We start from the raw sequence: 72,089 nt of genomic DNA, 5'->3' as shown, positions 1-72,089 counted from the left end.
AGACGGGCTGTTCATTTAACCTTCTTTAACTATTTTTGGAACCCAAGCGTATGTTGTTGTTTTCCCGAATTTTGAAGAAGAAAATAGTTTCCAACCTATTTTAAAATCCTTTCTAACTTTCTGAAAGAAGATGCGTTTGTAGGTTGTGAGACTAGATACCCTTTTCCATGTTGGAAGAAAAGCGGAACGGCTCTTCTTTTTAACCCGAAACCGACCCCAGTCGAATCTGTCTACCTTTTCAACCTCTCTAGGGTCCACTCGACAGGTTGTGGGATTGGATGCCCCTTTCCCTCTTGAAAGAAAAGTAGTACGGATATTGTTTCCATCCCGAAAGAAGAATAATCTCCCTCCCATCGAATCCATCTTCCTTTCCAATCTCTCTAGGGTCAGCTCGATTGGTTTCGGGACTCGATGTCAATTGTAAATCCTATCATTTTTGAGATTTTGGGGTTGTAATAGTATCTTCAGAATTCCTAGGAGGAGCTAGGGATGACAGGTCTCCCTGCGTCTTACCGTAGTCAACTGTAAAACCCATACATTTCGAGATTTCGTGGTTGCAACAGTATAATCAGACAGTCGGTCACAAAAGTATTCGAACACCGGCACCCATTCAGAAAATTTACTTTTCCGTTGAGAAACAAAATTGTCTCCAGAGTCCATCTTGGTTCGATAGAAAAAAAACAAAAGGATGGCTCATGTCCAAAATTGGCTAGGTGCATGAAACAAAATACAACATGACCTATCTGGGTGAGATGGGAAACAAAATGGCTGCTCACGTGATCCATTATTGCGCTCATAGAAAACGCAAAGTGTCGCTGCGGCTCGTCTCGGTTCGGGAAGAGTGAAAACCCAAAACGGTCTGCAGTGTCTATCTTTGTTGGATGAGAAAACAAAAGGATATCTCATGTCCAATTTATTCAGGTGTGGGAAAAAATATAACGTGACCTATCTGGATGAGATGTCTCCAGCGATCCAGTATAGACTTTTCCCCATCTGCAATAGGTGACATCTATAAACAATTTCATTGAAATCTCCTCGAAATATAAGAAACAGCTAGCTCATGAAATTGTAAGGTATTCCCAAAGAATTCCACTTCTTGAAGAAGGAAAAACATCCTAGCTGCAGATGAGGTAGAGAGAGAAAAAGCATGTTGCACCATGGAGAGCCCGCACGCTTCTGAACAGAAAACGTGGAATGCTTTTATAGAAAAGAGTTGAAAGTGAAAGTAAAAGCCGATTGGAAATTTTTCACTTGGTTGCCGACTGGGAAAAAATTTTCAGAGCTCAGAAAAAAATTCTGAGATGGAAAAAAAAAAAAAAAAAAAAAAAAACTTTTTGTTAAGACATGATAAAAATTAACCCTACCCCCTTTTGTGTGGGAATGTTGTCTCACTGTTTCTAAAAATAGACCATGACTCATTCTAGGAATTATATGTTTTAGAAAGGATGAGTCATGGTCTTTGGGTTTCTCCATTCCAAAGTAAACAAGGTGAAGACATGAAATTAATAGAAAAAAAAGGAAGAGGGTTTTTTTTTATAGCTTTGGAAATATTTTTCCCATTCAACAGCCAAGAAATATTTCCAGCCAATACAATTTCATTTTTACTTTCACTTTCAATTCATTTCTTATATCTATAAGAACATTTCATGTTTCTGTTCAGATCAGTGTGGGTTGTTCAAGATGCAGCAACTCTACTCCATCCCACAACCAGGAAAAAAAAGATGTTCTTTCATGAGATGTTCTTTTGGCTTTCGAAAACAATGATGACATGATGATTGTAATACATTTCTGTTCTCATGTCCCATGCTTGAACTCAGAATTATTTCCAAAACTCTGAAAATTTTTCCTAGTCAGCTCGATGACTCAAATTTCGTATATTTATTTTTTAAGCCACTCGAGTTTCGACTTCCCATCCGTGTGTGCTGTGCATTCAACCTGGAGACACATTCCCTGAGCTCTAAGAAAATGTTTCCCAGCCCACTCAATCGCTGAAATGGATTAAAAATAAATTCTTTCATGCATTTTTAAACCTCAAGAGTGTTAGCTGTCATGGAAAGAGCCTTTTTTTCCCCTGAGCTCTAAGAAAATGTTTCCCAGCAGACTCAATCGCTGAAATGGATTAAAAATAAATTCTTTCATACATTTTTAAACCTCAAGAGTGTTAGGTGTCATGGAAAGATCCTTTTTCCCCTGACCTCTAAGAAAATGTTTCCCAGCAGACTCAATCGCTGAAATGGATTAAAAACAAATTCTTTCATACATTTTAAAAGCTCAAACGTGTTAGCTGTCATGGAAAGGGCCTTTTTTTTCCCCAGCCCACTCAATCGCTGAAATGGATTAAAAATAACTTCTTTCATACATTTTTAAAGCTCAAGCGTGTTAGCTGTCATAGAAACTGAAATTTATGTCATGGTTTGTGTTTCACACGTCGTCAACGGTATGGTTTGAGGTGTCTTTCAATATCATGACATCTCCTTTCAAATAGGATTGAAGGATTTTTCTTAAACTATGTTGAAATATTGTTGCATCAAACCACGGATGGGAAATTCTGATTCATGGATGGATCATCCAATTTCGCTAGAACCTGATAAACGGTTGCTGATGAAATCCAAACGAGGGGTCCTAGCTTTTCAAAAGGGAAACATTTTCCCCTAAACAGAAGAATGATTTCTATTCTGTGAGACATTAAAAAGTGGAAAGAAACTTGTGTTCACAGAAGCTCTTTCTAGAAGAATGTTCCTGGGTCCAGATGAGATAGAGAAAGAGAAAAAGCATGCTGCCCCTTGGATAGCCCGCACGGTTCTGAAGAGAAAACGTGGAATACTTTTATAGAAAAGCGATGAAAGTGAAAGTAAAAGCCAAATCGTCTTGGCTGGAAAATTTTCACTTGGTTGCCGACTGGGAAAAAATTTTCAGAGCTCAGAAAAAAATTCTGAGATGTAAAAAAAAAAAAAAAAAAAAAAAAAATTGTTAATTTTTATCATGTTTTCTAGACATGATAAAAATTAACCCTACCTCATTTTGTGTGGGAATGTTGTCTCACCGTTTCTAAAAATAGACCATGACTCATTCTAGGAATTATATGTTTTAGAAAGGATGAGTCATAGTCTTTGGGTTTCTCCATTCCAAAGTAAACAATGTGAAGACATCAAATTAATAGAAAAAAAGGAAGAGGGTTTTTTTTTTTTTTTTAATTTCAGCTCTGGAAATATTTTTCCCATTCAACAGCCAAGAAATATTTCCAGCCTATACAATTTCATTTTTACTTTCACTTTCAGTTCATTTCTTATATCTATAAAAACATTTCACATTTCTGTTCAGATCAGTGTGGGCTGTTCAAGATGCAGCAACTCTACTCCATCCCACAACCAGGAAAAAAAGATGTTCTTTCATGAGGAATTCTTTTGGCTTTCGAAAACAACGATGACATGATGATTATAATATATTTCTGTTCTCATGTCCGATGCTTGAACTCAGAATTATTTCCAGAGATCTGAGAATTTTTTCTAGTCACTCGATGACCCAAATTTCGTATATTTATTTAAGCCACTCGAGTTTCGTCTTCCCATCCGTGTGTGCTGTGCATTCAACCTGGAGACACATTCCCTGAGCTCTAAGAAAATTTTCCGAGCCCACTCAATCGCTGAAATGGATTAAAAATAAATTGTTTCATACATTTTTAAAGCTCAAGCGTGTTAGGTGTCATGGAAAGAGCCTTTTTTTCCCCTGAGCTCTAAGAAAATGTTTCCCAGCCCCCTCAATCGCTGAAATGGATTAAAAATAAATTCTTTCATACATTTTTAAAGCTAAAGCTTGTTAGGTGTCATGGAAAGAGCCTTTTTTTCCCCTGAGCTCTAAGAAAATGTTTCCCAGCCCCCTCAATCGCTGAAATGGATTAAAAATAAATTCTTTCATACATTTTTAAAGTTCAAGAGTGTTAGGTATCATGGAAAGAGCTTTTTCTTTTCACAAAACAAATTCTTTCATACATTTTTAAAGCTCAAGAGTGTTAGGTATCATGGAAAGAGCTTTTTCATTTCACAGCCCACTCAATCACTGAAATCGATTAAAAACAAATTCTTTCATACATTTTTAAAGCTGAAGAGTGTTAGGTGTCATGCAGAGAGCTTTTTCTTTTCACAGCCCACTCAATCACTGAAATCGATTAAAAACAAATTCTTTCATACATTTTTAAAGCTGAAGTGTGTTAGGTGTCATGGAGAGAGCTTTTTCTTTTCACAGCCCACTCAATCGCTGAAATGGATTAAAAATAAATTCTTTCATACATGTTTAAAGCTCAAGCGTGTTAGCTGTCATGGAAAGAGCCTTTTTTTCCCAGCCCACTCAATCGCTGAAACGGATCAAAAATAAATTCTTTCATACATTTGTTTAAACCTTAAGACTGTTAGCTGTCATGAAAACTGAAATTTATGTCACGGTTTGTGTGTCACACGTCGTCAACGGTATGGTTTGAGGTGAAAATTGAAAACCCGTTATGAAAAATCTCTTTAACTTCACTTTAGAAGAAGGTGTGGGATAGAGAGATTTCGTCATGGGAAAATGTCTTTCAATGTCTTTCAATGTGCGTCATGGGAAAATGTCATCTCCTTTCAAATAGGATTGAAGGATTTTTCTTAAACTATGTTGAAATCTTGATGCATAAAAACCACGGATGGGAAATTGGATGATCCATGGATGGATCATCCAATTTCGCTAGACCCAGATAAACGGTTGCTGATGAAATCCAAACGAGGGGCCCTAGCTTTTCAAATGGGAAACATTTTCCGCTAAACGGAGGAATGATTTCTATTCTGTGAGACGTCAAATATTGGAAAAAAGCTTGTGTTCACAGAAGCTCTTTCTAGAAGAGTGGTCCTGGGTCCAGATGAGGTAGAGTGAGAAAAAGCATGCTGCACCTTGGACAGCCCGCGCAGTTCTGAACAGAAAACGTAGAATACTTTTATAGAAAAGAGTTGAAAGTGAAAGTAAAAGGCCAATCGTCTGGGAAAAAATTTTCAGATCTCAGAAAAAAATTCTGAGATGTAAAAAAAAAAAAAAAAAAAACTTTTTGTTAATTTTTATCATGTCTTCTAGACATGATAAAAATTAACCCAACCCCCTTTTGTGTGGGAATGTTGTCTCACTGTTTCTAAAAATAGACCATGACTCATTCTAGGAATTATATGTTTTAGAAAGGATGAGTCATAGTCTTTGGGTTTCTCCATTCCAAAGTAAACAAAGTGAAGACATCAAATTAATAGAAAAAAAGGAAGAGTTTTTTTTTTCAGCTTTGGAAATATTTTTCCCATTCAACAGCCAAGAAATATTTCCAGCCAATATGATTTCATTTTTACTTTCACTTTCAGTTAATTTCTTATATCTATAAAAACATTCCACATTTCTGTTCAGATCAGTGTGGGTTGTTGACGATGCAACATCTCTACCTCATCTCACAACCAGGAAGAAAAGATGTTGTTTCATGAGGAATTGTTTTGTCTTTCGAAAACCACGATGGCGTGATGATTGTAATATATTTCTGTTCTAATCCGTGGGGTTTGTGGAAAATACATTCTCGGTACGCAATCCCCCACCCAGGAAGAACAGAAAATGTTTTAAAAGGAATACTTTGGCCTGACTTTTGAAAAAAAAAACAATGATCACAGGGCTGTTGGGATAAGATTGAGAACCCATGATGATGTTGTGCGATGGGGCTAATCTTTTTTACTTAAACGGATCTTCTTCTAAACATCCAAGGTATGATTGTTTCCCTAGATGAAAGAAAACAATACTTTTTTTCTTTTTACAAGAAAAGTATCCTCAATAATGTTACTGAAAATATTAAAGCGATATTTTGTCATGGAACTATTGGACCGCTCGTCTATGGTGTTGTCGGAAGGGATATCGCATTCAATCCCTTTTTACCGACTCACAAATCACGAAAGGAGTGGCTTTCCAGCATCCAGTGCACCCAGCTTCCCTTACAGAGTTCCGTGAAGGAGGCTCGTGGGTATTGAATTCTATTTCTGTATGTTATTTCTCAAAGACCCACAGGATGAAATCCATCTTCGTCCCTCACGATTGACTAAAAGAATTCCTCTTCTTGAGAAAGAACATCCTAGGTCTAGAGGAGGTAGGGAGAGAGAGAGAGAGAGAGAGAAAGAGCATGTTGCACCTTGGACAGCCCGCACGGTTCTGAACAGAAAGCGTGGAATACTTATATAGAAAAGAGTTGAAAGTGAAAGTAAATCGCGTTGGCTGGAAACATTTCTGTTGGCTGTCGACTGGGAAAAAAATTCTCAGAGCTCAGAAAAATATTCTGAGATGAAAAAAAAAAAATCTTTTTGTTAATTTTTATCATGTCTTCTAGACATGATAAAAATTAACTCTACCCCCTTTTGTCTGGGAATGTTGTCTCACCCTTTCTAAAAATAGACCATGTATACCAATATACTACAAACGGACTTGAACGCCTGTTCTCAGTATGTAGCTATACAAATTTGAAGGTAAAATTAAAAAAAAAGACATCTTTTTGGGGAAAAGGGAGTTGATTTGTATAGGAATATACTACAAACGGAATTTAAGGCCTGTTTTCAGTATATAGCTATACAAACTGGAAGGTAAAAAAAAAAAAATTAAAAAAAAGACATCTTTTTTTTTTCGGGGGGGAAGGCAGTGAATTTGTATAGGAATATACTACAAACGGACTTTAAAGCCTGTTTTCAGCATATAGCTATACAAATTGGAAGGTAAAAAAATAAAAAAAGACATCTTTTTTTTCGGGGGGGGGAAGGTAGTGAATTTGTATAGGAATATACTACAAACGGACTTTAAAGCCTGTTTTCAGCATATAGCTATACAAATTGGAAGGTAAAAAAATAAAAAAGACATCTTTTTGCTGGGAAATTAAGTGAATTTGTATAGGAATATACTACAAACTGACTTTAATGCCTGTTTGCAGTATATAGCTATACAAATTGGAAGGTAAAAAAAATAAAAAAAAAAGATATCTTTTTTGGGGAAAAGGAGTGAATTTGTATAGGAATATACTACAAGAACATCAAGAAAAGAACATCATGGGTCCAAGAATTGAAACTGAAAGTCCAAAAACGAAATGTTAACGACTGGGAAGAAAATTTTCAAAGCTGAAAAAAGATTAAAAAAATATATATATATATATATATATATATATACTTCCTTTTTCTTTCTTAATTTGATGTCTTCATTCTTTTGACCTTGTAGAAATAAAAAAAGTGAAGACATCAAATTAAGAAAGAAAAAAGGAAGTTTTTTTTTTTTTTTTTTTTTTTTTTTTTTTTTTTTTTTTTTTATGTGTGAAAATTTTTCCAGAGCTCTGAGAATTTTTCCCAGTCGGTTTCTAGAAGCAACTGGTTAATGTATTTAAACCACTCGCGTTTCAGTTTCAGATCAGTCTGTGCTGTGCACTCAACGTGGATACACGCTTCTCACTCTCCTGGGAAGAGCTTCTGTGAAGGTATGTGAACATTTTTTTCTTACTCTTTTGTATTTCATAGACTACAAATATTTATTGAGTCACCCATTTTATTGAAATGTATTCTTATTTCCTTTCAATACTTTGAGGTAGGGTAATATTTTCCCCCCTGCTACTGTATTTGTTTTTCAAGGCTAGAAATGTTTTACTCAATAGCTGTTTTTATAGAAAACATGCTATTATTTCATATACTGATATATTTTGTGAAACTTTAACAAATTCCTTTCAAGAAGCCAAGATCATGTGAGCCACAGCTGGCTAGACACGTCAGTGTAATCGGATCACGATTGTTCCATCGTATACTGATATATTTTCTGAAACTTTAACAAATTCCTTTCAAGAAGCCAAGATCTCGTGATCCACAGCTGGCTAGACCCGTCAGTGTAATCGGATCACGATTGTTCCATCCTATACTGATATATTTTGTGAAACTTTAACAAATTCCTTTCAAGAAGCCAAGATCTCGTGATCCACAGCTGGCTAGACCCGTCAGTGTAATCGGATCACGATTGTTCCATCCTATACTAATATATTTTGTGAAACTTTAACAAATTCCTTTCAAGAAGCCAAGATCTCGTGATCCACAGCTGACTCCATTAGTCAGGAAAAACGGATCACGATTTTATCAATCGTATACTGATATATTTTGTGAAACTTTAACAAATCCCTTTCAACAGGGCAAGATCTCGTGATCCATAGCTGGCTAGAGCAGTCAGGATCAACGGATCACGATGGTTCCCATCGTATACTGATATATTTTGTGAAACTTTAACAAGGCAAGATCTCGTGATCCACAGCTGGCTAGACTAGTCAGGATTAACGGATCACGATTTTATCAATCGTATACTGATATATTTTGTGAAACTTCTTTAACAAATCCTTTTCAAGAAGGCAAGATCTCGTGATCCACAGCTGGCTAGAGCAGTCAGTATAATCGGATCACGACTGTTCTCTCGTATACTGATATATTTTGTGAAATTTTAACAAATGACTTTTAAGAAGGCAGGATCTCGTGATCCAGAGCTGACTCAATCAGTCAGGATTAACGGATCACGATTATTCCATCCTATACTGATATATTTTGTGAAACTTTAACAAATTCCTTTCAAGAAGCCAAGATCTCGTGATCCACAGCTGGCTAGACCCGTCAGTGTAATCGGATCACGATTGTTCCATCCTATACTAATATATTTTGTGAAACTTTAACAAATTCCTTTCAAGAAGCCAAGATCTCGTGATCCACAGCTGACTCCATTAGTCAGGAAAAACGGATCACGATTTTATCAATCGTATACTGATATATTTTGTGAAACTTTAACAAATCCCTTTCAACAGGGCAAGATCTCGTGATCCACAGCTGGCTAGACTAGTCAGGATTAACGGATCACGATTTTATCAATCGTATACTGATATATTTTGTGAAACTTCTTTAACAAATCATTTTCAAGAAGGCAAGATCTCGTGATCCACAGCTGGCTAGAGCAGTCAGTATAATCGGATCACGATTGTTGTCTCGTATACTGATATATTTTGTGAAATTTTAACAAATGACTTTCAAGAAGGCAAGATCTCATGATCCAGAGCTGACTGAATCAGTCAGGATTAACGGATCACGATTGTTCCATTGTATACTGATATATTTTGTGAAACTTCTTTAACAAATGACTTTCAAGAAGGCAAGATCTCGTGATCCACAGCTGACTAGACTTGTCAGAATTAACGGATCACGATAGTTCGATTGTATACTGATATATTTTGTGGAACTTTAACAAATTGTTTTCAACAAGGCAAGATCCTGTGATCCACAGCTGACTCCATAATTCAGGATAACGGATCATGATTTTTTTCAATCGTATACTGATATATATTTTGTATATTTTGTGAAACTTTAACAAATCCTTTTCAAAAAAGGCAAGGTCTTGTGATCCACAGCTGACTCCATCAGTCAGAATAACGGATCATGATGGTTTTATCTTATACTGATATATATTTTGTGAAACGTTAACAAATGACTTTCAAGAAGGCAAGATCATGTGATTCAATAGAATTGTTCAATCGTATACTGGCATATTCTGATAAAACAACAGAATGATCCAATTTTGAATACGATCCCAATATGTTTTTATAAAATCCACTTCATATTTTGTAAAACGTGAACGACTGACTTTCAAGCTGGCTGCATGGGTGTTTTTTTTTCGTGGTTTTTCCCCATGTGTAACGTGAATACGAGCCAGTTTCCCTTCCAAAGTCCTCCACGATGGCATTTCTTAAGGCAAATAGCCCTCAAATGCTTTACCGTCCTCCGAATCGACTTGACCTCTCTCCAACTTCCACGGTGTCATTTGAACTATCGAGTCGGCTGTTGGAAAAAAATGTCTGACAGCTGAAAACAATATCTCCACACACCTTCACAAAACCTCTTTCCAGGAGGAAGAAGCGTGTATTCAGCTCCAGTGCACAGCACAGACTGATTTAAAGCTGAAACGCGAGTGGTTTAAATAGATGAGAAACCTCTATAGAAATAATTTGAATATATCTGGTTTTGTGAATCAAGCCGACTGGGAAAAAATTCTCAGAGCTCAGAAAAAAATTCTGAGATTAAAAAAAAATCTTTTTGTTAATTTTTATCATGTCTTCTAGACATGATAAAAATTAACTCCCTTCTCTTTTTGTCTGGGAATGTTGTCTCACTCTTTCTAAATATAGACTATGACTCATTCTTGTGGAATTCTGTTGGGAATTTACTTTCGATTGGCTTCAGATCCGTGTGGGCTGTGGAAGAGGCAACACGTCTCTCTCTTTACCCAATCTCATGATATTCTTTAAGAATTTCTTAGCCATTTGTCAAAGAAGGGGACTATAATTGAAGAATTTATGAATTTGGGAACATGTCACCCATGGCAAATCTAAAATCTTGGCACTGGATACTGCAAAGCCCCGCTCTGATTATAATTCTGAGTTCTAGCATGGGACATTTTTTAAATCAATAAGCTAAACTATTTTTCTAGTCTCATATTCTCTCGTGACTAGGGTTCCAGATTTGGGTAGAGAGAGACATGTTGCCTCATCAACCACCCGCACTGTTCTGAACAGAAACGTGGGATGCTTTTATAGAAAAGTGAAGAGTTGAAAGTGAAAGTCGAAAAACGAAATGGGATCGGCTAGGAAAAATTTCTCAGAGCTCAGAAAAAAATCTGAGATTTAAAAAAAAATCTTTTTGTTAATTTTTATCATGTCTTCTAGACATGATAAAAATTAACTCCCTTCTCTTTTTGTCTGGGAATGTTGTCTCCCACTTTCTAAAAATAGACCATGACTCATCCTTTCTAAAGAATAGAATTCCAAGAAAAGATTGGGTTCTGGTCTATTTTTAGAAACGGTAAGACAACATTCCCAGATAAAAGGGGGATGAGTTAATTTTTATCATGTCTAGAAGACATGATAAAAATTAACAAAAAGATTTTTTTTTCTTTTTTTTTACATCTCAGAATTTTTTTCTGAGCTCTGAAAATATTTTCCCAGCCGATCTCATTTCGTTTTTCGACTTTCACTTTCAACTCTTCTCTTTTCTATAAAAGCATTTCGAGTTTCTGTTCAGAACACTGTGGGCTGTTGAAAAGGCAACACGTCTCCCTCTCTACATTAATTGGGAATCCAAGATATTCTAAAGAAGAATTCTTTGAGAATCTCTTAACCTTTCTGAACTTTAGACGAGCTAGCTGGATATTTCTTCATTTCTTTTTCAAGTATGGGTTCAAAGGATTCTTTTAAATAGTTGCAAGTAAGACGTTGTATTATTTTCTGTTGATCACGAATCTATTAAAAAATTTCAATGCCTAGTTTTAGGGCTACCTATACCCGGCATGATTCATATGTTTTACTCTACGTTTTAGATGAGACCCACTCTTAAAAACATGATTTTCCTATTCAAAGTTGAAATGAGTTTCCAAAAGCACGATCCTTTAAAAAAACATGTGTGTTTGTAAAGGTGTGGTGGGACGGTTAGCTTTCTTTCTTACGAGATAGTTATCTCCACGAGGTGTGTTTTGGATATCTTCTCCACCCTCTCGTGGTCACTGAAATCTCGTGATTGCTCAAGTGAAAAGGGTTCGTTTATTTTGACTCACAACCACGTTATATTTTTTTGGATATCTCCTCCAACGACTCGTGGAACTCTTTTCCCTGAAATGAGGTATGTTTAGCAGCGCACGCCCTCTGAAGTGAAGCTCGGAATACTTTGACAAATCCTGTCGAGTGGATTCTGAAACCATTTTTAAAGGATCTCAGAGAAACACCCATGAAGACGATACCAACGTGTCGTTTTTCAGAAAGCATGAAGAATGGATGGCCTACCTTCACAAAAGCTGTTTCTAGGAGGGAAAAGTATGTATCCAAGCAGAATACACAGCACAGACTGATGTTAAGTCGAAACTGGAGTGATTTCAATACACAAGTATCAATTCGTTCTAATAACCCTTTAGATAGGTCTCGTTTGACTCATCGAGTCGAGGGGGAAAACATTGACGTGTTGCCTTTCCAACAGCCCACACTGTTCTGAACAGAAACGTAAAATGCTTTTATAGATAAGAGAAGAATTGAAAGTGAAAGTAAAAAAACGAAATCGGATCGGCTGGGAAAATTTCTGAGCCGAGAAACAATTCTAAGTAAGAAAAAAAAATACAAAAAAAAATAAATATAAATAATAATAATAATAATAATAATAATAATAATAATAATAATAATAATAACCCTTCCTTTTTTCTTTTTTAATTTGATGTCTTCACTTTTTGACATTCTACAAGGTCAAAAGAGTGAAGACATCAAATTCATAAAGAAAAAGGAAGAGGTTTTTTTTTTTTTTTTTTCAATCTCAGAATTTTTCCTGAGCTCTGAAAAATTTTTTCCCAGCCGATCCCATTTCGTTTTTTGACTTTCACTTTCAATTCTTCTCTTTTCAATAAAAGTATTCCACGTTTTTGTTCAGAACAGTGTGGGCTGTTGAAAAGGTAACACGTCTCCCTCTCTCTTTACCCAAATCTGGAACCCATGATGATCTTAAGAAGAATTCTTTAAGAATCTCTTACGATTCCTGAATCTTAGACAAGCTGAATGTTTCTTTTTCGTATTTCGAAGCTATTGATGGATCAAAGAAGAAGATTTCAATGGACTGACTTCATCGTTCTAGGATAGAATATTTTTCGAAATCTCTTCCTACTTTCGTCTACACAGAAATGCTTTCAACGAAAGTTAGGTCCTCTTTTACATTTCCTTTTTAAATAGTTGTTCAAAGGGATTTTCGTTCTGCTGATTCAGGTTTCCCGCGCTTCACGCTACCCATCCTCACCCATTCCTAAAGGATCTCAGAGAAAATTGAAAGGGAGATCGCGAAAAAGAAATACCCTCCAGTGAACACAGTTCCAACGACAGTGGATAGATTTTTTCGGTCCTTCCAGAGATATCCCCGGTGACCGATAGGTTGTTCAGCCACATGGGTGTCACGAAAAGGCACACCATGCCTGTTTCCCTCCCTAAAATGTTTCTTCGGAAAAGGGAAAGTTTTTTTCCCACCCCTTTGGAGATTCCTTTTCCGAATCGATACCCAAACCCATCGGCCAGAAAAATAAATTTTTTTAAGAACTTTTCTACTCTTGAAACCCAATATAAGATACGTATTCATTGTAATATTTTTAATAAATTATGCATACATGTATTTTACGAGGTTATTTATTGTTTCTTACAATGCTTCGTGAATCTTACGTAAAGTAGCTTGGAAGAACCGTATTATTATTTCTTTCTTCTAACCTCTTACAACTATATTGTTTAAAGTTTCTAAGGAATTTCTAATACATTGTGTATTTAGCTAAAGCCTATGACAAGATGAGTTTAACTCCCCAAAGCAATTAATATATAGGCAGTGTGAGTTAGCTGGATCCGTGGAAATAATTAGATAATATTTATGTCACGTAAATATTTGCTAACACGTGTTTCGTTTCCTTCTTATCATGCTATTTCAACCATTTTGTTTAGCAATGATCCATCTCAAATAAAAAGGATTTGACAAGACAGAAATAGTATTTAAAAGATTGATGAAATAACACTAAAGTCTCATGTTGTTGGAATCAGTTAAGAAATTTAGAGTTTACAGACTAGTTCATCCAATTTGTTAGCAATATTAGAATGAATACGTATATTTGTAATATATTTCAGAAACGGCAAGTTCTTAAAAAAATTTATTTTTCTGGCCGATGGGTTTGGGTATCGATTCGGAAAAGGAATCTCCAAAGGAGTGGGAAAAAAACTTTCCCTTTTCCGAAGAAACATTTTAGTGAGGGAAACAGGCATGGTGTGCCTTTTCGTGACACCCATGTGGCTGAACAACCTATCGGTCACCGGGGATATCTCTGGAAGGATCGAAAAAATCTATCCACTGTCGTTGGAACTGTGTTCACTGGAGGGTATTTCTTTTTCGCGATCTCCCTTTCAATTTTCTCTGAGATCCTTTAGGAATGGGTGAGGATGGGTAGCGTGAAGCGCGGGAAACCTGAATCAGCAGAACGAAAATCCCTTTGAACAACTATTTAAAAAGGAAATGTAAAAGAGGACCTAACTTTCGTTGAAAGCATTTCTGTGTAGACGAAAGTAGGAAGAGATTTCGAAAAATATTCTATCCTAGAACGATGAAGTCAGTCCATTGAAATCTTCTTCTTTGATCCATCAATAGCTTCGAAATACGAAAAAGAAACATTCAGCTTGTCTAAGATTCAGGAATCGTAAGAGATTCTTAAAGAATTCTTCTTAAGATCATCATGGGTTCCAGATTTGGGTAAAGAGAGAGGGAGACGTGTTACCTTTTCAACAGCCCACACTGTTCTGAACTAAAACGTGGAATACTTTTATAGAAAAGAGAAGAATTGAAAGTGAAAGTCAAAAAACGAAATGGGATCGGCTGGGAAAAAATTTTTCAGAGCTCAGGAAAAATTCTGAGATTGAAAAAAAAAAAACTGTTCCTTTTTCTTTATTAATTTGCTGTCTTCACTCTTTTGACCTTGTAGAATGTCAAAAAGTGAAGACATCAAATTAATAAAGAAAAAAGGAAGGGTTATTATTATTATTATTATTTTTATTTTTTATTTTTTTATTTTTATTTATTTATTTTTTTTTCTGACTTGGAATTTTTTCTCGGCTCAGAAATTTTCCCAGCCGATCCGATTTCGTTTTTTTACTTTCACTTTCAATTCTTCTCTTATCTATAAAAGCATTCTACGTTTCTGTTCAGAACAGTGTGGGCTGTTGGAAAGGCAACACGTCAATGTTTTCCCCCTCGACTCGATGAGTCAAACGAGACCTATCTAAAGGGTTATTAGAACGAATTGATACTTGTGTATTGAAATCACTCCAGTTTCGACTTAACATCAGTCTGTGCTGTGTATTCTGCTTGGATACATACTTTTCCCTCCTAGAAACAGCTTTTGTGAAGGTAGGCCATCCATTCTTCATGCTTTCTGAAAAACGACACGTTGGTATCGTCTTCATGGGTGTTTCTCTGAGATCCTTTAAAAATGGTTTCAGAATCCACTCGACAGGATTTGTCAAAGTATTCCGAACTTCACTTCAGAGGGCGTGCGCTGCTAAACATACCTCATTTCAGGGAAAAGAGTTCCACGAGTCGTTGGAGGAGATATCCAAAAAAATATAACGCGGTTGTGAGTCAAAATAAACGAACCCTTTTCACTTGAGCCATCACGAGATTTCAGTGACCACGAGAGGGTGGAGAAGATATCCGAAACACATCTCGTGGAGATGACTATCTCGTAAGAAAGAAAGCTAACCGTCCCACCACACCTACACAAACACACATGTTTTTTTTAAAGGATCATGCTTTTGAAAACTCATTTCAACTTTGAATAGGAAAATCATGTTTTTAAGAGAGGGTCTCATCTAAAACGTAAAGTAAAACATATGAATCATGCCGGGTATAGGTAGCCCTAAAACTAGGCATTGAAATTTTTTAATAGATTCATGATCAACAGAAAATAATACAACGTCTTACTTGCAACTATTTAAAAGAATCCTTTGAACCCATACTTGAAAAAGAAATGAAGAAATATCCAGCTAGCTCGTCTAAAGTTCAGAAAGGTTAAGAGATTCTCAAAGAATTCTTCTTTAGAATATCTTGGATTCCCAATTAATGTAGAGAGGAAGACGTGTTGCCTTTTCAACAGCCCACAGTGTTCTGAACAGAAACTCGAAATGCTTTTATAGAAAAGAGAAGAGTTGAAAGTGAAAGTCGAAAAACGAAATGAGATCGGCTGGGAAAATATTTTGAGAGCTCAGAAAAAAATTCTGAGATGTAAAAAAAAAAAAAAAATCTTTTTGTTAATTTTTATCATGTCTTCTAGACATGATAAAAATTAACTCCCTTCTCTTTTTGTCTGGGAATGTTGTCTCCCACTTTCTAAAAATAGACCATGACTCATCCTTTCTAAAGAATAGAATTCCAAGAAAAGATTGGGTTCTGGTCTATTTTTAGAAACGGTAAGACAACATTCCCAGATAAAAGGGGGATGAGTTAATTTTTATCATGTCTAGAAGACATGATAAAAATTAACAAAAAGATTTTTTTTTTTTTTTTTTTTTTTACATCTCAGAATTTTTTTCTGAGCTCTGAAAATATTTTCCCAGCCGATCTCATTTCGTTTTTCGACTTTCACTTTCAACTCTTCTCTTTTCTATAAAAGCATTTCGAGTTTCTGTTCAGAACACTGTGGGCTGTTGAAAAGGCAACACGTCTCCCTCTCTACATTAATTGGGAATCCAAGATGTTCTAAAGAAGAATTCTTTGAGAATCTCTTAACCTTTCTGAACTTTAGACGAGCTAGCTGGATATTTCTTCATTTCTTTTTCAAGTATGGGTTCAAAGGATTCTTTTAAATAGTTGCAAGTAAGACGTTGTATTATTTTCTGTTGATCACGAATCTATTAAAAAATTTCAATGCCTAGTTTTAGGGCTACCTATACCCGGCATGATTCATATGTTTTACTCTACGTTTTAGATGAGACCCTCTCTTAAAAACATGATTTTCCTATTCAAAGTTGAAATGAGTTTCCAAAAGCATGATCCTTTAAAAAAAAAAACATGTGTGTTTGTGTAGGTGTGGTGGGACGGTTAGCTTTCTTTCTTACGAGATAGTTATCTCCACGAGATGTGTTTTGGATATCTTCTCCACCCTCTCGTGGTCACTGAAATCTCGTGATTGCTCAAGTGAAAAGGGTTCGTTTATTTTGACTCACAATCACGTTATATTTTTTTGGATATCTCCTCCAACGACTCGTGGAACTCTTTTCCCTGAAATGAGGTATGTTTAGCAGCGCACGCCCTCTGAAGTGAAGCTCGGAATACTTTGACAAATCCTGTCGAGTGGATTCTGAAACAATTTTTAAAGGATCTCAGAGAAACACCCATGAAGACGATACCAACGTGTCGTTTTTCAGAAAGCATGAAGAATGGATGGCCTACCTCCACAAAAGCTGTTTCTAGGAGGGAAAAGTATGTATCCAAGCAGAATACACAGCACAGACTGATGTTAAGTCGAAACTGGAGTGATTTCAATACACAAGTATCAATTCGTTCTAATAACCCTTTAGATAGGTCTCGTTTGACTCATCGAGTCGAGGGGGAAAACATTGACGTGTTGCCTTTCCAACAGCCCACACTGTTCTGAACAGAAACGTAGAATGCTTTTATAGATAAGAGAAGAATTGAAAGTGAAAGTAAAAAAACGAAATCGGATCGGCTGGGAAAATTTCTGAGCCGAGAAAAAATTGCAAGTCAGAAAAAAAAATAAATAAATAAAAATAAAAAAATAAAAAATAAAAATAATAATAATAATAACCCTTCCTTTTTTCTTTATTAATTTGATGTCTTCACTTTTTGACATTCTACAAGGTCAAAAGAGTGAAGACATCAAATTAATAAAGAAAAAGGAACAGTTTTTTTTTTTCAATCTCAGAATTTTTCCTGAGCTCTGAAAAATTTTTTCCCAGCCGATCCCATTTCGTTTTTTGACTTTCACTTTCAATTCTTCTCTTTTCAATAAAAGTATTCCACGTTTTTGTTCAGAACAGTGTGGGCTGTTGAAAAGGTAACACGTCTCCCTCTCTCTTTACCCAAATCTGGAACCCATGATGATCTTAAGAAGAATTCTTTAAGAATCTCTTACGATTCCTGAATCTTAGACAAGCTGAATGTTTCTTTTTCGTATTTCGAAGCTATTGATGGATCAAAGAAGAAGATTTCAATGGACTGACTTCATCGTTCTAGGATAGAATTTTTTTCGAAATCTTTTCCTACTTTCGTCTACACAGAAATGCTTTCAACGAAAGTTAGGTCCTCTTTTACATTTCCTTTTTAAATAGTTGTTCAAAGGGATTTTCGTTCTGCTGATTCAGGTTTCCCGCGCTTCACGCTACCCATCCTCACCCATTCCTAAAGGATCTCAGAGAAAATTGAAAGGGAGATCGCGAAAAAGAAATACCCTCCAGTGAACACAGTTCCAACGACAGTGGATAGATTTTTTCGGTCCTTCCAGAGATATCCCCGGTGACCGATAGGTTGTTCAGCCACATGGGTGTCACGAAAAGGCACACCATGCCTGTTTCCCTCCCTAAAATGTTTCTTCGGAAAAGGGAAAGTTTTTTTCCCACCCCTTTGGAGATTCCTTTTCCGAATCGATACCCAAACCCATCGGCCAGAAAAATAAATTTTTTTAAGAACTTTTCTACTCTTGAAACCCAATATAAGATACGTATTCATTGTAATATTTTTAATAAATTATGCATACATGTATTTTACGAGGTTATTTATTGTTTCTTACAATGCTTCGTGAATCTTACGTAAAGTAGCTTGGAAGAACCGTATTATTATTTCTTTCTTCTAACCTCTTACAACTATATTGTTTAAAGTTTCTAAGGAATTTCTAATACATTGTGTATTTAGCTAAAGCCTATGACAAGATGAGTTTAACTCCCCAAAACAATTAATATATAGGCAGTTTGAGTTAGCTGGATCCGTGGAAATAATTAGATAATATTTATGTCACGTAAATATTTGCTAACACGTGTTTCGTTTCCTTCTTATCATGCTATTTCAACCATTTTGTTTAGCAATGATCCATCTCAAATAAAAAGGATTTGACAAGACAGAAATAGTATTTAAAAGATTGATGAAATAACACTAAAGTCTCATGTTGTTGGAATCAGTTAAGAAATTTAGAGTTTACAGACTAGTTCATCCAATTTGTTAACAATATTAGAATGAATACGTATATTTGTAATATATTTCAGAAACGGCAAGTTCTTAAAAAAATTTATTTTTCTGGCCGATGGGTTTGGGTATCGATTCGGAAAAGGAATCTCCAAAGGAGTGGGAAAAAACTTTCCCTTTTCCGAAGAAACATTTTAGGGAGGGAAACAGGCATGGTGTGCCTTTTCGTGACACCCATGTGGCTGAACAACCTATCGGTCACCGGGGATATCTCTGGAAGGACCGAAAAAATCTATCCACTGTCGTTGGAACTGTGTTCACTGGAGGGTATTTCTTTTTCGCGATCTCCCTTTCAATTTTCTCTGAGATCCTTTAGGAATGGGTGAGGATGGGTAGCGTGAAGCGCGGGAAACCTGAATCAGCAGAACGAAAATCCCTTTGAACAACTATTTAAAAAGGAAATGTAAAAGAGGACCTAACTTTCGTTGAAAGCATTTCTGTGTAGACGAAAGTAGGAAGAGATTTCGAAAAATATTCTATCCTAGAACGATGAAGTCAGTCCATTGAAATCTTCTTCTTTGATCCATCAATAGCTTCGAAATACGAAAAAGAAACATTCAGCTTGTCTAAGATTCAGGAATCGTAAGAGACTCTTAAAGAATTCTTCTTAAGATCATCATGGGTTCCAGATTTGGGTAAAGAGAGAGGGAGACGTGTTACCTTTTCAACAGCCCACACTGTTCTGAACAAAAACGTGGAATACTTTTATAGAAAAGAAAAGAATTGAAAGTGAAAGTCAAAAAACGAAATGGGATCGGCTGGGAAAAAATTTTTCAGAGCTCAGGAAAAATTCTGAGATTGAAAAAAAAAAAAAAAACACTTCCTTTTTCTTTATTAATTTGATGTCTTCACTCTTTTGACCTTGTAGAATGTCAAAAAGTGAAGACATCAAATTAATAAAGAAAAAAGGAAGGGTTATTATTATTATTATTTTTATTTTATTTTTTTATTTTTATTTATTTATTTTTTTTCTGACTTGGAATTTTTTCTCGGCTCAGAAATTTTCCCACCCGATCCGATTTCGTTTTGTTACTTTCACTTTCAATTCTTCTCTTATCTATAAAAGCATTCTACGTTTCTGTTCAGAACAGTGTGGGCTGTTGGAAAGGCAACACGTCAATGTTTTCCCCCTCGACTCGATGAGTCAAACGAGACCTATCTAAAGGGTTATTAGAACGAATTGATACTTGTGTATTGAAATCACTCCAGTTTCGACTTAACATCAGTCTGTGCTGTGTATTCTGCTTGGATACAAACTTTTCCCTCCTAGAAACAGCTTTTGTGAAGGTAGGCCATCCATTCTTCATGCTTTCTGAAAAACGACACGTTGGTATCGTCTTCATGGGTGTTTCTCTGAGATCCTTTAAAAATGGTTTCAGAATCCACTCGACAGGATTTGTCAAAGTATTCCGAGCTTCACTTCAGAGGGCGTGCGCTGCTAAACATACCTCATTTCAGGGAAAAGAGTTCCACGAGTCGTTGGAGGAGATATCCAAAAAAATATAACGTGGTTGTGAGTCAAAATAAACGAACCCTTTTCACTTGAGCCATCACGAGATTTCAGTGACCACGAGAGGGTGGAGAAGATATCCAAAACACATCTCGTGGAGATGACTATCTCGTAAGAAAGAAAGCTAACCGTCCCACCACACCTACACAAACACACATGTTTTTTTTTAAAAGGATCATGCTTTTGGAAACTCATTTCAACTTTGAATAGGAAAATCATGTTTTTAAGAGAGGGTCTCATCTAAAATGTAGAGTAAAACATATGAATCATGCCGGGTATAGGTAGCCCTAAAACTAGGCATTGAAATTTTTTAATAGATTCATGATCAACAGAAAATAATACAACGTCTTACTTGCAACTATTTAAAAGAATCCTTTGAACCCATACTTGAAAAAGAAATGAAGAAATATCCAGCTAGCTCGTCTAAAGTTCAGAAAGGTTAAGAGATTCTCAAAGAATTCTTCTTTAGAATATCTTGGATTCCCAATTAATGTAGAGAGGGAGACGTGTTGCCTTTTCAACAGCCCACAGTGTTCTGAACAGAAACTCGAAATGCTTTTATAGAAAAGAGAAGAGTTGAAAGTGAAAGTCGAAAAACGAAATGAGATCGGCTGGGAAAATATTTTCAGAGCTCAGAAAAAAATTCTGAGATGTAAAAAAAAAAGAAAAAAAAATCTTTTTGTTAATTTTTATCATGTCTTCTAGACATGATAAAAATTAACTCATCCCCCTTTTATCTGGGAATGTTGTCTTACCGTTTCTAAAAATAGACCAGAACCCAATCTTTTCTTGGAATTCTATTCTTTAGAAAGGATGAGTCATGGTCTATTTTTAGAAAGTGGGAGACAACATTCCCAGACAAAAAGAGAAGGTAGTTAATTTTTATCATGTCTAGAAGACATGATAAAAATTAACAAAAAGATTTTTTTTTTTTTACATCTTAGAATTTTTTTCTGAGCTCTGAGAAATTTTTCCTAGCCGATCCCATTTCGTTTTTCGACTTTCACTTTCAACTCTTCACTTTTCTATAAAAGCATTCCACGTTTCTGTTCAGAACAGTGCGGGCTGTTTATGAGGCAACATGTCTCTCTCTACCCAAATCTGGAACCCTAGTCACGAGAGAATATGAGACTAGAAAAATAGTTTAGCTTATTGATTTAAAAAATGTCCCATGCTAGAACTCAGAATTATAATCAGAGCGGGGCTTTCCAGTATCCAGTGCCAAGATTTTAGATTTGCCATGGGTGACATGTTCCCAAATTCATAAATTCTTCAATTATAGACCCCTTCTTTGACAAATGGCTGAGAAATTCTTAAAGAATATCATGAGATTGGGTAAAGAGAGAGACGTGTTGCCTCTTCCACAGCCCACACGGATCTGAAGTGAAACGCGGAATGCTTTTATAGATAACTGGGGATTAAAACAAAGTTAAAAGCCAATCGAAAGTAAATTCCCAACAGAATTCCACAAGAATGAGTCATAGTCTATTTTTAGAAAGAGTGAGACAACATTCCCAGACAAAAAGAGAAGGGAGTTAATTTCTATCATGTCTAGAAGACATGATAAAAATTAACAAAAAGATTTTTTTTTTTTAATCTCAGATTTTTTTTCTGAGCTCTGAGAATTTTTTCCCAGTCGGCTTGATTCACAAAACCAGATATATTCAAATTATTTCTATAGAGGGTTCTCATCTATTTAAACCACTCGCGTTTCAGCTTTAAATCAGTCTGTGCTGTGCACTGGTGCTGAATACACGCTTCTTCCTCCTGGAAAGAGGTTTTGTGAAGGTGTGTGGAGATATTGTTTTCAGCTGTCAGACATTTTTTTCCAACAGCCGACTCGATAGTTCAAATGACACCGTGGAAGTTGGAGAGAGGTCAAGTCGATTCGGAGGACGGTAAAGCATTTGAGGGCTATTTGCCTTAAGAAATGCTTTCGTTGAGGACTTTGGAAGGGAAACTGGCTCGTATTCACGTTACACATGGGGAAAAACCACGAAAAAAAAAACACCCATGCAGCCAGCTTGAAAGTCAGTCGTTCAAGTTTTACAAAATATGAAATGGATTTTATAAAAACATATTGGGATCGTATTCAAAATTGGATCATTCTGTTGTTTTATCAGAATATGCCAGTATACGATTGAACAATTCTATTGAATCACATGATCTTGCCTTCTTGAAAGTCATTTGTTAACGTTTCACAAAATATATATCAGTATAAGATGGAACCATCATGATCCGTTATTCTGACTGATGGAGTCAGCTGTGGATCACAAGACCTTGTCTTTTTTGAAAAGGATTTGTTAAAGTTTCACAAAATATACAAAATATATATCAGTATACGATTGAAAAAAATCATGAACCGTTATCCTGACTGATGGAATCAGCTGTGGATCACAGGATCTTGCCTTGTTGAAAACAATTTGTTAAAGTTCCACAAAATATATCAGTATACAATGGAACTATCGTGATCCGTTAATTCTGACAAGTCTAGTCAACTGTGGATCACGAGATCTTGCCTTCTTGAAAGTCATTTGTTAAAAACGTTTCACAAAATATATCAGTATACAATGGAATAATCGTGATCCGTTAATCCTGACTGATTGAGTCAGCTCTGGATCACGAGATCTTGCCTTCTTAAAAGTCATTTGTTAAAGAAGTTTCACAAAATATATCAGTATACAATGGAACAATCGTGATCCGTTAATCCTGACTGATTGAGTCAGCTCTGGATCATGAGATCTTGCCTTCTTGAAAGTCATTTGTTAAAATTTCACAAAATATATCAGTATACGAGAGAACAGTCGTGATCCGATTATACTGACTGCTCTAGCCAGCTGTGGATCACAAGATCTTGCCTTCTTGAAAAGGATTTGTTAAAAAAGTTTCACAAAATATATCAGTATACGATTGATAAAATCGTGATCCGTTAATCCTGACTAGTCTAGCCAGCTGTGGATCACGAGATCTTGCCTTGTTAGAGTTTCACAAAATATATCAGTATACGATGGGAACCATCGTGATCCGTTGATCCTGACTGCTCTAGCCAGCTATGGATCACGAGATCTTGCCCTGTTAAAAAGGATTTTTTAAAGTTTCGCAAAATATATCAGTATACGATTGATAAAATCGTGATCCGTTTTTCCTGACTAATGGAGTCAGTTGTGGATCACGAGATCTTGGCTTCTTGAAAGGAATTTGTTAAAGTTTCACAAAATATATCAGTATAGGATGGAACAATCATGATCCGATTACACTGACGGGTCTAGCCAGCTGTGGATCACGAGATCTTGGCTTCTTGAAAGGAATTTGTTAAAGTTTCACAAAATATATCAATATATGATGGAACAATCGTGATCCGATTACACTGACGTGTCTAGCCATCTGTGGCTCACATGATCTTGGCTTCTTGAAAGGAATTTGTTAAAGTTTCACAAAATATATCAGTATATGAAATAATAGCATGTTTTCTATAAAAACAGCTATTGAGTAAAACATTTCTAGCCTTGAAAAACAAATACAGTAGCAGGGGGGAAAATATTACCCTACCTCAAAGTATTGAAAGGAAATAAGAATACATTTCAATAAAATGGGTGACTCAATAAATATTTGTAGTCTATGAAATACAAAAGAGTAAGAAAAAAATGTTCACATACCTTCACAGAAGCTCTTCCCAGGAGAGTGAGAAGCGTGTATCCACGTTGAGTGCACAGCACAGACTGATCTGAAACTGAAACGCGAGTGGTTGAAATACATTAACGAGTTGCTTCTAGAAACCGACTGGGAAAAATTCTCAGAGCTCTGGAAAAATTTTCACACATTAAAAAAAAAAAAAAAAAAAAAAAAAAAAAAAAAAAAAAAAAAAACTTCCTTTTTTCTTTCTTAATTTGATGTCTTCACTTTTTTTATTTCTACAAGGTCAAAAGAATGAATACATCAAATTAAGAAAGAAAAAGGAAGTATATATTTTTTTTAAATCTTCTTTCAGCTTTGAAAATTTTCTTCCCAGTCGTTAACATTTCGTTTTTGGACTTTCAGTTTCAATTGTTGGACCCATAATGTTCTTTTCTTGATGTTCTTGTAGTATATTCCTATACAAATTCACTCCTTTTCCCCAAAAAAGATATCTTTTTTTTTATTTTTTTTACCTTCCAATTTGTATACCTATATACTGAAAACAGGCATTAAAGTCAGTTTGTAGTATATTCCTATACAAATTCACTTAATTTCCCAGCAAAAAGATGTCTTTTTTATTTTTTTACCTTCCAATTTGTATAGCTATATGCTGAAAACAGGCTTTAAAGTCCGTTTGTAGTATATTCCTATACAAATTCACTACCTTCCCCCCCGAAAAAAAAAGATGTCTTTTTTTTTATTTTTTTTTACCTTCCAATTTGTATAGCTATATACTGAAAACAGGCCTTAAATTCCGTTTGTAGTATATTCCTATACAAATTTACTCCCTTTTCCCCAAAAAGATGTCTTTTTTTTAAATTTTACCTTCAAATTTGTATAGCTACATACTGAGAACAGGCGTTCAAGTCCGTTTGTAGTATATTGGTATACATGGTCTATTTTTAGAAAGGGTGAGACAACATTCCCAGACAAAAGGGGGTAGAGTTAATTTTTATCATGTCTATAAGACATGATAAAAATTAACAAAAAGATTTTTTTTTTTTTTTCATCTCAGAATTTTTTTCTGAGCTCTGAGAATTTTTTTCCCAGTCGACAGCCAACAGAAATGTTTCCAGCCAACGCGATTTACTTTCACTTTCAACTCTTTTCTATATAAGTATTCCACGTTTTCTGTTCAGAACCATGCGGGCTGTCCAAGGTGCAACATGCTCTTTCTCTCTCTCTCTCTCTCTCTACCTCCTCTAGACCTAGGATGTTCTTTCTCAAGAAGAGGAATTCTTTTAGTCAATCGCGAGGGAGGAAGATGGATTTCATCCTGTGGGTCTTTGAGAAATAACATACAGAAATAGAATTCAATACCCACGAGCCTCCTTCACGGAACTCTGTAAGGGAAGCTGGGTGCACTGGATGCTGGAAAGCCACTCCTTCGTGATTTGTGAGTCGGTAAAAAGGGATTGAATGCGATATCCCTTCCGACAACACCATAGACGAGCGGTCCAATAGTTCCATGACAAAATATCGCTTTAATCTTTTCAGTAACATTATTGAGGATAATTTTCTTGTAAAAAAGAAAAAAAGTATTGTTTTCTTTCATCTAGGGAAACAATCATACCTTGGATGTTTAGAAGAAGATCCGTTTAAGTAAAAAAGATTAGCCCCATCGCACAACATCATCATGGGTTCTCAATCTTATCCCAACAGCCCTGTGATCATTGTTTTTTTTCAAAAGTCAGGCCAAAGTATTCCTTTTAAAACATTTTCTGTTCTTCCTGGGTGGGGGATTGCGTACCGAGAATGTATTTTCCACAAACCCCACGGATTAGAACAGAAATATATTACAATCATCACGCCATCGTGGTTTTCGAAAGACAAAACAATTCCTCATGAAACAACATCTTTTCTTCCTGGTTGTGAGATGAGGTAGAGATGTTGCATCGTCAACAACCCACACTGATCTGAACAGAAATGTGGAATGTTTTTATAGATATAAGAAATTAACTGAAAGTGAAAGTAAAAATGAAATCATATTGGGTGGAAATATTTCTTGGCTGTTGAATGGGAAAAATATTTCCAAAGCTGAAAAAAAAAAAAACTCTTCCTTTTTTTCTATTAATTTGATGTCTTCACTTTGTTTACTTTGGAATGGAGAAACCCAAAGACTATGACTCATCCTTTCTAAAACATATAATTCCTAGAATGAGTCATGGTCTATTTTTAGAAACAGTGACACAACATTCCCACACAAAAGGGGGTAGGGTTAATTTTTATCATGTCTAGAAGACATGATAAAAATTAACAAAAAGTTTTTTTTTTTTTTTTTACATCTCAGAATTTTTTTCTGAGCTCTGAAAATTTTTTCCCAGACGATTGGCCTTTTACTTTCACTTTCAACTCTTTTCTATAAAAGTATTCTACGTTTTCTGTTCAGAACTGCGCGGGCTGTCCAAGGTGCAGCATGCTTTTTCTCACTCTACCTCATCTGGACCCAGGACCACTCTTCTAGAAAGAGCTTCTGTGAACACAAGCTTTTTTCCAATATTTGACGTCTCACAGAATAGAAATCATTCCTCCGTTTAGGGGAAAATGTTTCCTATTTGAAAAGCTAGGGCCCATCGTTTGGATTTCATCAGCAACCGTTTATCTGGGTCTAGCGAAATTGGATGATCCATCCATGGATCATCCAATTTACCATCCGTGGTTTTTATGCATCAAGATTCAACATAGTTTAAGAAAAATCCTTCAATCCTTTTTGAAAGGATATGACATTTTCCCATGACGGACATTGAAAGACATTGAAAGACATTTCCCCATGACGAAATCTCTCTATCCCACACCTTCTTCTAAAGTGAAGTTAAAGAGATTTTTCATAACGGGTTTTCAATTTTCACCTCAAATCATACCGTTGACGACGTGTGACACACAAACCGTGACATAAATTTCAGTTTTCATGACAGCTAACAGTCGTGAGGTTTAAACAAATGTATGAAAGAATTGATTTTTGATCCGTTTCAGCGATTGAGTGGGCTGGGAAAAAAAGGCTCTTTCCATGACAGCTAACACGCTTGAGCTTTAAACATGTATGAAAGAATTTATTTTTAATTCATTTCAGCGATTGAGTGGGCTGTGAAAAGAAAAAGCTCTCTCCATGATACCTAACACACTTCAGCTTTAAAAATGTATGAAAGAATTTGTTTTTAATCGATTTCAGTGATTGAGTGGGCTGTGAAAAGAAAAAGCTCTCTCCATGACACCTAACACTCTTCAGCTTTAAAAATGTATGAAAGAATTTGTTTTTAATCGATTTCAGTGATTGAGTGGGCTGTGAAATGAAAACGCTCTTTCCATGATACCTAACACTCTTGAGCTTTACAAATGTATGAAGAAATTTGTTTTTAATCGATTTCAGTGATTGAGTGGGCTGTGAAAAGAAAAAGCTCTTTCCATGATACCTAACACTCTTGAGCTTTAAAAATGTACGAAAGAATTTATTTTTAATCATTTCAGCGATTGAGGGGGCTGGGAAACATTTTCTTAGAGCTCAGGGGAAGAAAAGGCTCTTTCCATGACACCTAACACGCTTGAGCTTTAAAATTGTATGAAACAATTTATTTTTAATCCATTTCAGCAATTGAGTGGGCTCGGAAAATTTTCTTAGAGCTCAGGGAATGTGTCTCCAGGTTGAATGCACAGCACACATGGATGGGAAGACGAAACTCGAGTGGCTTAAATAAATATACGAAATTTGGGTCATCGAGTGACTAGAAAAAATTCTCAGATCTCTGGAAATAATTCTGAGTTCAAGCATCGGACATGAGAACAGAAATATATTACAATCATCATGTCATCGTTGTTTTCGAAAGCCAAAAGAATTCCTCATGAAAGAACATCTTTTTTTCCTGGTTGTGGGATGGTGTAGAGTTGCTGCATCTTGAACAACCCACACTGATCTGAACAGAAATGTGAAATGTTTTTATAGATATAAGAAATGAATTGAAAGTGAAAGTAAAAATGAAATTGTATTGGCTGGAAATATTTCTTGGCTGTTGAATGGGAAAAATATTTCCAGAGCTGAAATTTAAAAAAAAAAAAAAACTCTTCCTTTTTTTCTATTAGTTTGATGTCTTCACTTTGTTTACTTTGGAATGGAGAAACCCAAAGACTATGACTCATCCTTTCTAAAACATATAATTCCTAGAATGAGTCATGGTCTATTTTTAGAAACAGTGAGACAACATTCCCACACAAAAGGGGGGTAGGGTTAATTTTTATCATGTCTAGAAGACATGATAAAAATTAACAAATTTTTTTTTTTTTTTTTTTTTTTTTTTTTCCATCTCAGAATTTTTTTCTGAGCTCTGAAAATTTTTTCCCAGTCGGCAACCAAGTGAAAAATTTCCAATCGGCTTTTACTTTCACTTTCAACTCTTTTCTATAAAAGCATTCCACGTTTTCTGTTCAGAAGTGTGCGGGCTCTCCATGGTGCAACATGCTTTTTCTCTCTCTACCTCATCTGCAGGTAGGATGTTTTTCCTTCTTCAAGAAGTGGAATTCTTTGGGAATACCTTACAATTTCACGAGCTAGCTGTTTCTTATATTTCGAGGAAATTTCAATGAAATTGTTTATAGATGTCACCTATTGCAGATGGGGAAAAAGTCTATACTGGATCGCTGGAGACATCTCATCCAGATAGGTCACGTTATATTTTTTCCCACACCTAAATAAATTGGACATGAGCCATCCTTTTGTTTTCTCATCCAACAAAGATAGACACTGCAGACCGTTTTGGGTTTTAACTCTTCGCGAACCGAGACGAGCCGCAGCGACACTTTGCGTTTTCTATGAGCGCAATAATGGATCACGTGAGCAGCCATTTTGTTTCCCATCTCACCCAGATAGGTCATGTTGTATTTTGTTTCATGCACCTAGCCAATTTTGGACATGAGCCATCCTTTTGTTTTTTTTTCTATCGAACCAAGATGGACTCTGGAGACAATTTTGTTTCTCAACGGAAAAGTAAATTTTCTGAATGGGTGCCGGTGTTCGAATACTTTTGTGACCGACTGTACATTCAAAAATGGAGTTGCTTAGCTCTTCCAAAATGTTTGATTTTTGTTCAAGGAGGCGTAAATTCTCGCTGTATTACTGAAGCAGAGAGAATTTTAAAAAGCTGATCATTTGGTAATGCACGGAATCTTACTTGAAATCCAATGTGTAAGTTTTCGCTTTCTATTTAAGGATAAGTTCTATAGCGTCCTGATCGCATGAAATCCAAGGACATTTCATTGTTCAAAAGGACAAATAAACATTTTTAAAAAAATTCTTGTTTATATAAAGGAGAAACTGCTGGCTGTTGTAGGAAATTGTGTCGCTGTTTTATTGTATTGTGACAGGTAGTTGATTTTAACGTTCACTGATTGTAAACAAATGATTTCATATGTGTTTTACTTGGGATTTCCAGAAAATCTGTGCAATCAAAAGTGTCTTTTTTCCAATAAAAATGATATTGAATCATTATATGTATACTAAAAATATATTGATCTATTATATGCATCTATTGTATTTATTATACACATGATAGCACTAATCATCAGATGCAATTTTGAGAATATCAACAAGCAAAGCACTTAAAAATGAAAAAAAGACATTTCTTATAGAACTATTAATATTCTGTATGTATTATAGATAATACTTGCAACGAATAATACCATGACCAAACATTTCAAAAAAAAAAAAAAAAAAAAAGCGCAGATTCAGTATTACCTACTTCAGTACTTCAGAAAGCAATCCTGGCATATAACCCGTAGTTAACTTTTGATTACATGATATTACAAGCATTTTCTTTAGATTTGTCCTACAAGTTGTTTAAACAACTCAATACTCGTAGTTTAATCTCAGCTCAAATCCTGGTGAACAAGCTGGTTGTGCAGTTTTTATTTTTTTGCAAGTGTTATTCCGAAACAGTTTCCTCTATAAAGTTCTTCATAAAGGCATTCTTCTTCAGGCTGATAACCAATGTGCTTAGCCATATTCAAATGCCCTAATCTAACCTTACCTTTCCTATATTCACATGTTATATCTTTATCTGTTAAGATTTGTTCATGACAGGATCACCAGGCTTCTACCAATCTGGCAGGATACACATACACATTGATATGTATCATACACAAGAAAGAAAATTTGCATATGACGAAAACTTTTCTTACGAGAAAAATTGTAATCAGTTTTTTTTAAATGCTTAGAACGCACGTTCATATAATGTCCAACTTTCTTTCCAATTCGAAATATGCGAATCCACCCTCTTCTTCGTTTTGCTGTAGTGTACTAGAAGTTTTGCTATCCCGTTCGATATTTTTCGAACCAAGAATGCGATGGAAGCATAACTCAGGTTCCTTGCAAGCTCGTGATTTACACTGGTGTACACAACAAAACGTGTGGTCTGTACTTCTTTCTAAGTTATACATATGCCCACAACAATAAAAAGTAAAACGTTTAATTACTTTTCGATCACAACACGCTTCACAAACTACGTAGCATTGTTAAACGTAATTACCGATTTTTAACGTTTCCACCTTTCATACAATAGATAACGTATCAGAGCGCTGAATCGCAGGATAGGGTATCGCTTGTTTTTATTCCGAAACCTAAAAACTACCTATCCATATTAACCATCTCAACATTATTCACACTGTTGTCCTTCGGTCCGAAAACTTACCACAGAGAAACAACAAACGCAACCGTGGAAGGAGATGAACAAATTCTGCGGTAGGACGTATAGAAAACGAAGGAAGAAAAAAATAAAGCTTTCCTCGGTTTCTAATGTGCCGACTGAGGCTAGTCAAAGCTTGAATTTGTTGTTAAAATGGATGGGAATGAAAGGTTTCAAGGCTACAAAAAAATTGCGTCCTACAATTTTTATAGGTTAGTGCCAAGAGTTCGTGTAGGGCTTTAAGATCCATAATTTCATGGGAACTATTATTTTTAATGGTTTGAAAGGAGAGAAGTCTTTAATTACTTTTGTGTGAGAAATGTCATACATATTTTTTTAAAAATATTATTATTTAACGTAATGTTTTTCGTAAAACGAAATGTCTTAAGCAGTTCAAGTTATTCGCCGAAAAATTAGCTCTAATCAAATTATGAGATGCACCTGTCACCTCTTAAATTTAGCAGCTGAAAAAAGGACATCTTCTTTACCAATAAGTATGGATGAATACATTGTTGATATTTACTATTATTTTGATATGAGTACTAAAAGGAAGGGAAAATTGAAACAATTCCAACACCTGCATAATACTGAAATATGGAAAATTTTGTAACATACATATACATGCTGGTCATCTTTAAAGAAATGTTTATCTATAATCCTGGACCAATGGAAACTATTTCTTGCATTTTTTAAAGAAGTAAATGTTTCTAGAGTTAGGATAAAAGGCTCTGTTAACTGTTATAAAATACCTAAAGTAAATGAAGTTATTACTTACATTGTTAGAAATAAGTAAGAGAAAAAATTAGATTAAAAAAGTTAGTTAAGACTAAATTTAGATCCACTATTAATAATGATACATTAGAGAAACTTTTAGCAAAAGTAAGCCTATGTGACAATTGCTGTGAAAAAAATTATTAAGTTTCTTAAGCAAAATCTCCCACTGTTCATAGCATTTGTATGAAAACTGATTAAATTATTCTTTTTTTTCTCTTAAAAGATGCAAATATATATATATATATATATTTGGACTGTTTGCATTCAAGAATTAACAACTATTTAAAGTTAATTCATTATTCAAAAATATATTTTTATCATTTAAAAATGTTTTTGTCATTGAGAAAAATCTGATTTTTGAGTGTCATAGGTTGGAAGTAGGGATCTAGGTTTATCAGTTTTGCAACAGTAGATATTTGCAAAATCTCATGTGGAGTATTGCACTGTAATCTGAAATTTTCAGATTGAAAGTTCTATATTATTTGTAACTGTTTTTTTTTTTTTTTTTCCCAATTTGAGAATTTTATTTATAATGCGAAGAAGAAATTTTTTTTTTGAAAGGCTTCATTAATAATAATAGGAGTAAAGCTTCTACGAGCAAGGAAAGTTTATGAAGAACAAACCTTGTGATTGTAATAAACAAGGCATAAAATGAAATCAATTTAGTGTAATGTGACTAAAAAAATGCTCAATAAATCTGTATTTTCGCCCTTCCTTTTCTGATCTTTCAGCAAGTAATAATTTATAGTTTTGATTTTTTTGTTATATATCATCTTTCATTAAATAAATGTCTATAAATTAATATTCAGTTTTTTTTTTTTTTTTTTTTTTTTTTTTCCCTCCTCCCTGTAGACACAGGAAGAGGCTTGATGACTGAAGATTCTATAAGTTCAGGAGATCTGATTGTAGCTATTCCTCAAAATTTGCTAATTACACCTCACAAAGTTTTGAAATCACATTTGGGATATTTTTTCAAGAGGTTAGTAAAAATGACCCAAGTTTAAATCTCACCAAATGGGTGAGCTATTTGGGAGTTTTCATGGTTTTCCCCAAGCATAACATGAATGCTAGCCAAATATGTTAAAACATCCTTTAAGTAAACAGTACTTTTCTTAATTAGATAGCTCTTGTATGCTTTGCCATAACATAAAAATCCAACCCAATGTTCTATTTACCCACATGACAGTGTGGAATAAAATTATTCATAAAACAGAAAAAAAGTTTTGCAAAACATTAACTGAAAATAACGTGTGTAAATAAAACTTTATATCACATAATATTTTACAAAAATATTAAAAAAAGAAAAAAAAAAAAAGAAAAATTACAATGAGAGGGTAGGAAGCTGGGAAAAGTTACTTGATTATTTTCAAAGCATCATTTGCATATTGGTTTTGTGCAGTATGAATCAATGGTCTTTAACTTTTTGCTTCCTATACTTTAAACTCAAGTAATAGATGTAAAAGGTATAACTAAATAACAATTCAATGAAGGAATTAAAAATGACCAGGATTTGTAAGAAATAGAACATTGATGTTTAGTAATAGAAAGCCGGGGAAATAAATTTTCATGTTGTATATTTAATATTACAGCATACATGAAGCATAACAGAGAACAGAATTAATTCATGAACACATTGTTGATTATTTGAAACAAATTTTTAGATGGAATAATGAGCAAGACCAAAGGAAGAGTTGTCTCGATGTTTGTTGATTGAATTATTAATTATGGTGTTTTCAAGTGTTAACGCGTAGTCTCATAAATTTTTGCATTTTGTATAAAAACTTCATTTTTTTGTAAAAGAAGTGAATATGTTAACAAAGTACTGTATGCTTACATACAATAATAAAAGGGTTTTTATTTTATTGAAGAAGACTTAGATTGACTCAAAATAAAAGTTTTATTAACTAAAAAATATAAAGATTTAGTTTTAAAGTTTAACATCTGGTCATTTATATGTCAAAAAGAATGACATGCAGGTTTTTGCAAAACTCAACAGTGTCCTAAGGGAAACTTAATTGAATTTAGATGATGGTGTTAAAAATGATATAATGGAATAATTTTCTCAGTTGAAGAAAACTATAAGAGAATATAGTTAATCTTTAGATTATGATAACTTGGCGATTTTTTGGCGACCAGCCCTGCTACAGCAACCTGCTAGTTTTTGTTTTCACGAAGTAAAGGCAAGTTTTTTTTTTTTTTTTATACTCAACATTTTTTTCCCAACAATCTGCTAGCCGAATTACACTTATGCTAGAACTTTTATGGAATAAAAGTGCTTAATCATGACGAATATTAGGTGCGAAATTGGGACAAAGTGCAGAACCGCCCACTGCTTGCTGCGTTTTTAAGAATTCCACGTACGCGGCATCATCCATGTACACATCGATCTATTTTCACTTTAAAAAAACATCCCAGAATTGCACAAAAATGGCATTGCTCACACTCTTGACTTTATCCATGTACTCTGCTAAAGTCCTAGTTAGTAACCTTTATCGCCTTACCAAAGTGTCGCCAAACTACCTGTTACCATATTCCAAACATTAGCCAAGAACATTTTCCAGAAGAAAAATGTATGACTGGATAAAAAACCCATTCGAGTACTGTGATAAATCAGGAGGTTTGCTAGTAAAGGAAAGGGAACAACATACCAACAGACTTGATGTTAAAATCTAAATTTGAGCAGGAACAGCTTCTAAATTTTAGGTTGTACTTTCATGCAGAATACCCAGATATTTCTCATATGCTATAAACATTTGTATGCCATTCAGAATTGTATATTTAATTGAAAAATAATTTTCAATGTATGTGGCAACAAAAATTAAGTATAGAAATAAATTAAATGCAGAATAGGAAATGAGATTGCAAATAACATGTGTAGAGCTAGACTTGAACAGTTTGTATAAAAAAGGGCAAGCACTAAATATGATGCAAGGGTAGGTAACAGCTGGAGCACAAGTTAACACTTGCTATTAATGGGTAAATTACATTAATTTATTAAATATAACATAAAATTAAAAAAGCAAGAAAGTTCTGTTATAAAACACTAACCTTTCTGATGAAATTTGTATGTAATTTTTTGTGTTATTCTCTTCATTTACACAACATCTGTATATGCTTAAAAAGAATCTTGAGTATTGCACAAATTTAGCATTGTGCATGCTGCTGCTATTCTCCCGATGCACACAGTAATCTGCTTTCGCTTAAAAAAAAATTGGAGAATTGCACCAATTTGACACTAATACACAGATTTTGATCCATAAAATTTGACCATTTTTGAAGTTTTTGCATTTCTGCTTTTGAACGAAATGCCATATTTTTTGATGAAATGCAGTGCTTTTGTTTTCATCAGCTGGCATATACCACAGTCCCATTACAATTTCTTATAAAAAAAGAAAAAATGCACTGCAACAAAACCAAAGACCATAGAATTCAGAGGTGTAATATGCGCTCGTCTGCTGTGTGCACATACGTACCTAAGTTGCCATGTAAATATACTTTGGTGATGTCATGGGTTGCCTATTTTGGCAATATGGCATGTTGATTATGAATATGCTTCAAGAGGGTGCAGATAATTAGAACTGAATGCATTGATTCAATGTTTCATGATGGCATATACAGTCAAAAGTCTTTAATCCGGACTTGTCGGGACTTCGGTGATTCCGGATTATAGATCATCAGTTTAAATCTGGTAAGATGGCATGCAGAAATTATAAAATTAAAAATATGAAACCGTAATTTATAAAATAATGAGCAATTATGATCTAAAGGGTATCAAAATTTACAAAAAAAAAAAAGAAGCTTAATATTTATTTGTTTACTTTATTAAACATTTTCAACGCATGCATGCATAAAGCATATGTTTTGATTGTATTACGCATAGCCGAAATTTGAAAATTGCAACCAGAAAAACTACTTGATTTGTATTCGTGATATTTATAATGGCAAGGAATTTGATTTAAATCATATCAAAGACGGAGTACATCGAGATGAAATATTACATTTAGTTAGGAATTATAAACCGAATAAAGTAAAAACATCTGCTCTGAAGATAAGGATAGTGCTGACAGATCAACTTCCAGTTTATTGCGCGCCGCAATGTTCCCCCCCCCCCACGCAGAGCAGCGTGAAATTGATAAACAGATTTCGGAACGGTTAGATAAACAAAGGATATGCCTTTATCCATTTTTTGTAGCAATTCCACTTTTTGTTTGATGGGCATAAAAACATACTTTTGTTTTGTAGATCCTTTGGGAGCTCCAGCATCGGAAATTCTATTTGACATAATTTGAAAGTTCAAGCTTACTTTTATAAAATTGCTCTTACAGTCTGCAAAAAATAATAAGCCGGATCCAATTCGAAGATTAAGGAACAACGCAATCATCAACATTAACTGAAATGGATAATTTGATAATTTTAGCTTATACCATCTGTTATGCATTAAACGCGCACGCGAAAACGTATTCTGCGCTTGCGCACACACATATGCGCAGTCGTAAGGGTCTTGTGCACACGCGTAAATGCCTATGCGCATGTGTCAACGAAAAATTTTAGCTTTGAGGTCCGGATTATGGGTGTCCGAATTAACGACTTTTGATTGTATTATGTTTTTATAAGTTCTACTTTTAAGAGGTTTATCAAAATTAAGCATTGGTTTATATTGGTGAAATTTCATTAAAGAACTGACTAGGGAAAGGTCCTGATATTCACTGTTATAAATTCCAGTATCCCCTGACCTTCCTGAAGTTGTGCGTGTAGTAAATCTTCATCTCGAAACTGTATGGAATTTGCAAAAATATCTCTGGGGTATGGGTTTGGTGTATTTATCAATATGCCTCATTATGTGGCCTGGTTGGCATGATTCACAGCCATCTCTACAATTGCTCTGATCCTAATAACATTGCAGACATTAATTATGAAGAGGTTAACTTTTTGCTTGCTTCAAGACTTGACTTGGCTACCCAACAAAGACTAATGGGTGAAAAACCAAGGTCCAGCATAAGGAAATAAATAAAATAAAATGAAAAATTAAATAAAACAAATAAATATTTTTATAAGTATTTATAATTTAAATGAAGATAAGTTTTACTCAGCATAAAAAGAACATGGAATCTCATAAGCTACAAGAGAATAAGCTCGTAAGTATAAGACAGAGAAAGAGCCTCCTAAACGTTCACTAAAATTTGTTTTGATGAAATAGGTTAAAAATTAGGTAGTGTGACATGGTCATTCTTGAATTCATTAGCAAATTAGAAGTAATTATTGTTATTGTTGTTGAAGCTGTAATCTGTCAAATTTTACCTCATCGGTTAAACATTAGGCACGTGAAGTTTTACATGTATGTAATCCCCTCTTTGTATGTAAATCTTTTTAAAATTTTGGCAATTAAAAGTTTAGTTAAAAAAATACACACTTAATTTGTGCATTCTGAATTATATTACAGTATAATTTATTAAATTTTAAAAAATAAAAAGCATGTTCTAAATAGGTAACTTAAAAACTTTTAATTTTCCAGATATATATTAACTGAATATTTAAAAATTTTTTTAAATTGTAATAATTATTAACAATTTTATTATAAAATCTGATTTTCATTTTTTCTCTTGTTAGGTACTGCCCACAAGCATCAGGCCATCAAATTTTAAGTGTTTTTCTTATTTGCGAAAAATGTAAAGGAATATCATCAGATTGGTGTTATTACATTGAGACACTGCCTAAGACTTACAGTATTCCTGCATATTTAAACCAACATTCATTATCAGTAATTCCAGAATTCCTCACTGGGCAAGCTTTGGACCAAGTAATGTTATGTAAAACCTCTTATGAACAGCTAAAATTATTGTTACAGAAATTAGAAGCATCTAGTCATTTATTTAAAGGTGCTCTTGATTTTGATGTATATAAATGGGCTTGGTGTAGTGTTAATACCCGTTGTATATTTATAGACTGTGATAAAACTCATTGTATTGGAAAACTATGCACATATCATCTTGCTTTGGCTCCTTTTCTAGACCTGCTGAACCATAGTACTCATGTGCAAGTAAGTTATTTTTATTGAATTATTGACTATCTAGTTAAAGATTAGTTTGTAGTGGATATTTCTTTTTTATGTGGTAGTGTGAGTGATGTACACTAAAGAGCAGTTGAATTAGGGATAGCCTGCACTATGCAAATTTTGAGTTGTGTGCAAGCCTAGAAGTGTCTTGCAAATGATGTGAGCAGCAGTTTGACAAGATAAGGAATGCTGCTCACAGTATCAGAAATAAAAGCAAAATGGGTAAGAGTATAAATCTAAGCGCATTTTATCATAGCCAAATTGTTGGGACCGGATGAATGCACCACTCCATTTTGGAAGTAGTGTAGACACTCGTATTTTTGTGCTCTGCTTGTGGTAAGGGTCTACAGTGAGTATGTCGATTCCGACAAAACTATCCCTGTCAGGATCAGCTGCCGTGGATAACAGCGTATGGATTACTGAGGTCGTCAGCCGCTAGCTTTCACTGTAATAGTGGATAGACAGGCCACATTGCAACAGATTACCTGCCAATTTAATGCTGGTGAACAGCAATGTGTAAGCTGCCACACCATACAAAACCATCTTCTTTCAGTGGAGTACAGGAGTCGTCATCCTAAGAGAGTCCCTCTGCCTGACTGCAAAAAACATGGTGCAGCATTTAGCTTGAACATGGGAACATCGGCAGTGGACTATCAAGATGTGGAACAATGTTGCCTGCAGTGATGAGTCGGAAGTTCACTTTGATGCATGCTGATGACAAAGTACATGTATGGCATAAGCCACATGAAGCGATGCATCCTTCCTGCCAGCAGGGAACTCTTCAAGCTGGTAGAGGTGGTGTTCTTGTATGCAAGTGTTCACATGGACTGAAATGGGACGCCTGGTATATGTGACATTGTCTATAACAAGTGAACATTACTGGGATATCTTTGACAATATCTGCTCCTGAACGCTTGTTTTCGACAGCCCTTGACTACAGAGATTATCTTTCAACAAGACAATGCACCATGTCTTTACTCCTGAATTGTATCAGAATGGTTGGATGATCAACATTCCACAGACCTGCATATGCTTTCCTGACTGTGGCGTTCCGACAGATACTTCAACTTCTATTCATGAGATGGCGCCACGTGTAAAATCCAGTTCTTAATCGGAGCAGCAAAGCGACGTCGTTACTCACTCAGACTTCTCGTGAGACAACTGTACGTGACGGTAGCATGAACTGTGTTCCGAGCTCTGCGTTGATCTCTGCAATGTAATTTAAATTGTAATTTTGTACTTAATATATTCTTTTGTTATAGGAGATTGTCTACTCTTATTTTCTTTAATTATATCATGCATTAAGCACACGACCACCAAAAGTGGTGACCTTTTGACTGAGCATGCTACTGACAATGGATTTTCAACGACCCTAAGCCATGTGCATCCAAGGCATTCTGAAGAACTGACTAAAAATAACAACGAATATGGACATTAAACGTATGCTACAACATACCCCTTCAATTATTTCCAGAAGTATTGATATATATTGCTTGTGTTTTTTTCAAAGTCGTGCATATCATCGCAAGGAGCTTCAGCAAATCATCAATGTGATCTGTTCCGTTCTGCTGACTTCGCCAGTCGTGCAATAATTCTTCGATCCTTCAACATTCAACACTTCATTTAAACTTGCGGCGGACTTTCAACTGGCCTTTTATTATTGCGGATGTAACTCAAGCAATTATTGGTGTCGACTTCTTGACACATTTCCACCTTCTAGTGGATGTCAAGAATAATTGCTTAATTGATGCTACAACTCAGCTGACATCACAGGGCCAAGCTTCTCACATATCAAATGTACCTACCAACATAAGTGTTGTATCGGGCAGCACACGGTTTCATCGGTTATTAGCAGAATTCCCTGACATTTTAAACCCATTCAAATCAGGGCAGCATACTCATCAGCCAGAAGTGTATCATCACATTGAAACACATGGCCCACCTGTATTTTCCAAGCCTCGTCGTCTTTCGCCAGAGATGCTAAAAGCTGCTCGCAAAGAATTTGAATTCATGCTAGCACAGGGAACCATTTGCCCATCCAAAAGTCCATGGGCCAGTCCACTTCACATGGTTAAAAAGTCTAATGGTGACTGGCAGCCTTTTGGAGATTATCGTCGACTTAATGCCGTCACAGTCCCTGACAGATATCCACAAACCTCCCTTCAGTTACAACCGCTGCACATTGATCCAATGCTTAAAATTTACTGTGACATAGAGAACAATAGAATACGTCCCTATATTCCTGTCAATTTTAGACGTGAAGTGTTTAATGCCTTGCACAATTTGGCACATCCTGGAATCCGTGCCACCAAAAAGCTGATTGCAGACAGATTTGTCTGGCCAGCAATGAATCAAGACATCACAGAATGGACTCATTCATGTATTAGATGTCAATGGTGTAAAGTATTCTGTCACACTCACAGCCCCATTCAACGATTTAACCTTCCAGCAAGACGCTTTGATCATGTGCACTTAGACTTGGTTGGCCCATTGCCTCCTTCAAATGGTTACACTTACCTCCTCACTTGTATTGATCGGTACACAAGATGGCCTGAAGCCATTCCTATTGAAAATATATCCGCTGAAACTGTAGCTCGAGCATTCATCTTCCAGTGGCTTTCAAGATTTGGCATGCCTACCACCATCACTACTGACTAAGGCTGACAATTTCAATGTCACTTGTTCGCATCCCTCACCTCTCTTCTTGGCATTCGCCATATTCGCACAACACCATACCATCCATCTGGAAATGGGATGGTGGAACACTTTCACCGATCTCTCAAACAAGGTCTGAAGTGCCACAGTAGCACACACTGGACAGAAGCCTTACCCCTAGTCTTGCTTGGTCTTCGCACAGCATTCAAAGAAGACATTGGTAGCACTTGTGCTGAAATGTTATATGGTGCAACCCTCCATCTGCCAGGTGAATTCTTTCACCCAGAATCTACTCCAGTTATCGACCCTCCAACATTAGTTCAACGTTTACGTGAGACCATGAGCAATATCTCGCCAACCCCAGCATCTTCGCATAACTAGCCAAGCTATTTTGTACATCCTGCGCTTGAAACATCTTCGCACGTATTCGTGCGCAATGATGCAATTAAGCCAACTTTAACACCTGCATATGATGGTCCATTCAAAGTTGTCAAACGAATACTGAAACATTTCACCATCATCTGCAATGGAAAACTTTCTAATGCAAGATCCAATAACTTCCTCATCAACATCACTCCCGGAAGAAAGCTTACATCCCGTTAAAGAGCAACCTAAAACTACCAGATCTGGAAGAAAGGTTAAATTTAACCCAAAGTACTTATAATGTACCGATGGTACATAGGGGGGGGGAGTACTGTGGCGTTCCGACAGATACTTCAACTTCTATTCATGAGATGGCGCCATGTGTAAAATCCAGTTCTTAATCGGAGCAGCAAAGCGACGTCATTACTCACTCAGACTTCTTGTGAGACAACTGTACGCGACAGTAGCATGAACTGTGTTCCGAGCTCTGCGTTGATCTCTGCAATGTAATTTAAATTGTAATTTAGTACTTAATATATTCTTTTGTTATAGGAGATTGTCTACTCTTATTTTCTTTAATTATATCATGCATTAAGCACACGACCACCAAATGACTATCAAGGTCACATGACCTAAATCTGATTGAGCACATCTGGGATGCAATTGAGAGAGAGATGTTCTAGGCTCTGACCACCTTCCATCTGATCTTCGTCAACTGTGGGAGGTGGTTCAGGAGTCATAGATATGTATGGCTTCCCATCGCTTCCAGTGTCTGAGTCCATGTCAAAATAATGGACGCAGCTGTCATCAAGGCGAAAAGTAGTGCTGCTTGCTTCTAGACAGGTGTCCTAATTCATTTGCTCTTCTGTGTATATTTGGTAAGTGCAGTTTTTAAAGGAAAAAACTGCTGTCAGGAGCCATGAGAAATAAAATATTAAATAAAACAGTAAATAATGAGTAACTGAAATTAATCAAAAATTTATTCAATGATAAGTCAAGAATAAATACAGTCAAAAGTCGTTAATTCAGACACCCATAATCCGGAATGATCAATAATCCGTACCTCAAAGCTACGAAATTTCTGCACATGCGTCAGCACGTAAGACCTTTACGGCTGCGAATATGCGTGTGCGCATGCGCATAATATGTTTACACATGTGCATTTAATGTATAACGGACGGTATAAGCTAAGCAAAAATTATCTAATTCAGTTAATGTTGCAGATTGCGTTGTTCCTTAATCTTCGAATTGGATCCGGCTTATTATTTTTTGCAAACTGTTAGAGCAATTTTATAAAAGTAAGCTTGAACTTTCGATTATGTCAAATAGAATTTCCGATATATATTTACTAATATGTAAAGGATCTACAAAGCGAAAGTATGTTTCGAAGTCCATTAAACAAAAAGTGGAATTGCTGCAAAAAATGGATAAGGGCATATCCTATGTTTCTCTTAACCATTCCGAAATCTGTTTATCAATTTCACACTGCTCTGCGGTGGGGGGGGGGGAAACGCCACGGCGCGCAATGAATTGGAAGTTGATCTGTCAGCACTATCCTTATCTTCAGGGCAGATGTTTTTATTTTATTTGGCTTATAATTCCTTACTAAATGTAGTATTTCATCTCGATGTACTCCGTCTTTGATATGATTTAAATCAAATTCCTCGTCATTATAATTCGCTTCCGATAGTGAAGAAAGTGACACAGAGGTTATTGAAAACGAAAAAATTTCGATTGACAAATTAGTCTGTATTCTCGACACAGCAATTATAGGACTTGAACAGCGGAACTTTGTAACTGAACAAGAAATTATGTCTGTTTATAGAATTAAAGAGAAAGTATTATCACATGAAACGAAGCAACTTAAACAACTTACATTGAAAGAAATGTTTAATAAAGTAAACAAATAAATATTAAGCTTTTTTTTCGTAAATTTTTATACCCTTTAGATCATAATTGTTCTTTATTTCATAAATTATGGTTTCATATTTTTAATTTTATAATTTCTGCAAGCCATCTTACCAGATTTAAACTGATGATTTATAATCCGGAAATATCGATAATCCGGAATGTCCGAAGTCCCAATTAACGACTTTTGACTGTAGTACAATAAACTTTATTAAAATAAATACATGAGTTAAATAATATAATACATAGAGAGGAGTAAAGGACTTTCCACCAAAGAACAGTCAAGACATTTAGAATTGAACACACCACAATCAGATCAAGACATTTAGAAGCCGTAAAGGACTTGAAGGATTTTGGTGTTCCCACACACATTTATTGAGTAATTCATGTTTTGCCCCCCCATTTCTTCAGTCATAGTCATGGTTAGCTGCACCATACATTTTATAGTAAAATCAGCTTTTTTTTTTTTTTTTTTTTTTCCCCCTCTTTCCATGATGCTGATTTTCCTTAATGGTTAATCTAGCTTTGACTCAGATCTCATCTTACGTAAACAACTAGTTTACTAAAGCTAGAATTAGATTTTTTTCTCAAAAATGATGTGCCAGCGGGAGGTTCTGGTGGACTAAGCTTAAAATGTATTATGATCAATCAAGAAAGTTTCAATATTTCTCAATTTTCTAGTTTATGTTGGTCAGTAGATTATAAGACATGAGTTAGATCAATTTTTGGAATAACGTTAGCTGTTACATAATTTAAAAATGAATCATTTTCTTTCAAAGCTTACATTTTGTTTTAAGGTAAGCTCTTTTTATTTATGGAACTGACAACTTATCAAAAGAATAAATTGCTTTAATTTTTACCTATTTTGCTGAACAATCATTAATTGTATTTAGTTACTTGGAACTTAAGTAAATTAAAAAAAATTAGTAAAGGAAAGCAGGTGCCCCCCAAAAAATTTTTTATGGATGTCTTTTTTTTAAAGCAAAATAAACATAACTGAAAATTTCCAGATAGTTTTAAATCATGAATGGTATAAATGCCAGTCGTTTTCTGTAATGAAAAAGATCTTTTGGTACTTCTTTTTTTATAGAGGCCCTCAACCATATTTGACAATTTATATTTGCACCAAGATCTCAACTATAATTTTACCAAACTCATGAAGTGCAAATGCGAAAATAAGCAACACAATATATAATAGTAAAAATAATAGTCACATGTTTTTTCCTAAGAATATTTTTAAGAATCCTTATCATTATTCTTTTATCACATTTAATTGTTCCAGTTAACTGCAACACTTTGACACCTGTTTAGCTGTTTATTACACCCCTTCATGGATGTCATCTCCTGTGCCCAAGAATACATAAATCTAATAGCAGTAGCAATGATATTCTGGAACTGCTGAAACCAATTTTCAATACGGAGGCCCTTTTTCTTTTTGCAGTTTTTAACACTGCACCACCTAACAAATGGTTTCGTCATTAATATAAAGTTTCATGTTGTGGTCCTTTTTGCATACTCATTTGTCAGGTAGAAGACCTCTTCCTTGAAAAAAATGATATGGCATCCACTCGTTATTTGGTAAATTAAAGATTTTTAATGTCATATTCACACACACACACACACGCACACACACACACAAAAAAAAAAAAAAAAAAAAAAAAAAAAAAAAAAAAAAAAAAAACGCTCTGAATGTATTTTTAAATAAACAATGTGAATTTGAAACCCTCGTCAAAAATGAATAATATAAAAACATGTGGTGATAGCAAAAATGCAACTTGTTGCTATTATACAATTACATGATGAGGTATAATAACACACAGCCAGATTTTGGTGAGATATTTTAGGTTGATTGGCAATTCAATCTCGCAGGCCATTGTAACAAAGAAGTACCAATTTTTTTGTACCTTTCATTTTCTTCCCCATTTATTGATTGGCTAAGGAGGAGAGAACAATGCCACTTAAAGAGTCATCGAGTTTATCGAAGCAAAAAAATAGTTAAAATCAGCAATGCCTTCATCAGGATTCAAACTCTGAACCACCCAAGTGCTGGCCAAATGTGCTTCTCTTTTGTCTTCATGCTATAACTGGAAATAGTTTAGTTAATTCATAGTGTATTGAGAAATGATAAGAAAAGAGAAAATTCCTTACATGTTTTCCTTCCCCAAGACTCTAAAATATTGGAGATTTTAATGTATGAAGTTTCGCTTCAGAGGAAACTTTCAAAGACTGAATTATGTTTATGCAGATGAAAAATAGCTGTGTTCTGTAGGCAAGTAGTAAGATAAGGTAACTTATTTAGTGAATAGCCTCTGTTGCTTAGTAAGATGAATTAACTGTGTCAAAGATCAAATGATAAACCATAGTTGAGATTTTTAAATAGCTGAAGCATAAAACATTCTGTCAGCAAAGTTGATTAATTAAAATATACAAAAGTTTTTTATGCCAAATGCTTAAATGTTTTAATATTAAATTACTTGTTTGTTCAGTATTGATATATAGTAACAAAATATTATTAATTTCACTTTTATTAAATATGTTATAGGTTCATGCTGGCTTCAATAATGAGACAAAATGCTATGAAATTATTAGCCAATGTCAGTTTAAGAAGTATTCACAAATTTTTATCAGTTATGGACAACACAGCAACAGGAAACTTTTCCTTGAATATGGATTTGTGGTGTCAGATAACTATAATGACAGTATACCTTTTTCAATTGGTAATTGCTTTTTAGTGTATTGGAAAATGATAATTTAAAATCTCTCAAAAGTTCCATGTAATGAATTTGTTTACTGATTTTTAGAATAGGCTACTTTTAATTATGTGTGTTTACCTAAATGCTAAGTGAGTTTCTTAATCATTTGGAAAATCCTGAAATCTTAACAAAATGAAAAATGGTCAGTAAGAATGTAAATTCCCCCCCCCTAAAAAAGGCAGGGAAAATCAGAACTTTTTGTGAAATATCAGGGAAATGTAAGAAAAATGGGGGAATGTGCAGAAGAATCCTTTTCAATAAAGAAGTTTTAAAAAGTAAACAAGCAAAAATTCTGTTCCCCTCTTAAAAAAAAAAAAAAAAAAAAAACCAAGCAAAGTGAGTGAAGGGTTTTTGTAATTTTTGCTGTTCACGTAGAAAGAATTTTACTTGCTTCATATCGGATTAATGAGGTGTAGCTCATTCCTATCTTTAGAAATGTAAGTTTTAAATTATCTCTGTTTAGCAATGTAATTGACTTTCTAAAATAAATAAGCTACATTAGAAGCTACTATATTGTATGGTTGTACATTATAATAATTTTTTCTATTACTTAAATACTTTTTCAATCCAGTTTTAGTTCTCAGTTTTATTTTGGAACCCATGGAAAAATATTTATTTGTGAATGATGCTATACTGTTATTTATGTACTCTTTTTTTTTTTTTTTCCCCAGAATGAATAGTTTTTTTATAGATTTGGTATTTCTTTTAAACTCTTTGACTATGAATTAAAAAAAAAAGTATCCTGTTTTCTATCCAAGTGAACAAAATATATCATAAATTAGGGAAATTTAGCATGTGGGATTTTTTGACAAACAGTTTTCAAGCCAAAGGATTAGTGGGATACATATGCCCCACATGTAGTGATCAACTTACTGTAAGCACACCTATTATTCTGGAAAACTTTATTATATGAAGTAGATTTTCCATCGTATGGCACAGGGTAAAGCATTCTTTGCATAACCCAGTGTTACATATTGGGCAACTCATATATTTGTTCTTTTTTGTGTGTTCATTTATGTACAGCAAGCACAATGGCATCTTGATTTTTCCAATTATTGGAAGATGATCCCCAACATATGGGAGATAACAACACTAAGTACTTTTTAACCCAGCAGTAATTTTTAAAACTTTCTGTGAACATACATGTCCTGTTAGTAGTCAAAGGGTTAAACATCTTTCTTACTTTTTTGATTGATTTAGTTGTATTTTTGATTTGATGGCTAGTTTAAATTAGAAAAGTCTTAGTTTGTTCATGTAAAGTATGGAAAAGTCATAGAAATTTAAAGTTGAATTTTGGTGAGAACCCTATTAAACTAAAATCTATTATTTCAGGGTTTTGGAAAATTAATTATCATAGCCAACTTTTTCAAGCAATTCATATTAAAATTTCAGACAAAATTAATTTTAATTTAACAATATTTTATTTATCCATTGCTTGTTTTTTAATAAGTGACTAAAATGTGCATTATTGTTCATTAATTTCCTAAAGTAATACATGTAAACATATATGTATTAAAATGGGAACAAAACTACATATTAAGTAAATAAATAAAATGATTACTAATACTAATAATTAATATATATGTAAATGATATAATAAGAATGCAACTGAAACAAAAAATAAATATTTCAAATGTGTTGTTTTTTGTTTCATTTGCATTATTATTTTAGCATATGCATGCATTTTATATTCTTGTTTGCAGTTTTGCTTAATTTCTTTGTCAGGTTTGCAGTTGTTTGTTTTTTGATTGTCATAAACATCAATTTTGTGCAGATACTTTTAAATTCATTTTCTCCCTTTTACTGCACTTCCTTGAATCTTATGGAGGGCAGAATGAGCTTGTATTCATGATTATCTAATTTTGTTTACATGAAAAGCAATTATTTTTCACCAATTAATGACTAATGACATGGTGTTTTCTAAAAGCTAAGGAGATGATCTGTGTACTGATGGCTGGCACATAAACATTGTCATTTCTAATTAATAGCGACCAGTGCCTGAGGACATAGTAGCTACATCGTGGATTTTCATAGTCTTACCTATGCCTAATATGAACACATACTGATTTCTCCTTAGAAAGTTTTCCATGAAAGCATATCTCCTATGGCAGATTGCCCTCACATGTATTTCCATACTTAGTTCGCCAACCAATGAAATTTGACTGTATTTCTCTGTACCAATTTCTTGGTTGCTTTCAAAACCATGTAGTGTGTTTTATTTTTAATTGTTTAATCCCAATGAGGATGCCAAAGAGCCTCAAGCAGCTCATGATCTGCAGTTAAGGAGCCTAAGAACCGCAATTTGATCATGCCTGACATATATCATTTTAAGAACATATAACAGTAGAATGGGAAACTGCTTTTGTTAGCTATTATGTAGCTACTGATAATTGAAGTTCTGCAAAATAGTTTTCGTACATTTTATTAGATGTGCTTTCATTAGTGGCACATAGCTGAAATTGCAATGATTGCTTAAATTATGCAATTACATTTTAAATATTAATTGAAATTCAGGATAAAATTCTATTTATATTAAGATACAAGTTATATGTGTATGTTGAAAATATTTTAAACATCTCAAGTATACATTTTTTATTTTTATTTTTTAAAATTATACTTACCAATTTTTCTCTTGCAGATGATATTAAATCTGCATATGCACAATGTAACTTGCCTTCTGAATTATTTCCATGCAAGTTAAAATTTATTTACTCAAACAATCTTCATAGGTAAGTTAATAAATATTGAGGAAATTGTTTTATATATTTATTTTAAAAGGGTCTTTTTTCTTTAGTAATTAATGTTGAGCATATAAATCTACAAAAATGTAGAGGGAATTTTTACTGTATATATTATAAAGTTTAATGTAGTATTTTAATGTATACGTAAAACAAAATAAATTAAAATAATTAGTGGAAACTAAGGTTGGTGATATTTCTGAAATGCTTAAAAATATAATGCTGTAATAGATTTCTCTAATATTTGTTTCAGTATTATGCAGAGGTAAATTAAAATTGGGAATATGTAGAGATAAATCTACTGGGAATTTATTATGTAAAAAAAAAAAAAAAAAAAAAAAAAAAAAAGAGAGAGAGAGAGAGAGGGAGAGAAAGATTAAAGACATACAGCATTTCTTAATGTCTAATATGTTTTCATATATCATTTACTCATTCTGCAATGATATTGAGAAAGAAAAGTATAAAATTCTTTGTAATAAATTTTCATAATAAACTTTGCCTTTTTCCAGTAATTTTAAATAATTGAAATATAAAAGTTGACTTTTATTTGTTTAATTATTTGAGACAGAAGTACAAATATTTGGTGGAAAGATGGGTTATACAGTCAAAAGTCGTTAATCCGGACTCGTCGGGACTTCGGCGATTCCGGATTATCGATTTTTCCGGATCATAGATCATCAGTTTAAATCTCGTAAGATGGCATGCACAAATTCTAAAATTAAAAATATGAAACCGTAATTTATGAAATAAAGAACAATTATGATCTAAAGCATATCAAAATTTACAAAAAAAAAAAAAAAAAAAAAAAAAAATGCTTAATATTTATTTGTTTACTTTATTAAACCTTTCTCTCAATGTAGGTTGTTTAAGTTGCTTCATTTTATGTGATAATACTTTCTCTTTAATTCTATAAAAAGACATAATTTCTTGTTCAGTTACAAAGTTCCGCTGTTCAAGTCCCGTTAATTGCTGTGCCGAGAATACCGACTAACTTGTCAATCAAAATTTTTTCGTTTTAACTAACCTCTCTGTCACATTCTTCATGTCTTTATCCATTTTTTGCAGCAATTCCACTTTTTGTTTGTTGGACATCGAAACATACTTTCGTTTTGTAGATCCTTTGTAAGTTCCAGCATCGGAAATTCTATTTGACATTTACTTTATAAAATTTTATAGTTTACTTTTATAAAATTGCTCATACAGCCTGCAAAAAATAATAAGCGGGATCCAATTCGAAGATTATGGAACAACGCAATCATTAACATTAACTGAAATAGATTAGATAATTTTAGCTTACACCATCCGTTATACATTAAACGCGCAGGCGAAAACGTATTCTGCACTTGCGCACACGCATATGTGCAGTCGTCAAGGTCTTACGCGCACACGTAAAATGCCTGTGTCAATGCAGCGCATGCGCAGAAAGTTTTTAGCTTTGAGGTTCGGATTATAGATCATTCCGGTTTATGGGTGTCCGAATTAACGACTTTTGACTGTAGTAATAATAGCAATAGCAGCAAAACATTTTTTTGAGGTAGTTTACAGAAATATTAAAAGCTCACAATTAGGCACGAGTCTAATTGTCTTAAGTTTTATTATTTACAAAATTAATCATTAAATTTGGTTCAAGTAAATAAAAATAAATTTTTAAAGTGACTGAATTTAAGGTAAAAATTCGAGCAGTGGTGTATTCAGCAGTATCAATATAAGTTATTTATAAAAATTTAAATTATCTGCTGTTAAATAAAAAGTTTTAAAAAAATTTGGAAAAAAAAAAAAAAAAAAAGAATAAAATAAAATCTGAGGCTATGACATAATATTCTGTTAATTAAAAAAAAAAAAAAATTAAATTGGAATTTTCTAGAAGAAAATAATTTCAGTTGATATAAAGATTCTACAAGTGTATTTTTATTTTTCTAAGGAGCTTATTTAGAGTTTTTGGAACTGCTGGTTGATGTATATTGAGACATTACTGCTGGTTGATGTATATTGAGACATATTGAGACAAGTTTTTTTTAATTAATATTTTGCTGGCATGGATATAAAAGTGCTATATTTTCATATTTAGTTTAAAATCAATTAGTGTAGCTCTTGATTTATAGCATTCTCGTCAAGATTATATTAAAATTATAATAGGTCTACAAGGAAATTTATGTTTAAAGTGAAATAGTGGAAAAAAAACCTCGATTATGAATTATTTTATTATTATAACTAGCTGCTATGCGGCTAGCCTTCGTCTGGCTTTTAAATGTACCAGAAAAATGCCTAAAGGGAAAACCAAACATTAAATTTAAAAACTGTACAGAATTTTACTCTGCAAACAACTTATCAAACAAAAATTTTAATAAAAAATGTATTATATATAAAAAAATTATAATGAAATAAGCAATATCTCTTAACACAAATATTAATTATCCTAATAAATAAATTAACCAACTTCCCATTGCAAAATCTTAAGAATTCAAATGGTATAAAGGAAGTTAAAAACTTTGTTTCCTAAAAAAAATGATGCAAAACTTTCCCATATTTTCAAAAGAAAACAGTCAGCAGTCTAGCATCCAAAGCAATGAATGAAAAACTGTTGCCAAAACCACATTTCTAAAAGTATGAAACTATCATCAGAAAGCAATAACGAATCAAAATTGTGCTTTGTGGATGACATAATTCAAAATATACAAACCTCTTTACCATTAGCTAATAAAGAGAGAGAGGAAAAAAAAAAAGGAAATTTTTTTTTTGTTCCTAATGAGATACATGCATGTCAGAATTAGAAGATTGCAATGTTGCATGTATAATTAATAATATTTTATCTCATTTTTTATTTCTCATTATCTCATTAATAATATTTTATCATCATCAGTCAGTCCAGTATACAAAGCATTGAATGAAAAACTGTTTCTAAAACCACATTTCTAAAAGAATGAAACTATTCAAAATGATGCAATTTCATGAAAAAAGATAAAATATAAAAAAAATCTGATTCGAATTTTGAAAAAATCCTTTCGAGGTACACTGGCTCTTTTCTAGATGTACCTATGTACCAAATTTCAGCCCTGGGTCTATTAGCGTACACACAGCACAAACGAAAGACACACACACAGGCAGACTCTTTCTTTTATTATATGTAGATAGTTTGCTGTATTTGGACTTCCAATTTGTATGTTTCTGTATTTAACACAGTGTGTGCAATATTATACTTGTATTATGATTTGGCTTTCTAGAGAATTTGCTTAAATAGTTATAAAATAAAGAAAATTGTTGCTGTTTGTGATGAATCTGTTGTGTGGCCCATGTGCTTTTATTACAGTCAAAAGTCTTTAATCCGGACACGTCGGGACTTCGGCGATTCCGGATTATAGATCATCAGTTTAAATCTGGTAAGATGGCATGCAGAAATAAAAAATATGAAAGCGTAATTTATGAAATAAAGAGCAATTATGATCTAAAGGATATCAAAATTTACGAAAAAAAGCTTAATATTTATTTGTTTACTTTATTAAACATTTCTTTCAACGCGCGCATGCATAAAGCATACATTACGCATAGTCGAAATTAGAAAATTGCAACCAGAAAACTATTTGATGTGTACTCGTGATATTTATAATGACAAGGAATTTGATTTAAATAATATCAAAGACAGAATACATCAAGATGAAATACTACATTTAGTAAGGAATTATAAGCCGAATAAAATAAAAACATCTGCCCTGAAGATAAGGATAGTGCTGACAGATCAACTTCCAGTTCATTGCGCGCCGCAACGTCCGCCCCCCCCCCCTGCTGAGCAGTGTGAAATTGATAAACAGATTTTGGAATGGTTAGAGAAACAAAGGCTATGCCTTTATTCATTTTTTGCAGCAATTCTACTTTGTTTGATGGACATCGAAACCTACTTCCGCTTTGGCAGCTGGAGTTGCCAAAGCGGAAGCTCATCGGAAATTCTATTTGACATAATCGAAAGTTCAAGCTTACTTTTATAGAATTGCTCTAACAGTCTGCAAAAAATAATAAGCCGGATCCAATTCGAAGATTAAGGAACAACACAATCTGCAATATTAACTGAAATAGATAATTAGATAATTTTAGCTTAGCTTATACCGTCCGTTATACATTAAACGCGCATGCATAAACATATTATGCACATGCACACACGCATGCATAAACGCCTATGCGCATGTGTGAATGCATTATGCGTTGACGCATTCACAGAAGGTTTGTGGCTTTGAGGTCCGGATTATAGATCATTCTGGATTAACGACTTTTGACTGTATTATACATTTAAAGCAATGCAACAGTGTTAATATTCTTATACCACTTATAAAATAAACTGATTTATAAAATTAGAAAATTCTAAAAGACATCCGTCAGGGCAATTAAAAATGTAATATACAATATATGAAATGGAATAACATGCTATTTGTATATTTTTATGCACTTTTCTGTATAGTTTATATTTCCATTTCTTTAATGATCCAATAGAAAACTTCATTACTAAATTCAAATATTTTAATAGTTATGCAAGTTGTACTTGTGATGGTCTGAGTTGGAACCTAAACATTATTCTAGGAATTTTGGCTTTGGATTATGATATCAAGTAAATCCCTTTTTTCAATCAGAAATATTTATGCATGGGAAAATTTTTTATTTGAAAAGGGGAGATTTTTCTATCATTAATAATATATTTTTTAAACAGGTGGTGGCAATCAAGACTTACTGAAGATCATGAAATTATGTACAATAAGAATGCTAAATTTAGGAAACTGAGAGAAAAGCTTATATCTATGAAGTTAAACAAGTATAAATTAAATTCAATTGCTTGTACTTGTTGTTTTGATATTCAAACATTAGTATCTACTTTGTGTTCAATTGAAAAAAGTATTTTAATAAAATGTATTTAAATATTTAAAACTTTCATATAAATACTTTGGCAATCAATGTATTAGGTAAGTATTTGTTTGTTTTCATATTATCACCATATTTATAGCTGTTTTCCACTAGAAAGAAATTTGAATTGTAATTTTTTATTTTATGGGCAGTATAATTTCATCATTTTCTGAAAAACAAGTTGTTTCATTTTTATGAAAGAGGAATTTATGCATTAACAAATAACTACTTTTAAAGTGTCGAAAACAATGTAATCTAATTTTAGTCGTATGGTACACAATATTCTGTCTTTCTAATCAATGAAAATATAATGATCAGACAGGGAAGTGAATAATGGTGTTGGGCCATCTTTGTGAATATATGTGTACTAGTGCATGGCAGTTGAAAAGGGTGGGAAAATCTTTTTCTACTCTGTATTTAGAATAACAGTATGGATTAATTTGGAAGTAAATAAGCAGTATTTGCGAATTATAAAAATTACCAAGAATCGTAAATGATTGCAAGAGTTCCAGTCTGTTATTAGTTTGATGACACGCATGACTTTATGAATGAACATACCTCAAGTTATTTTTCTTTATTGCAAGTACTTGTAAAAAAATTTTCTCAATTTTCTATTTTTCTTCTAAATATGGAAAATTCAGGCTAGTTAAACATTTGTATTAAAATTACAATATTTCAGATATGTGGATGCACTATTAGTTGTCCAATTTTCTAGGTAAAAGGCAGCTGCCTTTACAGACTAATCACTTCACCCAAACTCAATGTGACTACTCAAGTGCATAAGAATTTTCATTATTTTTATAATGCAGTGAAATCTCGAGATACGAGCACCTCTATCTAGAAATTCATGATACGAGGAAAGTATGAGCGAGAAATTTGTCTTTAAGTACAAACGTTGACTCGAGCAACGAGCCAGACTTTTGTATGTGTGATGCGTTTTCCGATCTGGCTTGACTCGGGGATTCCTCTTGTCAGATCACTCGGTGTTCTTTGATCTACGTGTTTGTGGACTTGTGAGTTAATTGTTTCTTACATTTAAGAAGAAAAAGAAATTATTTCACAATGCCTCCCAAGAAGATTGTTGCCTCAAATAGTGTTGCAAAGGAAGCAATGGCCGTTCTAATTAAGAAAGAAATCATAAGTAAAGATAAACATAAGTGTAAGAGTGACGAAATTGGCGAAGCCTTACCGCTGTTTAACATCGACAGTCTGCACTATTCTGAAGAAGAAGGAAGAAATTTTAAAAAATTGATGTGGCCAAAGAAGTTACCATTACTTAGAAGCACTGTCCAAAACTGGAAGATGTGGAGAAGCTGTTGTTGGTGTGGATTACCGAGAAGCAGCTAAAAGGTGATTCGTTGCCGGAAGCTTTCTTTGCGCTAAAGCGAAGAATCTGTACTGGGAGCTTCTCTGAAAAACACCAGGTACGTTGACTGAAGATAAGATGGAATTTAAAGCAAGCTGTGGATGGTTCGAAAAATTTAATATCCAAATCTGTGTTCACAGTGTTGTGCGCCATGGAAAGGCTGCGAGCTCTGATACGGCTGTTGCTGATAAATTCCTGGACTTGAGCAACTCTGATATGGTGGCAGTCTCTACGAGTTACTTGCTGGGCTGCCTCAAATTTTATGGTGTAGCTAAAGTGCTTTTAAAATCTTTTACATCTGCTTTGCAGGTCTTTCTGTATCCCAGGATCCCGGACGCCATCGATCAAGTACTGCGGGGACAGAATTTTCCTTGTTTCTGATGGTCAGTCCAAAAAGGTAAGATGAGACAACCTTTCAACGTCTGTGGCGAACTGCTGAAATGTTTCCGTATTCTTCTGTTGGCGAAATTTTAAATGAAGCCTGCTATAATATTTCAAACACTTTTAGTCGTAGTTCTAATATGCCAGGTAGAGTTTCAAAATCTAGTAACTGTTTTTCGGGCAAAATTTGAAAGTTATCCACTGTGTCTGCTCTTCCAGAGATGCAGCAAGATGGCGGGCCTTTGTTTCAGAATCCCATCCATTTGCATTCACTATTATAGATAACTGAATCTTGTACACTTTCCAGGAGATCTTTCATCATGCGTGGATACCTTTAGAGTAGGTTAGGTAGCAATATAAAGCCGCTGTAATTGTTTCCAGTTATCACTGTGAATTTCTTCAAGCTTTCAGCGTCTTTGGCAGCAGCAGCAGAAACTCTTTCATCAATTTGTTGTTCGACAGCAGAAATGACTTTTGCATCGATTTACTGTTCCATAGCAGAATCTCTTTCTTCAATTACTTCAACCGTGTTTGTTCTTCATTTGAATTTGTTTCCTATTTGGCTGTAATTTCTGTGTTCGTTTCCTTTGGACTTGCTTGAATCTTTTCTTGAACTGACTTGACGGTGCCGTCTATCTTTTGTGGCCCACTTTTGTCTGGTCTTTAACGGACTTGGCGGCCTCTACAATCTTCTGTTGGCTCTCTTTCATCTCTCCTTTAATTAATTGACAGCTTGTTCTGTCTTTTCTTGGCTAGCTTCGTCTCTACTTCAACGGACTTGATGATCTATTCCATCATTTCTTGGAATTCAGCAAAGGCTGTCACCAGTTGTTTTAGTTGTTGATTCATTGCCTTTGTCAACAGTATTTAATCCCACTTCTGTTCTTAAAAACTTTTATGTTCGTATTAGATTGAAGGCACACAGAACCAATGAAAGCTGATGAAATTTATTTTTCCAAAAGTGTTTTATAGTTCTAAAACTTTTCACACAAAAGTACTGCTGCAGCTTTTCTCAGTATGACAAAGCACAATCAAAAGTTATCACTTCAGAGTACTAAGAACATTGAACTGAAGACAATGCAAAGAACCTCAAATACCTAAGTTGGCGCGGTGATCTCTCGATACTCATTGGTTCTAGTGGATCGTATGTACTGTTCTCTTTTAGTCTGTATTCTTCTCTTTAAAATATGGTAACCCTCATATTAGATAAAGTTATTTGTGTAAGTAAAAATAAATTTCCAAATGTCTATACTTTGCATTATGCAAGCTTGAATGAACATGTAATATTTAATATCAAGTTTTGGATATACTTTAATGACATCACTATTATTCCCTCCCGCATGTTAGAATAAAGCTATAAGATATAAAATTTCTATTACCATCAGAAAAAATTAATGTTACCTTAGGAGCATTATGGAAAATAATTGAGAACATAAATAATTTATGAATTGGTAATTATTAATAAATCATAAAACAAGACAAATTTAAGACAACTGTTAAGTCATTAGGACTATTTAACTGTAAGATTACGTCATTTTTTCTCTTCTTGGCGCCTTGCATGGCGCAGATGTTCATTACAGCAACCCTGTAAACGCTTACTCAGTTTTTTTATTGCTGCTGTTGTTATTAGTAAGTCCGCTTGAAAGATGGCACGCATTTGATTAAAGTTGTCGAATAAAATATTTAGTACAGTCCACTTCTAGTTAATTTGAAATTGTTGTATAACAACGCACGCATCGCATGAACACTTTATGGTCCGTTGAGCCTGAGGTAAAAGATATCGTTGCTTAAATTAACCTTTTAAAGAAGATTTGGAATACTTTCGTTTGGTTGTATTACGCATAACTTTATATAGAGTGTTTGGAAGACTTTCGTTTTCGCGTAAATTAAGTATTTGTTCATGATGAGTGAATTGAAAGCGATTAAAGGTAACAAAAAGAGTTTAAAATGCAGTATCAGAAAGTTTGAAAATAAGGTAAATTCTACAATGGATAAAGCAGATATTTCCTTATTGGAGTTATACGAATCAAAAATATTAGAATTTAAAAAGGAATTAAGTAACATTTTCGATTCTTTATTTGCACATTGTGAGGAAAAGGACACTGACGAATTCATTAAGGAAAAGGAAAATGTAGTAGATAATCTCGATGAAATTCATTTGAAAATGAAAAGAAAAATTTCTGAGATCAGTTCTCAAAGGAATAGTTGTTCAAATGAAAACGGTTCGAGTAAAGACATAATTGTTTCGCATATGAAATTGCCTAAATTGTCTCTTCTAATATTTAGTGGGAAAATTGAAGAATGGATTGAATTTGAGGATTTATTTTCCGCAGCTGTGCATAAAAATAGCAAATTAACTAATGCGCAAAAATTGCATTATTTAAAGAGTTCGTGTAAGGCAGACGCTTTAAATATTATTCAGTCCATTCCAATTTCAAATTCGAATTATGACATAGCATGGAATCTGTTGGTTGAGCGCTATTGCAACAAAAAAGATTTGATCAATTCTATCATAAATTAATTTCTATACCTCAAACGAGTGATTCTACTTCGTCGCTTTTAAAATTTATCGATAAGGTGCGTGAATGTTGACGATCTTTGGAAGCATTGGAGCAAAAGGTGGAAGAATTTTCAGGCACGTTAATTGTTTATATATTAGTTGAAAAGTTGGATAGAAATACTCGGTGTTGGTGGGAAAGGTCACTTAAAAAAGACGAAATAGGAACAGTTAGACAACTGACATGTTTTTTGAAGGAAGACGCTCGCACCCTATCACATTACAAACCTCTGCTTGGGGAATCGAAACGTTCGTTTAATACCAAAGCTCTTACATCACTTTTGGAAAATTCAAAAAATTCTCCTTATTGTAAAGCTGATAATTTATTGTTGAAATGTGCGCAATTCTTAAATCTAACAGTCAAGAAACGATTTGAATTTGTAAAGACCAAAAAACTGTGTTTCAATTGTTAACCTTCGGTCCACACAATCAAGGACTGTAAAAGTTCTAATACATGCAGAAAATGTCAGAAATTTTACAATTCGCTCTTAAATTTTGATCGAAATGAAGAAAATTTCGATAGAGCAAATGGCACATCGAATCAAATCACAAGCATGACTAATAAATTTAGCAGTAATCTTTCTCCAAATGCTGATACATTTACTCCAATGGCAAGCAGCCAAAAGGTTACTGACACTAATGAAACCAACCAAGTAAAGTCCATTAACGGTACTGCGCTGAATATTTCCAGTTCTTTTAACCCCTTCCGGTAAAATGACGAGCCTAGCTCGTCACTGGTTTTTCATGCCATATTGCACAATGACGAGCTACACTCGTCATTGGTTTTTCATGCCTGATCGCACAATGACGAGCTACACTCGTCATACATACTGTTGAATATGATAATTAATTTAGTTTAAAATTTCTAGTGTACTGAATTTGGCAACACTTTTTTTTACTTGTGGAAATATCACAGATCCTAACACATATTGTTTACCGTTAGAATTTCTTGTTACAAGTCACCCTCAGGGGGCTCACTTTTGTGAGTACGGGTGTGGCAATCCCGAGGTACCCTAGCCCTTCAGGGGATCATCTTGGTGAGACGGGTGTCACGATCCTGGAGCCCCAGTGATCTATCCTCTTTTCTGTCTCCTCTCCTCTTGGTTGGAACTTTTTCCCTTTTCTTCTCCCTCGTGGTTTCTCTCTACGGAGTTTGGGGCTCGTCACGAGAGACTGGAGCAGCCCTTGTGTCTAGTTTTCGAGTGGCGAGAAAACTGCCACGTGTTTGCCGTGCGTGGAGACCGGTGTCGCTGGAAAGGAGGGTCCTGGTAGTTGAGGGGCGAGGTACTGTCCCCAACACACTACTTTGGCCTCTGCTTCAGCTAAACGGGAGGCACCTTAGTCCTCCTCACGGGTGTCAATTGGCTGGTCACTAGTCCTTGTGTCAGTGGCTTGGGGTCAAGCTCTCGGGAGTACCTGCTTTCGGGAAAGCCGACTGTGGGGCTTCAGTTTGCGTATAGGTCCGGCTAGCCCTAACACAGGAATCTGTGTTCCCTTGTTGGGCTCCGTGGTGGGCGGGGCCGTCGGACCCGAATCTTATAATTTTCAATCATGGCTTCCTTATTTATTTTTAAAAAACCTGAATCAAACGACACGAATAAAGATATTGAAATCATTTGACAAATCTGTGAGCAAGAAAATTCGTACCGATGCAAATGCCAAAGAAACTACTGAATGTCCTCGCTTTATTGTTGTTACCAGTGCCTCTGAAGAATTTAAAAAGATGTCTCCTTTCCTGATAAACAAATACATTCATTCGTGCATAGGTGAGCCAAGGAACATAAAGCGTCTCCGTTCGGGAGATTGATACCTTTTCGGCCACCCAGTCTGCTTCACTTTTACGACAAACGAAACTTGGACAGGTACCTATAACTTCGTCAGCACACAAAACACTTAATTTCTGTAGAGGCGTGATCTCGGAAATCGACCTTCTGTGTGTTTTAGAAGAAGAGTTCGTGTCCGAGTTAGCTGACCAAAAGGTTTGTGCTGCCAAGCGGATCAAGATGCGTAAGGAAGTTCAGTTGATTGTCACCAAACACGTGATCTTGACCTTCAATTCGCCTGATCTGCCGAAGAATATTAAGGCTGGATATTTAAATTGCCCCGTAAGACCTTATATTCCAAACCCCATGCGATGCTTCCAGTGCCAGCGTTTTGGCCATTCCAAGATGTCCTGTCGTGGGACCCTGACGTGCGCTCGATGCTCGTCGGTCGGCCACGATAGCGATAATTGCACCGCTGCAGCACTGTGTATTAATTGCAAGGGCAACCATCCAGCATTTTCCCGTTCCTGTCCAAAATGGAAATTAGAAAAGGAAGTTCAGACCATAAAAGTTTCTAGAAACATTTCATATGCCGAAGCCAGAAGACAAGTTCAAAGCACACAGCCTCAATCAAACAAATCATATGCCGGCGGCGTTAAATCAACACGCACTATAGCCACTCAAACTTCCATAAGTACACAGACTCTACCAAATAAACCCCAGCAGCCTGCAAGCAAGAAAAAGGAAAATCCAACCCATGTCATACAAAATAAAGAAATAAAAATCTTGAGCAAACCAAAAACTGTGCCTCCAAAAATAGTATCCAAAAATAGAAGCCGATCTGTAGATGACATGAATTCAGAATCTCTAGATTCAGACGGCATGGAAGTGGAGGAGGGAATGGAAGTTCCCGAGCATCTACTTCCGCGCAAAACTAAAAAGGAACACAGGATAGATTCAGACGGCATGGAAGTGGAGGAGGGAATGGAAGTTCCCGAGCATCTACTTCCGCGCAAAACTAAAAAGGAACACAGGAAAAACAAACATCAATCGTAATGGCCACCCTCGTCTCATGGAACTGTCGCGGTTTCCACCGAAATTTGCTTGACATCAAAGCTGTAGTAAATGCTTATCATCCTGTGTGCTTGGCAATACAAGAGACAAATCTGAAACCTAATCAACATGCAAAACTTCGGAGGTTTTCTCTCGTCAGGAATGATAACCTTGCAGGCGAGCGTGCCAGTGGAGGTGTATGTCTCCTCACCTCACTGGATTATCCCTCAAGTTCCTTTCCTTTGACGACTTCCCTCCAAGTTGTCGCTGTACAAGTAAATATTCACATTGTAGTTTCAGTCGTTTCTCTTTATTTGCCTCCTAATGAGCACATTGATCAGCAAGATTTAAATGATCTTTTAGAGCAGCTGACTGAGCCTTTCATCATAATAGGAGATTTTAACGGCCATAGTCCGCTCTGGGGTAGTAAAGATACAAATTGCCGAGGAAGACAAATTGAGCGAATGATTGAAGATCATAGCCTTTGTCTCCTGAATAATGGACAGGAAACTTACTTCCATGAGCCTTCAAGGACTTTCCACGCTCTCGACCTTGCCATCTGTTCACCATCTCTGTTGCCATTTTGCACCTTTAGTGTCGGAAGTGATCTGTACAACAGCGATCATTATCCTATTGTCTTGTCTCTTGCACGAAGAGGAGCGAACCCCATGTCGAGAGTCCCTCGGTTTATACTGGACAGGGCAGACTGGGAACTCTTCTCTTCCTCAGCAGAGCTCACAAAGGAAATGGTAGAAGATGTGCATATCGATGACGCTGTTCAAGCTGTTACTAATACTATTATTCAGGCAGCTATGCTGTCCATTCCTAGAACATCAGGAAAAATGCTCAAATATACGAAACCATGGTGGAATCGCGACTGTCATAAAGCACTGAAAAAACAGAAAAAAAGCATGGGGAATTTTTCGTAGATATCCTACCCTGCGAAACCTCATAGCATTTAAAAGAGCCAAAGCAAATGCACGAAAAGTAAGGAGGCAGAGACAGATGGATTCCTGGATTTCATATGTGTCCTCAATAACATCCTCTACGCCTAGTAAGCGGGTTTGGGAAAGAGTTCGAAAAGCATGCGGAATGTATAAGGACCACTCACTTTCCTTTCTGGAAAAAGATGGCCGAGTGATTAGCTCCATAGAAGAAATTGCAAATACTATTTGTGAGACATTTGCTGCCGTTTCTTCAAGCAGAAACTATTCACCTGTATTTCTCTCTATCAAGCAACACTCTGAAATAAATCCCATCGCATGCAACTCTTCCAAATCTGAGCCGTACAATAGAGACTTTACTATGGTTGAATTAAGGAGAGCTTTGTTGCAGACACATAGGTCTTGTCCGGGTCTGGATGGCGTGTATTATGAAATGCTAAAGCATCTGTCCTATAAGTCACTGAGTGCCCTTCTCACACTTTACAATAGAGTGTGGAAGGAGCGTACATTTCCCAGTGCATGGAGGAGAGCTGTAGTAATTTCTATTGCGAAGCCAGGGAAAGACCCGAGGAATCCCTCGAACTATCGGCCAATTGCCCTTACCAGTTGTGTTTGCAAACTGTTTGAAAATATGGTAAACTGCCACCTAGTCTACTTCTTGGAAAAGAATAATATTATATCGCCTTATCAAAGTGGTTTTCGAAAGGGGAGAACAACTGTAGATAACATGCTCCTCTTAGAGACTTCCATTACGAAAGCATTTGTAAGAAGAAGCCACCTTGTCTCGGTATTCTTCGACATTGAGAAAGCTTATGACAAGGCATGGAGATACGGTATACTTCGCGATCTTCACGAGAGTGGCTTGCGCGGCAACCTACCAATTTTCATTCAGAATTTCTTGAACGCTAGAACTTTTCAAGTAAGAATTGGCTCTGTTTTGTCAGATGTTTTTGAACAAGAGGGTGTGCCTCAAGGCTGTGTGCTTAGTGTAACCCTGTTGAGTTTAAAAATAAACTCTGTATTAAAAGAACTGCCTCCCACCATCTTGGGATCTCTATATGTCGATGATCTGCAGATTAGCTGTCGAGGGGCAGACATGAGATACGTAGAGAGGCAACTGCAGATGGCTCTGAATAAGATCGAAGAATGGTCAGACAAACAGGGATTTACATTTTCGAAACAGAAAACTGTGTGCGTGCACTTTTGTAGGAAGCGTGGTCTCCATCCTGAACCTGAGTTATATCTGAATGATACAATTATTCCAGTTGCGCCTGAAGTAAAATTTTTAGGAGTGACGTTCGACCGAAAATTGACTTTCCTTTCTCATGTTTTAAACCTGAGAAAGAAGTGTCTAAAAACACTAAATATTTTAAAAGTGTTGGCGAACACCTCCTGGGGTGCAGAGCGTTGCTCTATGCTTCGCATTTACAGAGCGCTTGTTCGCTCCAGACTGGACTATGGCTCAGTTGTTTATGGATCCGCTCGGTCATCTGTTTTGTTAAAACTGGATCCTGTTCACCATCAAGGTTTGAGGATTTGTTCAGTAGCTTTCAGGACTTCTCCTGTACAGAGCCTATAAGTTGACTCTAACGAACCATCACTTTATCTGAGGCGTGAGCAATTGTCCCTTTTGCAATATTTTTATATTTTATCGCAACCTGAATATCCCAATAAGCTGTGCTTACTTGATAATGAGTGTAAGACATTATTTGAAACACGTCCATCCTGTGTTCCTACTTTTCCTTTAAGAGTTCGCCCCGTCATTTAGGAAATCTCCCTCTCTGATATGCACCCCAAAGCAGTACAGAATTTTGAAATTCCACCTTGGGAAAATTCACGGATTCAGCTCCTTGATGTTTTCAAACATCACGTGAAGGCGAGCACTAACGAGATCGTTTACAGACAACTCTTCGCTGAGCACAGGCACAGGTATAGCAGTTATTATCCGATATACACAGATGGATCAAAGTCAAATGATCATGTCGGGATGGCTTTTGTATTTGAAGATTACATTGACGGCAGATGCCTGCACCATGCTTGCTCAGTCCTAACATCTGAACTAACTGCAATATATTATGGTCTTTTGTACATCTCAAAGCTCTGCCACAAAAAGTTCATAGCTTATACAGACTCGTATAGTGCTCTTAAATCCTTGGAAGCTTTTCCCAACACTCAGAATCATGTGGTAGTGGATGTTCTCAAAATTCATATAAATTTAACGATTCGAGGATATGAAGTCCTGTACTTCTGGGTTCCTGGACATGCTGGAATAAAGGGAAATGAGCTTGCAGACATCGCAGCCAAATCTGCTATTGAACCGTCCAGTCGCCTTATCCCTTTTAGAGACATCTCCTGTGTCATCAAGGGAAAGGTCCGAAAAAAATGGCAGAAAATTTGGGATGTTCAGCATCACAACAAGTTGAGAAACGTCAAGCCTAGAATTGAGCATTGGGATTTTGCTGGAAATCGTAAGGAGGACGTTCTTTTGACTCGCCTCAGAATTGGTCACACTAGAGTCACACATAACTATCTTCTCAAAGCTGAAAATGAGCCTGTTTGTTTTAATTGTAATGTTTGTTTATCTGTTCGTCATATTTTAATTGAGTGTCCATGTTTTAATAGTCTTCGCCAGAAATATTTTAATAGCTGTGACTTACCTCTCGACCGTTTAATCGGAAGAGAGGTCAATTGTAATTTATTTTATTATTTAAAAGAGACTGGCTTTTATTACCTAATGTAATTTGTTTTGAAGACTGTGTCTTGAATTTTAATGTGTGCTTTTAACTTGTGTTTATACGACTTCATCCTCTGGATTTGGTACATTTATCTACTTGTTTTCATTTATTGAATTTTAATGTCATCAATTGTAATCATCCCATCTTGTGTTTGGCGCGTCCTAATCATCTCTGGATTTTGCGCCATAATCACTCACTCACTCACTCACTCATTCTTGTTACAAGTCACGGCCGAATTGTTGTTAGTCTGTAAGATTTCATTCTTGTAAAAATTCAGTGTGAGCATCGGTCAGTATATATTTCTGTAAAGGAAAAATATTACTTTTCCGTCTGGCCGGCGCAAATTTCCATTTCGCCGGCGCAAGCGATAAAGTCGCCGAGTGTTGAGTTTCATGAAGTGTGTAAGATTTATTTATGGTTGGTGTGAAGAATTAACTTCGGTTAAATGGTGTGAAATGTTCTTTCAATATTGTTCCAAAATTCAATATTTAAATATTTTTTATTTAAGCATTCAAAATAAAAAACTGGGGGGTTTTCGTACCGGAAGGGGTTAATAAACAAGTTCTACTTTCAACTGCAATTATTTTCGTTAAAGGTGATTGTTGCATAATCGAGAAAATATTGTTAAGAATTTTATTATTACTATTTTTATTATTATTGTCTATTTTTCAAAAGTGTGTTTTTGTTTTATTATTGTGTGAAGTTGTAACTATATGTCTTTTCTTGTGTGGCAACAACGCTTCTGTAATTCTTCAATTTGAACTTTTGGATGTGTGCCAAGTTTGATGGCGTAATGCTCTGGTGAGAGCGTCGATTGATTGTGTAAATGAAACATGTTGTTTCAGAACGTTATTTCTTTAAAATATGTAAAATAAATGTTTTGTTTTCTGAACTCGGATTATGCAAACGTTATTTAGTTTCAACATAAAAGTTTGGCGTCCGTTTGACAGGACGTTTGTGTGATTTCGAGTAGTTTTGATTTAGGCGTTTTGTTAAAATGGAGTTGTTAAAAGCAAAACGTAAAAGTGAACGTACTTCGTTTACGTTAAGTACGAAGATTGTGGAAGAAGAATTGCCTACTTGTACGGATCCTGAGAGATTGCAAGTGTTGTTGGGGCAACTAATTGACAAATTTGAACGCTTGGACAGTACTCAAAGCAGTGTTTTAGAACAAACCAAGGAAGCTGATTTTGAAAATGAATTTAATACGGCTGAAGGATACAGAGATTCCTTTATAGCTTTAAAGGTGAAACTTCAGAATAAAATTGGACAATTGAATTCGACGAATGTTACTACAGATATTGCTTCAGTTTCGATTTTGGATCCTAAAGAAAATAAAAACAGGAAGTTCAAACTTCCTAAGCTTGAGCTGAAAAAATTTTCTGGAGATGCAAGAGAATTTTTAGGCTTTTGGAGCCAATTCTCCAAAATTCATGAAGATGCGGATATTGTGCCGGAAGATAAATTTTTGTACTTAGTGCAAAGTGCAGTACCTGGCTCAAAGGCAGCTCAACTTTTGAACAGTTTTCCTGTTACCGCCGCGAATTATCCTAAAGCTATCGAGCAGCTGAAAGAAAGATTTGGTAGAGAAGACCTTCTGGTGCAGATCTATGTAAGAGATTTGCTTGGGCTTGTTACAAAGAATGCTACAACAGGCAGAACGGCGTCGGACTTAGGAGTACTTTATGATAGTATAGAAAGTAAATTACGAGCGCTGGAAAGCTTAGGACGCACCAAGGAAAAGTTTGCTGATTTCTTAGGACCTTTAGTGGAGTCGTGCCTACCTGAGAATATTTTACGTGCCTGGGAGCGGAGTCGAACTTCTGAACAAGGACAGGAAAAGAGTTCTGAAAGAACGCTTGAAAAACTAATGTGTTTTTTAAGGCATGAAGTAGAATCGGAAGAAATGATTAGATTAGCACAATCAGGATTTACTCATTCTGTTAAGCGTCTTAATAAAAATGTTATTTCAGGTAATTCAGATTTAGCAACAGCTGCCGCGCTGGTAAGTACAAATGAAACCAGTAAAGGTAAGCAAAATGTTTGTATATTTTGTGGTAAGCCTCATATGAGTGCTAAGTGTTTTAAAGCTGAAAATATGAGCTTAAATGAAAAGAGGCAACTTGTACAAAAGAAAGGTGTTTGTTTTTCATGTTTAAGAATTGGCCATTTAAAAAACCAATGTAAAGCCAATATTAAATGCCCCATTTGCAGTTGTGATCATATAAAATTTATGTGTCCTCAGAATGTTAGATCTGTAAAACAAAATGACTCTAAGTTGGATGTTTCCCTTTCTAATAATAGTAAGAGCGAGAAAGTTTATTTGCAAACTTTATGTGTTCTAATTAAAGTTAAAGATCGAGAGAGAAAAATTAGAATTCTCTTGGATTCGGGATCCCAACGATCATACGTTGGGGAGAAAATTATGAAGCGAATGAAGGCTGATCCTATTCGACAGGAGAAAGTAATTCATGGTTTGTTTGGGGGGAGGGAAACTGCGCCTGTAACCCATTCTGTTTTTGCTATTGACATAAGCAGTTTAGATAACACTTTTAGGTGTTGTTTTGAAGCTTTTTCTGAAAAAAAGATATGTGGATTTGTTCCAACAATCAAGAATGCTCAGATTATAGAGGAATTGAAAAGCAGGAAAATTGAGGTCAGTGACACATTTTGCGAGGAAAGTGAAATTGATTTATTGATAGGTGCAGATGTCATTGGTAAACTGTTAACTGACGAATACCTAGAATTACCCTCTGGTTTAACTGCAGTCAAAACAAAACTGGGTTGGACGGTTATGGGTAAAGAAAATGATACTGTCAGGGATAATGCCCTAATAAGTCTTTCCTTGCATGTAAATAATGCTTCTTTGAAATCTTTATGGGAGCTTGAAGTTTTGGGTATTTCCGACCCGACGGAAAATAGTAAAACGAAAAATCTTCATTGCGACTACGAGATTGATTTTCAGAATAAATTATCTATTCGGCCCGATGGTAGATATGAATTAGAATTACCCTGGAAATGCGAATCTACCAATTTATCAGATAATAAAAGCATTGCTTTGACACGACATCAAAAAATGATAAAGAGGGCAAAAGAAAATAATTCTTTGAAGGAATATCAAGAAGTGTTTAGAGAGTGGGAAAATTTAAATATTATAGAAAAGGTTCCGGAAAAGGAATTAAACAATAAATGCCACTTTTTACCACACAGACCGGTTATTAAGATGAATAGTGAAAGCACTAAGGTAAGACCCGTTTTTGATGCTTCATCTTGTGAAAAGGGAAAACCATCTTTGAATCAGTGTTTATTGAAAGGACCTAATTTAATAGAATTAGTCCCTGATATTTTAGACAGAATGAGATTTTTTCCTATTGGTCTGAGTGCAGACATAGAGAAAGCATTCTTGCAGTTAGGAATTTCTCCGAAGGATAGAGATTACTTGCGATTTTTCTACCCAAGTGATGAGGGAGAAATAGTGTATAGGCACTGCAGAGTAGTTTTTTGGGTTTCCTGCAGCCCTTATCTACTAGGTGCTTCTATTAAATATCTCTTGAATAATTGTCCATCTGACTTTTTAGATGTGGCTGACAAATTAAAAAATTCGTTCTATGTGGATAATTGTATTACGGGTGTTTACAATATTGAGGAACAAGAGGATTTAATTCAAAAGGCCAAAAGTCTTATGTCGAGAGGCGGATTTAATTTAAGGGGATGGGAGAGCAATGTTGCTTCCAAATATACTACAAAACATTCTGGGGACACACCTCTTTTAGGAATATTGTGGAATTTAGACAATGATACTTTAAGGTGTAATATAAATGTAAATATGATAACTTGTGATACTAAGGTAACTAAGAGACTGATTCTGTCTATTGTACAATCAATTTTTGATCCAATTGGAATACTTGCACCAATAACTTTGCTTCCAAAACTTTTGTTACAAGAAACATGGAAGTTGAAATTTTCTTGGGACGAGGTATTGCCTCATGATTTTGTAAGTAAATTTTTTGTGTGGTTATCTGATATACTTTTGTTGAAAAATGTGGCAATACCCCGATTCATTGGAACCTTTGCAACAGTGGAATTGCATGTATTTGTCGATGCCTGCAAATATGCTTATGCAGGATGTATTTTCGCGAGAAGTGTTGATACATGCAGTGTAAAACTTACTCTCTTAAGAGCAAAATCTAGAGTAGCTCCTATTAAGAATTTGACGATTCCTAGATTGGAATTAATGTCCTGTTGCATTGGATCCCGATTATTATATTCTGTTTGTAAAGCTCTTAATGATTTTGATATAAATGTAATTTTATGGTGTGATTCCACAGTCGCATTATGGTGGATCAGAAATCCTGGTAATTGGTCAGACTTTGTAAGCAATCGTGTTAAAGAAATTACTAAGTTGACAAAACCTGAATCATGGAGGCATGTGCCTGGTAATATGAACCCAGCAGACGTGTTATCTCGAGGTTGCTCTGCTAAACAAATGATTAACTCGGAGTGGTTTAAGGGACCTTTCTGGCTAAGAGAAAGCCCTGAATTTTGGCCTACCAATATTGTTTGTCAGCCGAGCGAAGCTGACTTGGAAAAGAGGAAGGTAAAACTTATTAATGTTAACTTTTCAGAGGATACCACTCCTTGGTATGCAGAAAGAGTTTCTGATTATGAGAAAATGATTCGTGTAACCGGTTGGGTGTTACGTTTTATTTCTAACTGTAGGAAGAAGTCAAATTTGTGTAAAGAATCTAAACTAACTGTTGCTGAAATCATAAATTCCGAAAAAGTTTTGATTCGGTTGGTTCAAAGCTCAAATTTCCCTGACATTGGAGCTCTTAATCCACTTGATGTATTCATTGATAATGAAAAAATTATAAGAGTTAAAACTAGAATATTGGAACGCAAAGACAATTCTGAATTTTTAACACCAATTTTGTTACCGAGTAAATGTATCTTTACTACATTGTTAATTGAGTCAGTTCATAAGAAACATTGTCATGCTGGAATTCAAATGCTTCAATCTATTTTAAGAGAAAGATTCTGGATACTAAAACAACGTAAAACTGTGCGTAATGTGTTAAAAGGGTGTGTAATATGTCAACGATTTAAAGCGAAACCGATGTCTTGCGAAGTGACTCCTCTTCCTGAAGATCGCGTAGGAGATTATAGGGCTTTTGAAATTTTGGGGGCAGGTTTAGCTGGCCCATTGCTTTTGAAAGACGGTAAGAAGGTTTGGATGGCACTCTTCACATGCGCTGTGTACAGGGCAATCCATCTAGAACTGGTGACTTCGTTATCAACAGAATCTTTTCTTTTGGCTTTAAGACGTTTCATAGCCAGACGTGGCAGACCACGAACCATTTATTCTGACAATGGGACTAACTTCCGAGGAACGTATAACGAAATGTCTAAACTTAACTGGGACATAATAGAGAATGAGGCAAAAATAAAGAGAATAGTATGGAAATTCAATCCACCAACAGCCTCCTGGTGGGGAGGTTGGTGGGAACGGCTAGTTCGCATGGTTAAAGAACTTTTAAGACGTTCTTTGGGAAAATCGGTTTTATCTTATGAAGAACTGGAAACCTTAATTTGCGATTGTGAGTCGGTAATTAATTCTCGACCTTTAACATATATTTCGGAGAACTCTGAAGATGCTATCCCTTTAACTCCGTCAATGTTTTTAATTGAAAATTGTACTTCGAATGTAGCAGATATAGATAAAATTGACTCTCAGCATTTTTTTAGAAGAATTAAATACCGCACAAAACTTCTTAAAGATTTAAGGAACCGTTTCCGAAAAGAATATTTGGGGCAATTAATAATGAAACAACCACAAAATAAAGTAACCCGGTTGCCTAAAATTGGGGAGATAGTCTTAATAGGCGATGATTTCAAAAAACGCTTGTATTGGCCTTTGGGTAAAATTATAGAGAAAATTCCTGGTCGGGATGGCAAAATTCGAACAGTTAAACTAAAAACTCAGAATGGGATTTTCATAAGGCCCGTTCAGCGTATTTATCCACCAGAGATACAACTAGATGAAAATTATTTAGTTGAAGAGCCTAACGTTAACGACGATAAGAAAAACGATCAGACTGACGTACAGCATATAAAACAGAAATTTACGTCGTCAGGACGGCTTGTTAAGAAGCCTAATGTACTAGACCTTTTTAATAGGATAACATATGTTTTTGAGTCGTTTGCCACTGACTCAAAAAGGGGGGAGGATGTTGCATAATCGAGAAAATATTGTTAAGAATTTTATTATTACTATTTTTATTATTATTGTCTATTTTTCAAAAGTGTGTTTTTGTTTTATTATTGTGTGAAGTTGTAACTATATGTCTTTTCTTGTGTGGCAACAACGCTTCTGTAATTCTTCAATTTGAACTTTTGGATGTGTGCCAAGTTTGATGGCGTAATGCTCTGGTGAGAGCGTCGATTGATTGTGTAAATGAAACATGTTGTTTCAGAACGTTATTTCTTTAAAATATGTAAAATAAATGTTTTGTTTTCTGAACTCGGATTATGCAAACGTTATTTAGTTTCAACAGTGATGATGGAAAATTTATTTTGCTGAGAGCCTTGCTGGATTTCGGTTCTCAAAATAATTTCATTACTAAAGAAGGTGCTGAGTTATTGAATTTGAAGAAAAGAAAAATAAACGCTTCTATTTCAGGTAATCAATGGTACAGTTATGGGTGTTAAGGGAAAAGCTATAGCAACCGTCGCTAACACTACTAGAGATTTTATTCGTACCTTACAATTTTTTGTTGTTCTAAAAATAACTCGCGTAATGCCTGCTAGATATATAAACATTCCTGATGTTAAGCAGTTGCAACTCATTGGTTTAGATGATCCAGAGTGTTTTGACTAGTTAATACTGAAGCACCTTGCTTATTCGTACTGTAATTATTCCTTTTAGAATGCATGTAAGATTTATTTTGATAACTTTGATGGGATTTTTTGTTTCGTATTGATGTTTCATTTACATCAAAATTCTTAGAACGCGCTAACATCATTGATGTTTCCCTGCATTCCACTTCCGTTTTCAAGAACGTTAGTAGTTCATTAACATCGAAATTTTGTTTATCACTTCTTTTCCTAGTGAATTCTAAAGTTAATCCTCCTTGGTGATTGCGGTGATTTGTGCCCAGAGGGCGCACCGCACAAAGAGTTAGTTGCGTTACAGAACGTAAGGGATTTTTTAAAGTTTTTGTGGATAAATGAAGAAGGGTCAAATCTCGAGCACAGCAATCCCAACTTACAAGTTTTCCAACACAATCGAGTTCCTTTCGGGGTCAAGTGCTCACCTTATTTATTAACAGTCCTCCCCTCCCGATGAATTACATTCATCTTAATACAATCTTGATATATGCAAGCAAGTAAATGAAAAATATAGAAACTGAAAACATACAAAAACCTTCAAAAAGTATAAAATTACATGTTACACTTACCAATCTTCTAACTTATTATATTGAAAGGTTAACTATAAGGGTTAAACTAAAACAAACAAATAAAATTGTTAGTACAATAAGAAATAAAAATAATAATAAAACATATTCAATATAAACCAAACACTTAAGTTAATGTTCTTCAACTGGTAAAAGACACAGTTTGGTAAATAGGACGTTTAATGTCCCCGTGCACAGTTTTTAGTCTAACCACTCGGACATTATTGTCTCTTCCAGGAAACACCTCTATTACTCGCCCGAGTTTCCAACGTAATGAAGGCATATTATCTTCTTTAATGAGAATTAAGTCATTTAGACGAATATTTCTGCTAGGCTGTCTCCATTTGCTACGCTGCTGTAGTTGGCACAGGTACTCTTTAGACCACCGCTTCCAAAACCCTTGGAACATCTGCTGTGTTAGTTGCCATCTTTGCAATGGATACACTCGTACTTCGGTAAAATCTTGTTCCGGAACAGCTGTTAAACAAGTCCCTATAATAAAGTGTCCAGGAGTCAAAGCTGTCAAATCATTGGGATCACTGGAGACCGGTGTTATTGGCCTCGAATTTAAGCATGCTTCAATTTGTGCAATTACAGTTAGAAACTCTTCATAAGTCAAAATTTGAGTTCCAACACATTTCTTTAGATGCAGCTTCATAGATCTAACAGCTGCCTCCCATATACAACCATGATGTGAAGCAGCTGGCGGGTTGAATTTCCACCTTATGTTTTCATTTGCTAACCACCTTTGAAATTCTCAGGTTGACTGGACAGATGAAACTGCTTCCTTGAGGATTTTATTTGAACCTATAAAATTAGTTTCACAATCACTTTTTATTTCTTGAGTTTTTCCTCTCCTCGAAGCAAATCGTTTTAGAGTAGCTAGGAATGCTTCAGTTGATAAGTCACTAGCAATCTCTAAATGGATAGCCTTTGTAGCTAAACAAACGAAAATACAGACATAACATTTAATTGGTCTTATACCTCTTCCCCTTTTCATTTTCACAGAAAATGGGCCGGCAT

General features: G+C 35.0%; 1 protein-coding gene across 4 annotated transcripts; it reads left to right on the top strand.

The window, feature by feature from the left end:
* The first annotated feature begins 30,663 nt into the window (after positions 1-30,663).
* LOC146995365 (SET domain-containing protein 4) lies at positions 30,664-52,837 on the top strand. 4 transcript variants are annotated; one of them, XM_085823520.1, is made up of 7 exons: positions 30,668-30,898; positions 32,313-32,439; positions 37,068-37,497; positions 44,981-45,155; positions 47,830-47,920; positions 52,443-52,523; positions 52,623-52,837. In XM_085823520.1, the coding sequence occupies exons 1-7, from the start codon at positions 30,727-30,729 to the stop codon at positions 52,825-52,827; spliced, it is 1,281 nt and encodes a 426-aa protein (XP_085679646.1). In that variant the 5' UTR covers positions 30,668-30,726; the 3' UTR covers positions 52,828-52,837. The 4 variants fall into 4 exon arrangements, with proteins under 4 accessions (XP_085679647.1, XP_085679646.1, XP_085679649.1 ...); XM_085823522.1 differs by lacking the exon at positions 30,668-30,898 and adding an exon at positions 30,905-31,180; XM_085823521.1 differs by lacking the exon at positions 52,443-52,523 and having other exon boundaries at positions 30,664-30,898.
* The last annotated feature ends 19,252 nt before the right edge of the window (positions 52,838-72,089 follow it).

This window comes from Stegodyphus dumicola, chromosome 9 (genome assembly GCF_044657685.1).
Source record: "Stegodyphus dumicola isolate Sdum_Otavi_A_Nest chromosome 9, ASM4465768v1".
Lineage (NCBI taxonomy): Eukaryota > Metazoa > Arthropoda > Arachnida > Araneae > Eresidae > Stegodyphus > Stegodyphus dumicola.
This window is presented reverse-complemented; position numbering and strand designations above follow the sequence as displayed.

Excerpts from the sequence above, each read along its gene's own strand:
- LOC146995365 (XM_085823520.1), top strand. The coding sequence starts at position 30,727 with ATGAACAAATTCTGCGGTAGGACGTATAGAAAACGAAGGAAGAAAAAA. Across the intron at positions 30,899-32,312 it reads GCGTCCTACAATTTTTATAG|ACACAGGAAGAGGCTTGATG; the intron begins GTTAGTGCCAAG and ends TCCTCCCTGTAG. Across the intron at positions 32,440-37,067 it reads TTGGGATATTTTTTCAAGAG|GTACTGCCCACAAGCATCAG; the intron begins GTTAGTAAAAAT and ends TTCTCTTGTTAG.